The sequence below is a fragment of the Neomonachus schauinslandi genome, chromosome 5 (assembly GCF_002201575.2).
Source record: "Neomonachus schauinslandi chromosome 5, ASM220157v2, whole genome shotgun sequence".
NCBI lineage: Eukaryota > Metazoa > Chordata > Mammalia > Carnivora > Phocidae > Neomonachus > Neomonachus schauinslandi.
In genome coordinates, this window is record NC_058407.1 from 9,553,253 (window position 1) to 9,622,876 (window position 69,624).

General features: G+C 53.6%; 2 protein-coding genes and 4 non-coding genes across 7 annotated transcripts in view; 5 read left to right on the top strand and 1 right to left on the bottom strand.

Moving 5' to 3' along the window:
- SYNGR1 (synaptogyrin 1) overlaps positions 1-7,647 on the bottom strand; it is a 23,365-nt gene extending 15,718 nt beyond the window's left edge. For both annotated transcript variants that reach the window (XM_021687430.1, XM_021687431.1), the window contains exon 1: positions 7,467-7,647. In XM_021687430.1, the coding sequence (XP_021543105.1) occupies positions 7,467-7,565 (99 nt within the window). In that variant the 5' untranslated portion in view covers positions 7,566-7,647. The remainder of the gene's footprint in view (positions 1-7,466) is intronic.
- Positions 7,648-29,945: 22,298 nt separating this feature from the next.
- On the top strand, positions 29,946-37,144 carry RPL3 (ribosomal protein L3). The gene is made up of 10 exons (XM_021687428.1): positions 29,946-29,983; positions 30,938-31,130; positions 32,056-32,224; positions 32,937-33,072; positions 34,210-34,396; positions 34,935-35,095; positions 35,625-35,726; positions 36,180-36,275; positions 36,674-36,793; positions 37,044-37,144. Exons 1-10 carry the CDS (start codon positions 29,981-29,983, stop codon positions 37,086-37,088), a joined length of 1,212 nt encoding a protein of 403 aa, XP_021543103.1. The 5' UTR covers positions 29,946-29,980; the 3' UTR covers positions 37,089-37,144.
- On the top strand, positions 30,450-30,513 carry LOC123325005. Its single transcript, XR_006540173.1, has one exon. It is a non-coding gene; the product is annotated as a small nucleolar RNA SNORD43 (small nucleolar RNA).
- On the top strand, positions 32,882-32,936 carry LOC123325040. Its single transcript, XR_006540207.1, has one exon. It is a non-coding gene; the product is annotated as a small nucleolar RNA U82P (small nucleolar RNA).
- LOC123325034 lies at positions 34,449-34,534 on the top strand. Its single transcript, XR_006540201.1, has one exon. It is a non-coding gene; the product is annotated as a small nucleolar RNA U83B (small nucleolar RNA).
- On the top strand, positions 35,989-36,083 carry LOC123325033. Its single transcript, XR_006540200.1, has one exon. It is a non-coding gene; the product is annotated as a small nucleolar RNA U83B (small nucleolar RNA).
- Positions 37,145-69,624: the final 32,480 nt, after the last annotated feature.

Genomic DNA, 69,624 nt, shown 5'->3' on the forward strand with positions numbered 1-69,624 from the left:
TGACATAATAGACGTCTCTGTCCCCCCAGAGCTTCCACCCACGGGGGTGGCAGCCTCTTCACTGCTCTCCTGCACCTCTCGGCCTTTACCATGACCTTCCTTCTGCCTGGAAGTCCTCCTCCCCGCTTCTCCGCCTGGCTGGCCCCATCGCTCTCATCTCCACTGTAGTGTCACCTCCCTGTCCCTGACCTGAGTGTCTCCTCACTCTGGCTGCGTGCTCATCTCTGTTCTTACTGGTTTACAGTCCGTGAGCCCTCGGCAAAGAGCAGGCCCCCAGCACACGCTCCCGTGTGTATTAAAGGGAAGACGACAGGGTGTGTGCGTCCTGTGGCTGTTGGGACCAAGGGGAGGACAGAGAAGCCTCTCACGGCCGGCCAGCTTCAGTGGAGAGAGCCGTTAATGACAAGCGACCATGGATGTGGCAAGGTCACAGATGGTGGAGAGGACGGGGAGAACGCCTGAGCGGGGTGCAGGTGAGAAACTGAGGGAGAACCCCTGGAGACCGTGACCAGACAGGTCTTCTGAAGGCCCGGAGCAAGCGGCCACAGGGAGGCCGGCGGGGGACACAGAACGGGAGAGAGCCCGGGGGAGGGGGAGGCCGGGGCTGGGTGCCGGTGGGTGAGAGCGCGGGGGAGCCCAGCTGCAGGGGGGCAGGGAGGAGCAGGTGAGGGCACAGCCCAAGGGCCAGTGGCTCAGAGGTCCCAGGCCCAGGGATGCTGAGACCAAGAGGTGAGAGAGAGCTGGAGAGACAGGGGAGGGGGAGTGCAGACAGCTGCTGCGAAGGTGGGCCAGGCCTCACCCGGGGCCCCGGCCCGAGGACGGGACCGTGGGAGGAGGCCGAGGCCAGGGTAGGAGCAGGGTCATGGAGGTGCGCGCTACGGTCACCAGCAATGAAGGCAGGAGTAGTGCTAGGGAGAGCAAGTGTCAGGACGTAGGCACCTTCAAGGAAAAGGGGAGTGACCTGCGGCTGGCCCAAGAGGCAGGGATTCAGTGCTGGCACAGAAGTCAGAGCTGGGGGAGAATGGTCTGGAGGCAGCCTGGGGAGCCAGAAGGACCCTGCCCCATCTCCAGGCTCGGCAGAGGGAGGGTATGACAGAAAGAAGAGCCCCTTAAGAAGGCTGCCAGGGGAGTGGGGTCGTCGGGGGAGGCCGGGTTACAGTACAGCTTATAATTAGGGATGTTCAGTGTGGGGCTGAAGACTCGGGGACCCAGGCCATGTCCGCTCGCCCCCTGGACCGTGAGCTGAGAGCTCCGCTTGTTGGGGTTCCTGGAAGACTGTGTTCTAAACAGTCTGGGCCTGGCAGCCTAGGGCTGCCCCAGCCAAACAGCCACCCCCTCCCCACGGCCCCCTTCACCCGCCCCTTCCCCCGCAAGGGGAGCTGAGCATAATTCCATCCCTGGAAGGGAAGTGTCCTCCAGAAACACAGCAATGTGAGCCGCCGTGCCAGGATCCAACCGACTCTCTGCTCACATCCATGGACCTGGGACCCAGGCCCCTGCTGCAAGCCCCCCAAAAGCACTGTGAGGGTGTAGTTCTTGATATCACTTCTTCAAAGACTGACTGGTCCAAAAGTCCCCAACCTGGAGTCCACTAGGAGCAAGAGTGGGGGTTCTTTGAGGATAGAAAGGTTGGGAACCACAAGCCCAATCCAATTATCCTTTCCCCCTTTGACAGGTGGGGGAACTGAGGCCCAGAGCACACGGCATCCTGCTCAAGTCATACCACCAGCCAGGGTCGGAGGGGTTGCAGAACATGGCTTCAGGCCCCAGGCCCCTCCCCGTGGCCTGCCCTGCCTGTCCTCCCACTGGACAGCTGGTTCCCCGGCTTTGGTGCCCAGCGCAGCTCCCTTGCCAGCTCTGCCATCTGCCCTCCTTTCCGCCTGGTTTTCCTCCTCTCTGCCCCTCCTCCCCCAGCCTTTGTTCTTTCTCCCCAAGCTCGGGCTTGCCTCACAGCTTCCCAGCTTCCCAGGCGCAGGCGCAGGTCCCTGCAGGAGCAGGTCGTGGGGCTCGCCCCATGTGGCTGGGGACTCCCTGAAGCAGAAGCTGTCAGCTGTGATCCCAGCCACTCCAGTTAACCTCTCTGGGCCTCAGCTTCTCACCTAAAGTGGGGCAACAGAACCCACTCGACCAGGATGCCGCAGGCCTGGGAGGAGCGGATGTATGGCAGGCCCTTTACACATCCGTCTTCACAAAGCTGCGAATCTGCCCCAAACCTAAGCATTCCAGTCGCAGGTCACAGATGAGGCTTGGAGAGGCCAGGATTTTCCAAGATCCTGCTCAGGCGATCCTGCTCCCCACGTCAAACACCAGGCTCCCCCAGGCTCCCAAGTTCCCACACTGCCCCTGTGCACGAGGAAATACCCAAGATACAAGGCAGGATCCTACCAGCTAACATCTGAAGATCTCAGCCCTCAGCCAACGTCTCCTGAAGACCTCACCTATCAGCCAACATCTCCTGAAGACCTCACCTACCAGCCAACATCTCCTGAAGACCTCACCTACCAGCCAACATCTCCTGAAGACCTCACCTACCAGCCAACATCTCCTGAAGACCTCAGCCCTCGACCATCGTCTCCTGAAGACCTCACCTACCAGCCAACATCTCCTGAAGACCTCAGCCCTCGACCATCGTCTCCTAAAGACCTCACCTACCAGCCAACATCTGAAGACCTCAGCCCTCAGCCAATGTCTCTTGAAGACCTCACCTACCAGCCAACATCTGAAGACCTCAACCCTCAGCCAACGTCTCCTGAAGACCTCACCCACCAGCCAACATCTCCTGAAGACCTCACCTACCAGCCAACATCTCCTGAAGATCTCCTTGCCACTGACTCCATCCTAGACCTAAGTGAGATAGACCAGCCAAAGGTCAGTCACAAGCAGATGAAAAGACAAGGAAGATTCCAAGGCTGTTAGTGATAAACGCCAAAGGAGCATGTGATCTACCTCCATGGACGTAGCTCCCTGAGTTAGTGACAGAGCTGTGCCAGGTGCTGGGAGAGGACAGGCTGTATGAGGCCACCCATTTCCTGTCAGGACACCTGCCCCCAGGACCCTCTCAAGCCACACCTCCACATGGCAGCCACAGGGAGCTCTTCTCTGTTTGAAACCCCTCTCTGTGGCTGCCCTTGGCCCTCAGATGAAGTCCAGTGTGTGCATCTGCCACCTGAAGTCTTTTGTGAGCCGCCCCTCCCTCCACCTGCCACTCTTGAGCACACCCACAGTGTGACGTCACTCTCACTCACACACCCGGAACCCCCAAGAGCTCACCATCGTTTCTGAAGCCCACTCGGACCTCATGCCTCCAGATATTTGCACATGCTGTTCCCTTCACCTGGAATGTTCCCTCCTCACATCTTTATCAGAACCAACTCAGAAGTCACTTCCCCTTGGAAGTCCTCCATACCCCCCTGGCAGAGGCAGCTACCCCCTACTGGATTTTCTTCTTGTAGTGTCTCAAGTCTCCGTGTCACTGGACTGAGAGTGTCTCTGGTGGGACACACAGGCTGGTACTGGACAGGGACTTGGCATTTGTGGAATGGATGACTGAATGCCAGAGCTGGCCAGAGGCTCCATCTCCACCCTGGACCCCTTTTCGCCACCCCACAGCTCCAGGATTTTGATGCAGGACGGCTAGGGAATGGCGATCTGGATGGGAGAGGGGACAAGGGATCTCATCTCGAAGCTGCTGTGTTTCCAAAGCAAGCTCTGCTTTTATAGTCAGTGTTCACTGGGATGACTGAGGGTGTTGATGAAATGAGACCATGGCAACCTAGACAGGGAGGCCACAGGGGGTACACTGAATGTGGACCCCGCAGACCTTCAGGTTGTGCCTTATTCTGTCTTTTGGGGGGGCGATACCCACCCTACTCACAGAATCCTGGGGTGTTCAGAAATCAACCCTGAACACGCCGAAATTTCAAACATTTTAGCATCCTGTTTTGCTCAGACTGAACATTAAAACACCAACCACCCTCTCCTCTACCAGCGCCAATATTCCTTCCCCGCAGATCAGGTGGACCGTCTAAAAGATTGCAAAGGCCACAGGGGGTTCCTTTATATGAAATCAGTTAGCTCCCTGCCGGAGCTCCGTGTCCCCCACCTGGCCCCAGCACAAAGAAAGGCGTCCGCTGACAGGCCGCAGTCTTGGAGCACCTCTGACCTAGCTCAGCCTCCTCACTGAGCTGGGGAGACCGAGGCACAAGGGTGGTCGCAGCTGCTGCATGGAGCAGCCTAGAGGCAGTCTTCTCCTGGCCGCCAGCCAGCATCGCGCTGTCTCCCTCCAACCCGGTCAGAGGCAGCAGCTCTGAGCTCGTCCTCCATTGCTGCCCCCCTCTCAGCCGTCCCCTCCTCACCCCGGGCAGGAAAGGTCCAAGTCAGCTGAGCCAGAGGGCTGCCAGCCCCCTCCCCACTTAGGGGGGCGCAGAGAGGAGCTGAGGAAGCCAAAGAGGAGATGCTGGGCAACGTGCTTCTGTCCCAGTGGCTCAGGTTCCAGGGTAGATCCAGGTATGGGGGTCCCTCTTTCAGAAACAAGATCTGTCTTTTACAAATGGCACAAAATCACCAGCCCACGAGCACATGGGGCTAGGGCCGCCCCCAGGCTACACGGGAGAAATACAGGAGTGGTCCTGGATGGAGGGACCAGGCGTCCAGGTTTGTGTGAGACTGACAGGGCTCCCAGGACACAGGACTTTCAGCGCCAAAGCTGGGAAAGTTCCAGCAAACCGGGATGAACTGGTCACCCTAGCCCTGGAGCTCAGGCTTCCTTAGCTTGAAGGTAAAGCCTGATGCCTCCCTGACCCCATGGGGCGCCAAGGCAACACCAGGGCGAAGGGCAGGTCACCAACTGCATCCTCTGCATGCTTGTCAACGTGTTAAAACATGCTGGCGTACCACACATTTTCAAAAAACACTGGAAGGAAGCACTGGGCCTCCCTGAGTGGAGGGATCACACGTGATTTTTCTTTTCCTGATTGTTTTTATTGTGGTAAAATAGATAGGACATAAAATGTACCACCGTCATCACTTTTAGGTGCACAGTGGTATTAAGTCCAGTACATTTATATTGTTGTGTGGCCATCGCAAGTGATGTTTATATTTCCCAAACATCAGCAGGCATTACTTTTGTGATCAGAAAAAAAATACGATATATTTTTTAAAGGTGACAATCGGCCTGTATCAGCGGCCTCTGCTCACACAAAGGTAGTGAGCAGAGCTAGGAGGCCGTGGGGGGATTTGGGCCTTAGATGCTGGTTGGCCCAGATGACCTTTATCCTGCCCAGTCCTGAAACCCAGGATTCTGACCTCTTCCAGCTCCCGGGGAAGCAATCAATGTGCTTTGGAGATGCCAAGATTTGGGTTCGGTCCTCTGTCTGCTGCTTACATGCTCAGTAACCTTGGGTCTCTCTGAGCCTGCTTCTTCGAGTGATGCAGACCGTAGGGGAATGAGCTGGGTGACTGTGTGCGCCCCCCACCCCCCACCTCGCACACAGTGGGTTCTCCGACAGTTCCTTTTCCTTCCTCCTGCTTGGAATGTCTCCCTGCACCCAGATATGAACAGAGGTAAGCCCTGCTCATCCTTCAAGGCCCAATTTGATATCACCTTCTCCACGAAGCCTCTCTGATTCCCATGGCAGGGGGACCCCTCTGCTGGCTCTCACGGCCTCTGCCCGGGGGGGTACCTGGCTCCCTTCCCAGTGGGACTGTGCCATCCCTGAGCACTAGAGGCTGCGTCTGAGTCATGCCGCCTTCCCTAAGGGCCCAGCAGACTGGATGAAGCTTTGCTAAATGAAGCTGTCACAGGCAGAAGTGCCCTAACCAGGCAAACTGCCCACACCTGCTCACAAAGCCAGTGGCTTCACCCTCCCAGGCCCGTGGCCCAGGGGCTGGCAAAGGGGAGCAGAGCACACAGTTGGCCCACCGGATCAGGCAGGTGCCCCCCCAGAGCTCTATCTCTGCCAACGGCCAGTCGGGGTCTCTGCGGAGCTGGAGACTGGCACAGATGAATGAATCCAGCACCACAAAGCCTTCTGGATGTGCCCAGGGTGCCAGGCCGACTGCCAGGTCCTGTGCAGCCACTGGGGCTTCCCTGCCCTCAGCGAGCTCCCCATCTGGTGGGTACTTGAGAAGAAAGGGGTTTACACATGGCTTCTTGTGGCACCAGGGAGAGGTTTTAACGTTCTCTGACAAAGGACAGTTAGCTTCCTTTCTCTCTGGGAGGCCAGAGATAAACACCCATGCTGTCCCACCCATCAGACCCTAATATTGCCCTGAAAACCCAGGAAGTGAGGGGGCTTGAGCACCCTGAGGCCACAGTTGGCCTTAGGTGTAGCCCCTTGGGGTCACTGAAGTGACCCTGCCCAGTGTCCCCAATCCTAGCCCTTCTGGTATGGGCCCACAGGAATAGGTCCCAGGCCCGCAGAGGCATGACCCTCTAGTGAGGGTGTCTGGGCAATGGCCAGCAAACCCTAGGGGGCCCTAAGCACCCCTTCCCACAGCGGGCCTTCCTCTCCTGGGGTGCTGCCCAGACCATCTGAACCCCTCCCTCTGTGCTCACTGTCTCTGTCCCATCCTCCTCCCCCACAGCCCCAGGTCTGAGCAGGGACCCCCTACTGCTGGGGGATTCTAACCCCCACCAGGCTGGAGCTCCAGAACGGGCCTCTCTGCTCTTCCCTGTGGGTAGGGGGCCTCTCCCCCCCCCCCCCCCCCCCCCCCCCCCCCGCGACAAGCATCCAGGTGTACTTGGGGGCGGGGCGGTTATGGATTCAGGAAATATCAGAGCCCAAGGTGGCTTCTCCCACCTTTCTACAAATCGGGAAACCGAGGCATGAGAAAGGAGTTGACTCTCCCCATCTCAGAATGTAACTCCTCGTTTCCCATAAACATTTCTTGGGTGGTTCCCAGTCCAAGGTCACGCAGCGAAGGAGAGGCAGTTCCCGGGTGGAAGCCAGGTATCCGGCTCCCGACGCATCGCTCCATACCTTCCGGGCTAAGCCATCAAACCTGGTTTCCGGCCCTCTCCTCCAACGTCTACAGCAGACGCGGCGTGCACCCCATGAGATGATCCACACCCTGATCCACCCCCCCAAAAAAGGCCACCTGAAACCCGGGCTCAGTCCCCACCGGCGCTGATCCGCCCGGGCGGCAACGCGCAACCCGAGCCGCGAGCCGCATAACCGCGGCCTGGAGGTCACGACCATGGCGGGGCCACAGGCGAATGGGGGCGCCGGGCAGCAAGGGCGCCGGCAGCAGGAGCGGGCGCCCCTCGCCAGCGCTGGGACCCCCGCCTGGGGCCGGGGAAGGAGGGTGGGGGCGGGCGCCGGCACCCTGTCGGGAAGGCTCCCCGCGGGCTGCGGCACCTTTGCCCGGGGTCCGGCGGGTCTGGGGTCCGTCCGGGCGCGGCGCCCTCGCCGGCGCCCCCACGACACGCCACCCCCGGCGCGGCCGGGCCACCCAGCCGTCCTTACCCAAGACACGACGCGCAGAATGGTGTGCGGCTGCCGGACCAGGGTGTGGGGGTCGAAGGCGCCCCCGGCTTTGCCCGCTCCGTACGCACCCCCTTCCATCGTGGCTGCACCCGCGCGGTGCCCCCCGCTCGGCGCGCGCCGCCGGCCCTGCGCGTGCGCGGCGCCCCCGCCCCCTCCCCTGCTCGCGCGGCCGGTGTGGTCCAGGGCTCCCGCCAGGGGGCGTCGTGCGCGGAGGGCGCCGGGGCGCGGGCGGGCAGTGGGCCGCGCGCGCTCGTTCGCGGGGGCGCGCGTGCTGCGGACCGGGCGGAGGGCGCGCTCGTCGCTAGCGTGGTGACCTCTTTGCGGAGCCGGGGCGCGGGGGTGGGTGCCGGAAATACAGGACGACCCCGTCCCCGGGCGGCCGCTCTACCGGGCCGCCCTGTCCCCATCACAGCCCCGCCGTGCCTAAGGCTCTGGCTGAAACCGTCTTCCTTATTTTTTTCCTGTCGCTGTCTGTCCCCCAACATAGTAGGGCAGGGGCCGCGTTGGTCTTCCTACACAGTAGGTGCCGCCTGAAGATTTCTCGAATGAATGAATGGACCACGAATGAATAACCCCTCTCTCAGAGCCCTCCAAAGCACAGCCCCCACCTCCCCGAGGACCCTTCCACCTTGCTTTTAGGCTGACATCACGTGGGCCCCTGTGTCTGAGCACCCCCACCACCAGCCTGGAGGGCCCCGAGACGCCTGGTACAGAGGCGGAGGATGAGGAAAGGCAACAAATTTTTCATTGGATGTAACCCCCCCCCATCCTTCTCCTTAATTCAGTAATTAATTATGTAATTATTGGTTCATTTTTTTCTTCTGCTAGTCTGTGGGTTCTGTCTCCTTAGCTGCTGGAGCCAAAGGCCTGGCACACAGTAGGTGCTCAATAAATAGACCTTAGTCCCCAGAACCGCATCATAATTTGGGCTAGACCTCCAGGTTGCATGGAAACAAGCAGGCTAGCGGAGAGCTAGTTGCAGTAGATAGAACACCTTCCGGGTCTGGCTCTTGAGATGACCTGTAGTCCTTACGGCCTCTCTCAATTGCCCACGTACCTCCATTTGGTTCCAGGATCAGGTTGGACAAGGATATGCTTTGCTGCTGTGTCTTGTCATTCTGTGATGACAGGACACAGGTCTGTGCAGAGGAAATGTGTGGTGGGTGTGAGGGCACGCCTTATAAATATCACCTAGGCAAATGTCCATCTTAGGCTCTGTTTACTGAGGGTTCATTCTGTGCCAGGCCCTGTGCTAAGGGCTTTACATATATTACCCCCATTCAATACAACAACCTCATGAGATAGCTGCTATGATTATATAAAATTTCTAGAAGAAAACACAAGAGAAATTTTTGTGAATTTGGGTTAGGCAAAGAATTCTTAGATATAATGCCAAGAGCATGATCCCTAAGAGAAAACAATCGATCAATTGAAATTCGTCAAAATTAAGAACTGCTCTTCAAAAGTCACTGTTACAGGAATGAATGAAGGCAAACCACAGTCTGGGAGGAAATCTTTACCAAGCATACATCTGATAAAGAACTTGCATCCCAGGGGCCCCTGGGTGGCATAGTTGGTTGAGTGTCAGACTTTGTTTTGACTCAGGTCATGATTTCAGAGTCCTGAAATCAAGTCCCAAGTTGGGCTCCGAGCTCAGGGAGGAGTTTGCTGAAGTTTCTCTCTCCCTCTCCCTCTGCCCCTCTCTCTCCCTCTCTCTCTCTCTCACAAATAAATAAATGAATCTTAAAAAAAAAAAAGAATTTGCATCCCAAAGATATAAAGAACTCTACAAAGTCAATAATAAGAAAATAACCTGCTTTTTGGAAAATGGGCGAAAGACTTGAACAGATATATTTCACCAAAAAAGATATATAGATGGCAACTAAGCACATGAAAAGATGCTCAGCATCACTAGTCACTAGGGAAATGCAAATTAAAACCAGATGAGATACTTCTGCATACCTATTAAAATGCTTAAAAATTTTGATTTGACAATACCAAGTGCTCAAGAGGATTTAGAACAACTGGAGCTCTTGAACCTTGCTGGTGAAAATATGAAACGCTATAGCCACTTAGGAAAACAGGTTAGCAGCTTCTTATAAAGGTAGCTTATACATTTACCATATGACCCTGTAATCCCCCTCCTAGGTATTTACCCTAGAGAAATTAAAAGTTGTGTTCACACAAAACCCTGCCCAAGAATGTTTATAGCAGCTCTATTTGTAATAGCCCAAACTTGGAAATAACCCAAATGTTCCTCAACTGGAGAATGTATAAACAAACTGTGGAACACTGCATGCAATGGGCTACTACTCAGGAATAAAAAGGAACGAACAATTGATACGCTCCACAACATGTGTCATATTAAGTAAAAGAGGCCAGGCTTGAAAGACTCCAGACGGCATGATTCCTTTTATGTGCCCTTCTTGTGAAAGCAAAACCATAGGGACAGAAAACAGATACAATGGTTGCAAGGGACTGTTACAGGAATGAATGAAGGCAAACCACAGTCTGGGAGGAAATCTTTACAAAGCATACATCTGATAAAGAACTTGCATCCCAGGGGCCCCTAGGTGGCATAGTTGGTTGAGTGTCAGACTTTGTTTTGACTCAGGTCATGATTTCAGAGTCCTGAAATCAAGTCCCAAGTTGGGCTCCGAGCTCAGGGAGGAGTTTGCTGAAGTTTCTCTCTCCCTCTCCCTCTGCCCCTCTCTCTCCCTCTCTCTCTCTCTCTCACAAATAAATAAATAAATCTTAAAAAAAAAAGAATTTGCATCCCAAAGATATAAAGAACTCTACAAAGTCAATAATAAGAAAATAACCTGCTTTTTGGAAAATGGGCGAAAGACTTGAACAGATATATTTCACCAAAAAAGATATATAGATGGCAACTAAGCACATGAAAAGATGCTCAGCATCACTAGTCACTAGGGAAATGCAAATTAAAACCAGATGAGATACTTCTGCATACCTATTAAAATGCTTAAAAATTTTGATTTGACAATACCAAGTGCTCAAGAGGATTTAGAACAACTGGAGTTCTTGGGGCGCCTGGGTGGCTCAGTTGGTTAAGCGACTGCCTTTGGCTCAGGTCATGATCCTGGAGTCCCTGGATCGAGTCCCTGGATCGAGTCCCGCATCGGGCTCTCTGCTCGGCGGGGAGTCTGCTTCTCCCTCTGACCCTCCCCCCTCTCATGTGCTCTCTCTCATTCTCTCTCTCTCAAATAGATAAATAAAATCTTTAAAAAAATAAAAAATGAAGGTAACATTAAAAAAAAAAAAAAAGAACAACTGGAGCTCTTGAACCTTGCTGGTGAAAATACGAAACGGTATAGTTCGTATACATATAATAAACAAGAATGCCACAAGTCTGACACTCACCCAAATATGCCACCCAGGGGCCCCTGGGAAGCAAGCTCTTTATCAAATGTATGCTTTGTAAAGATTTTCTCCCATGATCTCAGGGTCATGAGTTCAAGCCCCATGTTGGGCATGAAGCCTACTTAAAAAAAAAAAAAAGAAGTGTTCCTTTAAAAAGTTGGAGGATAAACAAGAATGTCAGTGGGGAGTCTGTTTCTCCTTCTCCCTCTGCCTGCCACTCCCCCTGCTTGTGCTCTCCCTCTGTCAAATGAATAAATAAAATCTTAAAAACAAAGCAAAACCGAAAAAAACCCAAGAAATAATTAACAATAACAAAAACTACTTAAAACCTTATACATTAAATTTTTATTTTTTTTAATTTTTTTTATTTTTTTAAAGATTTTATTTATTTATTTGACAGAGAGAGAGGGAACACAAGCAGGGGAGTGGGAGAGTGAGAAGCAGGCTTCCCGCGGAGCAGGGAGCCCGATGCGGGGTTCGATCCTAGAATCCCGAGACCATGACCCGAGCCGAAGGCAGTTGCTCAAGCGACTGAGCCACCCAGGCGCCCCTATACATTAAATTTTTAAAACACACTACTAAATAACCCGTGAACCAAGGAAAAAAGCTATAACGAAAATTAGAAAATACTTGGGGCGCCTAGGTGGCTCAGTCGTTAAGCGTCTGCCTTCGGCTCAGGTCATGGTCCCGGGGTCCTGGGATCGAGCCTCGCATCAGGCTCCCAGCTCCGCGGGAAGCCTGCTTCTCCCTCTCCCACTCCCCCTGCTTGTGTTCCCTCTCTCACTGTCTCTCTCTCTGTCAAATAAATAAATAAAATCTTAAAAAAAAAAAGAAAATTAGAAAATACTTAAGATTGCAAAGTAATTAAATTGAAAATTTGGGGGGCTGCAGATGAAACAGTGTGCAAGAAGGAAGTTTTTTAAAATTTTAAATGCTTAATATTTTCTAAAGATTGTTATTTATTTGTTTATTTGAGAGAGGGAGAGAGAGAGCACTAGCGGGGTGAGGAGCAGAGGGAGAAGCAGGCTCTGCACTGAGCAGGGAGCCTGAAGTGGGGCTCGATCCCAGGAGCCCGGGATCATTACCTGAGCTGAAGGCAGAAGTTTAACCCACTGAGCCGCCCAGGAGCCCCTAAGTGCATAATTTAGAAGTCTGAAAATTAATGAGCTAGGCAACCAACTTAGGAAATCAGATAAAGATCAACAGAATGACCCCCACCCATTGGAAGCAAATAAATTATTTAAAAAAAACCCATAAATTAATGAATAAAAACCATTACAATAAAGATAATTCATGAAGCTAAAAGTCAGTTCTCTAAAAAGTCCAAAAATCTGACATATTTTTTGCAAGACTGATCAATAAAACAGAAGACTAGAATAAACAATATTAGGGATGAAAAAGAGCCCATATCTACAGATGCAGAGATTTTAAATAATAATAATAATTATAATAAAAAGCAAGAGAATATTGTGACCAACTTTATGCCAATAAATTTGAAAATAGACCAAAATGGGCAATTCCCCACATGTTTATAGAAAAATATAATTTTCTAAAACTGATTCAGCATCAAAATCAGACAAAGATATTACAAGAAAGGAAAAGTTTCAGCCAGTCTCACTCATGAATATCGTTGCAAACAGTGCTGAGAAAATACTAGCAAACTTAATATTGCAATTCATAAGATAATACATCACAAACAAGCTGGGTTTATCCTAGGAATGCAGACTTGGCTTATTATTAGAAAATCAAGAAATGTGATTTCTCATATTAACAGATTAAAAGGTAAAAACTACAAGATCGTCTCCACAGACACAACAAAACTAGTCAATAAAACCAACACCCATTCAATATAAAAGCTCTTACCAAATTAAAAATAGGACATCCTTAACTTAATAAAGATCATCCACAAAAACCATACAGGATGGGTAAGTTTCATAGAAGAAACATTAAAAACATTCATTTTAGAGGCGCCTGGCTGGCTCAGTCTGCAGAGCATGCGACTCTTGATCTCAGGGTCATGAGTTCAAGCCCCATGTTGGGCATGCAGCCTACTTAAAAAAAAAAAAAAAGTACAAAAAAAGAAGCATTCCTTTAAAAAGCTGGAGAATAAACAAGAATGCCAGGCATCATCACTACATTCAACATTGCTTTAAAGGTCCCAGCCGGCACAGTAAGACAAGAAAAAAAAAGTTATATAAGGTATGAAGATTGGAAAGGAAGAAACAAATATTTATTATTTTCACATGATATAATTGCTCCACGTAGAAAACTCTAAAGAATGCACAAATTATCAGACTTGATAAGAGTTTTGTAAGTTTGCTGATCAGATTATCAAGATGCCAAAAACAATTGTATTTTGATATTCCCATAGCCAGTAGTTAGAAAATGTAAATTTAGAAAGGGTGCCATTTGTAATATTTTAAAAAGCAACTGGGAATAATTTAAAAGGAAGGAGGGGTGCCTGGCTGGTCCAGTCAGAAGAGCGTGTGACTCTTGATCTTGGGATTGTGAGTTTGAGCCCCACGTTGGGTGTAGAGATTACTTAAATAAATAAATAAATAAAACTTTAAAAGGAAGGGGGTGGACAGATCTTTAGAAAGAAAACTCTAATAAGGGCAACAAAGACCTAAAGAAATGGAGAGATAGTCTGAGATAACTGTGTGTAAAGATCTCTATTCTTCCCAAATTGATGTATAAAGTCAGGGCAATTCCAATACAAATAGCAACAAGATTTTCAGTGGACCTTGATAAGCTGATTCCAAAACTTTTTTTTTCTTTTTCTTAAACAAATATTTACTTAGGGTGCCTGGGTGGCTCAGTTGGTTAAGTGTCTGCCTTCTGCTCAGGTCATGATCCCAGGGTCCTGGGATCTAGTCCCACATCGGGTTCCCTGCTTAGTAGGGCGTCTGCTTCTCCCTCTGCCTCTGCCCCTCCTCCCTGCCCCCTGCTCGTGCTCGCTCTCCCTCTCTCTCTGATAAATAAATAAAATCTTAAAAAAAAATTATCTAGGGTGTTTAAAACAAAACAAATATTTACTTATTTATTATTATTTTTTAAGGTTTTAATTTAAATTCCAGTTAGTTAACTTACAGTGTAATAGTAGTTTCAGGTGTAGAATGCAGTGACTCAACATTTCCATACCCCACCCCGTGCTCGTCTGGACAAGTGCCTCCTTAATCCCAATCACCCATTTCACCCATCCTCCACCCACTTCTCCAGTAATGTTTGTTCTCTATAATTAAGAGTCTGTTTTTTGGTTTTCTTCTCTTTTTCCCCACATGTTCTTTTGTTTTACTTCTTAAATTCCACATTTGAGTGAAATCATAGGGTATTTGTCTTTCTCTGACTAACTTATTTCGCTTAGAAGCTGATTCTAAAATTCTTAAGGAAAAGCAAAGGGCCAAGAATTGCCAATCCAATTTTGAGGACGAAGAGCAAGTTCTACCAGATAGGCATAGCAGATGTAAAGGTTTATTATAGAGCTGTAGTAAATCAGATGATAGACAAAAAGAACAATGGAACAGAATGCAGAGCCCAGAATTAGAACGAGGAACATATGGAAATGTGATATACAGAAGTGACATTGCAAATGAAAGGATGGGCCATTTAGTAAGTGAGCAGTGCCAGGAACATTGGCTATCCATATGGGGAAAGAAATGAGGTTGGGTTCCTACCTCACACCATTCACACAAATAATTCCACGTGCCGGCTGGAAATTGAAGACAGTTGCACTCAGGATTCATTCACCCACCCACCTCTCCAAATCAGCAGGACTCAGGATGCCAACTAGGAAACTGCTAAAGCTGGTTGAAGGTGAAACCATGATTAGCTGGGGCAGTGGCAACCAGAGGGAGTGCTTGGAGCTATCTGGTGGACCCTGGAGCTTTCTGCCCCCCACCACTGCCAGGGCTCATCCTCCCCTCTCCTCACACTTTTTGGGACTAACACACACCAGGAACTGGCCTTTTTCTTCTCTCAATACACACCACCAGACTGAATAATTGAGATCCGTGTGCAGAGGGGAAAGGAACCCAGGGGCTAAAACAACTAGATATCTGAGTAGTACAACTCCCTGAAAATAAAGTCAGTGAACTGCCTGACGTATGCCATTTGAAGCAGGGGTATTAGGACAAACACACCAAAAATTTGAAATAAACATGATGTGGAGGGCGCCTGGGTGGCTCAGTTGGTTAAGCGACTGCCTTCGGCTTGGGTCATGATCCTGGAGTCCTGGGATCAAGTCCCGCGTCGGGCTCCCTGCTCAGCAGGGAGTCTGCTTCTCCCCCTGACCCTCCCCACTCTCATGCTCTCTCTGTCTCATTCTCTCTCTCAAATAAATAAATAAAATCTTTAAAAAAAAAAAAAAAAACATGATGTGGAGATAAGGGACGATATTAGCAATATCAAAGAAGAACAAGAAATAAGGAAAATGAATCAAGCAGGAGTATTAGAAATGAAAAATATAAATGTTGAAATAAAGGTCGAGAAAACAAGAGCATGGATACAGCTAAAAACAGGGTTAGTGAGGTGGATGATCAGAGTGAATAAATAAATGCCTTGGTACAGTTTACCAATGGGTGTGGTGCCCAGTTGTTCCATCAAATGTTATTCTAGAAGTTGCTGTGAAAGCACTTTGTAGAAGTGATCATCGTGTACAATCTGTTTACTAAATAAAGGTGGTGACCTGCAAGAGTGTGGGTGGGCCTCACCTGATCAGTTGAAGGCCTTAAACGGAAAACGGAGTCTTCCCAGAATGGAGAATTTGGACTCCAGACTCCAACATCAACTCTTTTCTGAGTTCCCAGTCTATCGGCCTGCCCTGCAGATTTTGGACCCAAGACTGCAACATCAACTCTTGCCTGAGTTCCAAATTTGCTGTCTTGCCCTATGGATTTCAGACTCGCCAACCCCCACAATCCCATGAACTAATTCCTTAAAATAAATCATATATATATATGCATATATATATATGCATATATATATGTAACACACACACACACACACACACACGATTAGTTTTGCTGGTTCTGTTTCTCTGTTTCCCTGACTAATGCCATGGAAAACAAAATCTCCCTGCACCCTCCTGCTTTATGTTGTAGTTGTATGTATCACCTCTGTCTGGAAACCCCAGCTGTGGGAGTTGCAATAAATCGAGAGGGGCTGAAAGGGGCAGTTGGAGAAGGCACAGGGTGGAAGTGGGGGCCAGAGAGGCCTGATTGGTCTATTTTCTCATGATTACACTTACACAGAACATTTGGACCTTAGTAGTTCACAGATGATGTCAGGCACTTCAGCGTATGCCCCATCGGGAGGGACACCACACCAGGTTGTCCCATTCTGAGTGTTGCTGCTTGCTTAAAGGGGTCTCCCATTGTTGAAGTACACTTTCCCTTCGGAATTTGTTAGTAAACTGTACGTAATACTTTGCATGACTCTACTGTTTCTAACTGTGTTTCACCCAGTGCTTTTAACATCTCTTGGAGCTCCTTGCCTGACTCAATTAGGGATGACAAAGGAGTGATTTCTACTTTTATTCTGTATTCATTAGCAGGACAGTTATCTGGTGTTTTGTTTTTAACACGACAGTAGTAGGTCTTGGTTGGTTGGATTAGAAACACAGCCCACCTAGAATCCTAAAAGGTAAGTGGAAGGGACCTGGGACCATCCATTAAAGAGATTCTGGTCCAACCGCCTCATTTTCCAAAAGAAGGGACTCAGACCCAGAGATGAAAAGGAATTTGCTCAGAGCCTTCCAACATGAGCTTTGTCATGGCCCAGAAGAGCTTTTTGGTGCACAGAAAAGACTTTTACAATTACTTGGATTTCAAGTTCAAGTGATTTGCCAAACTTTCCCTGGCTGAGTGGTGCTTAAGGGGGAGTGCCCGTCAGAATTACCTGGGGTTCTTTTCCGGGCTTGCTGTGCTTCCTTTCCCCCAGCTTCTGATTCAGCAGGCCCCAGGGTGGTATCTATATTTTGAAAAAGTCCAGATGATTCCTGTTTTGTTTCTTCTCAGAAGTTCACTTTGATTTTTATTTTTAAAAATTGCCCAAGTAATTAACAATGAGTACATTCTTGTGAGGAACACAGCAGGCTATACAGAACCATCTGGGAAAGCCGCCTTCACACCCACCCCTCAGGCCCACCGCACTCCTCAAAAGTATCCACAGTTTAAGCCACTTTCTGGTCGGCTGTCTATGAATTTACTCATTTTGCATGTGTGGACATGTATCTAATTTTTAAATAAATAGGATTATAGCATTTGTGTTGTTCCATGACTTGCTTGTTTTACTTGATGATGTGTCTTGAAAGTCTTTTCATGTTGCTATATATATAGACCTACCTAATTCTGGTTAACAGACTGCAAACTATTTCACGGTACAGAAATATCATTGAAGGAAACCAGAATATGACACCCCAAAATATGCTTCTTTGACATAAGAATTATTTTGAGCTGAAGGCAATTAAAAAGTAGCAAATACAGGAAAAGCTCTCTTTCCCTTCTCCCTTTCTAGGGTTTAAATTTTCCTTTACTGGAGACTCTAGACTCTTATGAGCCCAGTGGCAGCACCAGAAGAATCTGAAAACAAACTGCATTCTGTTAGTTTCCCACCATATATTTACTTTCCCATAGTTTGCCACCCTTGGAAGTCTAAAACAGTTTCCTTTGCCCTGTCATTCTCTACAAATGTGTTGTTCTTTGCTGAAGATGCCAAATAAGCCCAAGTTTTAGCTACCCCTTTGAGTTACTCATCCCCGGATTTCTCCCATGCATATATGAAATATACAGTGTTAACAGACTTCTGTTTTTCTCCTGTTAATTTGTCATTTCTTACAGAGATCCAGCTGGGAACCTAGAAGGGTAGATAGAAGGAAAAAGAATTATCATTGTGATATATATATAATCTATATCTAAATCTAAAACATATATAGATTTTATTTATTAATTTGAGAGAGAGGGAGCGCTCCAGCATGAGTGGGGGTAGAGGGACAGAGGGGAGGGAGAAGCAGGCTCCTGCTGAGCAGGGAGCCCAATGCGGGGCTCCATCCCAGGTTCCTGGGATCATGACCTGAGCCGAAGGCAGATGCTTAACTGACTGAGCCACCCAGATGCCCCGAGCATTTGACTTTTGATTTTAGCTCCAGTCCTGATCTCAGGGTCATGAGATCAAGCCCAGTGCCAGGCTCAGCACTCAGCACAGAGTTTGCTTGGGATTCTCTCCTTCTCCCTCTGCCCCATCTTCCTTGTTCATGTACTCTCTCTTTCTCTCTCTCTAAAAAAAAAAAAGGTATTTAAGTAATCTTTCCACCAAATGTGGGCTCGAACTCACGACCCCGAGATCAAGAGTCACATGCTCCACAGACTGAGCCAGCCAGGTGCCCCTGTTTGTGCTTTTAAATAGCTTGAATGGCATTGGGCTGTAAACATTGCTGTTTCTTCCCTTTCTCGACTCCATATCATGGTGTTAACACTTATCCATGTTACGGTAGGAGCATTTGACTTGTTCATTCCCAGTGGTGCCCAGCACCTCATTGCGCACATGCCCACATCTTATTACCCATCCTGAGGATGATGGATGCTGGAGCTGTCTCCAGTTCCTGCTCTATTTCCACTGTTCTCATTTGCTTCAAGAACCACTGAATTAGAGGAAAAGGAAGGTAAGTGTTTCCATACCCACCTGATAAGGGGACAGGGAGCAGGGAGAAAGGGCTCCTATGGAAGAGCAGATAGAAGGTGTGACAGTTTCAGGTAAAGTTTGTTTAAGCAATTATTCAGGTTACGATGATTGGTCTCCTTTCTGGCGGTGAGTCACACAGACTGAGGATTTATGGTGACTGTATCTTTCAGGAAGTCCTCTGTAAGGCAGCAAAGAAGTTTAGGCAAGTTTTCTCTTTCCCTTGGCTGATGTCTGTTCAGGTGTTTTTAGCTTAAAAGAATCCCAATGCCACTGACGTGCACTTTGGATCCCTACAACTGTGTGGTCCACAGAGGCCCCCCCCCCCTCCCCGGCAAAAAAAAATGTACTCTCTGGCTCTTTACAGAAAGCAGAAAGCATTTGTGGATCCCTGGCCAAGAGCTTGGACTTTAGTCCTTGACTGCTTGAGCTTGAATCTGTTCTCACCACTTTCAAGTGTACCTTTTTCTGTGGTTCTGTTTTCCCATGTCCTGAAGTGAGGACACGAATGGGACCAAGTTCATAGAATGGTTCGATTACAGGGTTACCATTTGCAAACACATGGAACAGTGCCAGGCACCTAGTGAGTACTCTGTGAGTGTTGTTAACTAATGATACTGTCCTTCACTGAAAAGCCATCCTTAATTTTGACATGGCCTAAGACAATCATTTTCCCCTCATGGTTTGTGTTTCTGGGGCCTTATTTTAAGACTTTCAGCATCTGTAGGTCACAGAGATTTTTCTCTCATATTTTTACATTATCTTCATAGTCTTAAATTGTTTTAATCTACCTAGAATCTGCCTTTATATATTGTGTATGTAGAAGATGCAATCCTCCCCCCAGAGTAAGTTGGTTCTCCCCACACTGTACACATCACTCATCAAACCAACTGCCCCAAAGCCTTGTGGCTCTTCAATCACAGATCAGGTCCTGATGTGTACAGAAATCTGCTTTTGTGTTCTTTATTTCCTTTGGTCTATTTTCTGTGCCAGCCTCTGTTCCATGCTGTTTTTTTTTTTTTTTTAAAGATTTTATTTATTTATTTGACAGAGAGAGACATAGTGAGAGCAGGAACACAAGCACGGGGAGTGGGAGAGGGAGAAGCAGGCTCCCCGCAGAGCAGGGAGCCCAACGTGGGGCTCGATCCCAGGACCCTGGGATCATGACCCGAGCCGAAGGCAGATGCTTAACAACTGAGCCACCCAGGCGCCCCTGTTCCATGCTGTTTTAATCACTAAAGCTAGACTATAAGCTCCCAGTGGGCAGGAAACATTGTTTCATTCACAGATGTATCCCAAATGCCTAGAACAGAGCCCCGCAAACAACAGGTGCACAATAAGTATACAGTGAATCAACGACTGTGGGATGTTTTAATGTCAGATAAGGTAGGTCATGACTAATATGCATTTATTATTTTTCAGGGGATTCTGTGCCCAAGAAGAATACCAGGATCACCTTAGGTCCTTAGAGACCTACCCCAGCAGAAGTCACCCAGCCCAGGAGCCTGTAGGGCAGGCCACAGAAAACTTCTCACCTCAGAGGAGAGCTGCCTCCTTCTAGAAGACACCCTCACCTCCTCTTCCATCTCCAGCCCTCTCCCACCTTTCTGGGTAACTGGAATGAATACCAAATGGATTCATCTCCAAATCCCCATATTACACAAATATGGGGCACATATTACAAATCTAGAAGAGATTGGTTGGATGGGTGAACAGTGAAACCAACCAATTGGACTCTCATACAGAAATCTTTAGTCTTGTAGCTCTCAATTTTGGCTACATTTTAGAGTCCTCTGGAGAACTTTTCAAAATGTCTTATGTCTGGGTTTCACCCCCAGAAATTGCAATTTGTTGTTAAAAAACAAAAATTCAACGGAGTAAATTTGAAGATCTAATTGGTTTTATTAAACAATTCATGAAACAGGCAGCATCCCATTTAGCAAGCAGAGGGGAGCTCCAAGGAGTTGTACAAAGTGGAAGGTTTTTATAGGAAGGAGGATGAGGCAAGGAAGTTATTAACAGAAGAAATGGAAGGATTGTTCCAGGCAAGGTCACCTTCCCTTAGTGGGAAGGGCAGAGGTCTTATTAGGTGGATGACCTTATTTTCCTTTGGGGAATGGAGAGGGACCATGTGATTTATTGCCACATTGGTGCTGATCAGAAAAATCTCTGACTAGTGAAGACTGCATTTCTGGGGGAAGTTGAAACTGCATTAGGTTAGGTATTAAGCCCCAGTTTGGTGACTTGGCCTAAGGATGCCATTTTGGATCTGTAGTTTTCTTTTTAACAGTTCTGAGATTCAGCCTGGGGGTCAGAATTTCTGAACTCTCCCCGGGGTGATTCTAATGCACAGCCAATGCTGAAGAACCTCTGCTTTACTCTGTCCCTGAAAACCCTCTCAATGTCTGCCAGCTTTGGGACCTACAGTCTCTCAGAGCCTCAGTGATCTGGGCTATATAATGGGTGGTTAATAAGATGTGTTTAGGGCCTTGCTGTTTAAAGGGTGTTCCATGCACCAGAAGCAGATCCAGTCTTCATGAATCCGAACCTACACTCTAACAACAAGCTGCCTGGTGATTTGTTTGAGGATCGACTGAGATAATGGATATTACAATTATATAATGAATTATATGTCATGACTATAACTGATGAGAGAAAAAAAAGTCCTGAGATATGAGGGAAGCCATTTTAGATTTCCTTCTAAGCCAACATGACTGTATATTAACTCTGTTCAAACCAAAAGCCTGATTTAAGGCCCGCCATGCATGCATTGTGCATCTGCATTGTGAATAAGTAGCCTGAAGGAAAACCATCTTGTCCTTGAGATATCAATCAATGTTTCTACTCCCTGCATTCCTTTCTGATAAAACTCGTGATTCCTGACTACATGCTAACCTATAATCTTTTGAGCTTTTACAAGATATAAAACGGTATATAACCCTGTAATAACTGTTCATTCTCTGAAACACTTTTTTCCCTGTGAAGAGCCTGTTTCCCTGGTAGCTGTCCTAACTTGGGCTCAAATAAAATTCTGACTCTTAGAGATTTTATTTTATTTTTTATTTATTTATTTTTTAAAGATTTTATTTATTTATTTGACAGAGAGAGATAGCGAGAGCAGGAACACAAGCAGGGGGGATGGGAGAGGGAGAAGCAGGCTTCCCTCTGAGCAGGGAGCCCAATGTGGGACTCGATCCCAGGACCCTGGCATCATGACCTGAGCCGAAGGCAGATGCTTAACGACTGAGCCACCCAGGCGACCCTGACTCTTAGAGATTTTAAAAGGTTTGTTGGATTTGCATCAACATAACAGAATCTGGTGTGTAACAGGCAATCCCACGCATTTACTGAATGAATGAATGAATGAATGGATGAATTAATGAATGAACCCTTGATTCAGATGTGATTGTTACTTTACACCTAAGGAAACAAAGGCTCGGGTGGCTATTAGGTGCCCCTTCTTTAAAGCAACTGACATTGGCAATTTAAAATCCTTGCTGGCTCAGCTGGTAGAGCATGAGACTCTTGGTGACTCTTGGTCTCCAGGTCTTGAGTTCTCATGTTGGGCGTAAAGCTTACATACATTCCACAACTGGGGATAAGACCTGAGGAGGGGAGGGAAACCAGTTTGTACTAGCAGGTGATTGGGGAAGGTTTCCCAAGAGGTAACATGTAAGATACAATCTGAAGAGTGGAAGAAAAATTGAAAGATTTTGGAAGAAGGAAAAGAGCTCTCTGATTGTCCTTTTGCTCACATGCTGGAGCCTTGGAGATTATCAAGTTGGGTGTAGTTTAAAAGATTCTTCTTTGCTTTTAAACTGTTTTACAGCTCTGTGGATTGTAGATAAAAGTGTAGCTATGCAAATAACCCTAATCTATCCATACGCAAATAAATCTCCTCTGGTGGAAGGACACATTCCCCTCCAGTAAAAAAAGCCAGTTTGACATCTATTTGTAAATTCGTTTTGACATTTCTTTGCTCCATATAAATGTGTGGTTCTTCATCTTTTCCTTTGAACCAGTTATGGCATCTGTCTAGTTCTCTCATTAATTAATGAGCTAAATAAAAATCTTTGACATATGTTCATTTTATATCTGTACAAGAGTTGTGATTTTATCATCTCTTAACATTTATGCTTTAACAGGAATAAGTAGAAGTCAACCCATGTTCCGGGCAGGGAGAGAAGCAGGTGCAAAGGCTCTGCTGCAGGGAGGGCTGCATGTGGAATGGGAGGGATCTTTGTGGGGGGCCCCCTGGGGGACCCAGGGATGTGCTGGGACCATGATTGCAGTCCCCCCCCTTAGGTCTCATACTATGGGAGGCCACTGACGGGTCTTTTTTTTTTTTTTTTTTAAGATTTTATTTATTTGACAGAGAGAGACACATCGAGAGAGGGAACATAAGCAAGGGGAGTGGGAGAGGGAGAAGCAGGCTTCCCGCTGAGCAGGGAGCCCGATGTGGGGCTCAATCCCAGGACCCCGGGATCAGGACCCAAGCCGAAGGCAAATGCCCAACGACTGAGCCACCCAGGTGCCCCCAACCACTGAAGAGTCTTTTTTTTTTTTTTAATTTTTTTTAAATTTATTTTTGAGAGAGAGAGAATGACAGAGAGAGAATGAGAGGGGTGAGGGTCAGAGGGAGAAGCAGACGCCCTGACGAGCAGGGAGCCCGATGCGGGACTCGATCCCGGGACTCCAGGATCATGACCTGAGCCGAAGGCAGTCGCTTAACCAACTGAGCCACCCAGGCGCCCCTGAAGAGTCTTAATCAGTGAAATGACTTGGTCTAATTCACAGTGTGAGATCTTACCCTGCTGCCAGGCAGAGAACAGATCTCAGGGGCAGGATGGGGGTAAAAGGATGCTTCTGGAGGCTGGTGCAGAAAGCCTGGCAAGAGGGGACTGTTGCCTTGACTTGTGGGTTGACGACTGAGGAGGCAAACAGTCTCTGTGAGCAGCAAACAAATGGGGATAGCACAGGCAAAAGTCTAAAGGAGGACACTGGCATCTGATGTCATTCATAGGATCTATGTATGCTCTTGGCCTGGGGACAGAGTAAGGAATTCAGTGGGGCCTGCCTTCCTGCCACCTCCATGCTAGTGGGGGCAGGGAAGGAGTTAAAACCCTGGAAAGAGCTCATTCTGAGCAGGGACAGGAGGGCTGGTGGCCGAAGGCATGAATTCTGCTGTGGGACCTCAGGAAGTTACTAAATTCTTTTGAGACAAATCTCTTTAGCTATAACATGGAGCTGATAAAAGAGTGCTTCCCTCAAAGGGTTGATTGGATGATCGAATGAAGTGAAAGATTGTTTTGCCCTCAATAAAGGGCAGCTAAGATTACTTCCCAAAGAATAATAAATGTGTTGGGCACATACAAATCATTGTAATAATATAAATAATACCAATCTGCATTGATACAGCACTTCACATGTTTTTGGACCTTAGGCACAGAGCTGAGACACAGAGTAAGGATCTGTATTCGTTTCTTGTGGATGCTGTGGCAAATTACCAAAGGCTTGGGGGCTTCAAACAACAGAGATTTTCTCTCTCACAGTTCTGGAGAAGTCTGAAATCAGGGGGTTGTTGGCAGGGCTGATTCCTTCTGGAAGCTCTGAGGAAGAAATTATTCATGCTTCTCTCCCAGCTTCCAGTGGCTGCTGGCAATCCTTGGCATTCCTTGGTTAATCTGTGTCCCTCTTCACATGGCCTTCTTCTCTGTGTTTCTCCTCCCCTTAGTTTCTCTCTTTTTTTTTTAAGATTTTATTTATTTGTGAGAGAGAGAATGAGAGACAGAGAACATGAGAGGGAGGAGGGTCAGAGGGAGAAGCAGACTCCCCGCCGAGCAGGGAGCCCGATGCGGGACTCGATCCCGGGACTCCAGGATCATGACCTGAGCCGAAGGCAGTCGCCCAACCAACTGAGCCACCCAGGCGCCCCCTTAGTTTCTCTTATAAAGACACTTGTCATTGGGTTTAGAGCCCATCCTAATTCAGGATGATCTAATCTGAAGACCCTTGGTTCAAAGAATCCTTTGCAAAGGACTTTTTCCCAAATAAGGCATCATTGACAGGTTCTGGGTGGACATATTTTTAGGGAACACCTTCAATCCACTACAGGATCCGTATGCATTTATTTTCTCACATTGTGAACCAATTTCTCCACCCCCACCTGTTAACAAGGCCATGCTCTCACACTGGCTTGGGATGTCCCTTTTTTCCTGTATTAGGTTTCCATTTGTAGCCAGCCTCTGTCTGGGGTTCTACAGACATTCATCTGCCTGTTTTTCCTGCCACTACCACATTGTTTTTACTGCTGTGCTTTTGTAATACGTAGGTCTTAACATTTGGTAGAATAAGTCCCCATCTTGGCTCCGTTCTTTCAAAAATGTCTTAAATTTTCAAGGACCTTGATTTTCTCTATACATCTTAGATTCAGGTTCCCTTGGGATTTTGGTTGGAATCCTAATGCCTTTATAGATTAGTCTGGAGACAATTGACATTTTTAAGACTTTAGGCCAGTTGATCCATGAACTGACTATGTCCCTCCGTTTATTTGGGTCTTCTTTTTATGTCCTTTAATAGAATATGAACGTGTTCTCTAAGGAGGTCTTTTTTTTTTTTAAAGATTTTATTTATTTATTTGAGAGAGAGAATGAGAGAGAGAGCACATGAGAGGGGGGAGGGTCAGAGGGAGAAGCAGACTCCCTACTGAGCGGGGAGCCTGATGCGGGACTCAATCCCAGGACTCCAGGATCATGACCTGAGTCGAAGGCAGTCACCTAACCAACTGAGCCACCCAGGCACCCTCTAAGAAGGTCTTATACACTCTCTGAGGGTAATTACAGAAGGAAGAGCACTCAACAATTTATAGATGGCACGATTGTATATATTCCCTCTCCTGGGAGTCCTATTATCTACATTTTACAAAAAAGGAAACTGAAGCTAAGAAAGATAAAGGAATCTCCCCAGGGACACATAGTGGTGACAGAGCTGAGACCCGGTCCCCCAGCCTAGCCCTGGGTATGCATGTGGCTTACCACTGATCCTTGCCCCCTGCACAGCAAAGGCCTAGGTGGACAGACCTGGTACCATTCAATCTCTCATGGACAAAGCAAAGCTGGGGACATACCAAAGGCTGGCTCCCACTTGATCATTTATTTTAAGATCTGCATGAACAGAGACACGGCATAGATATAGAGAAGAATGATGAGAACACGGGTAGCCTTGACTTGCTGGGCGAAGGCCTGCTTGGATGAACCCATGAAGGCCATCTTGCCTGTCCTGCTGCTCTGGAACCTGGTGCTAACGGGCACCTCGGTGGCCCCAAAGCTGCAGCCTCCTCCCTGCTCACTTGCATCCTCGTCCCCAACCACGAGGCACAGGCTGATGCAGGCTGGTGTGACCCTGCTCATGGTGGCTGAGTTAGGTCCAGGGAAGCGCCGGCTAAAAGGGATGGTGGTGGCTGGAAGGATGGTGGTGACCGCATCCAGGTCTTTGGAGTCTGCCCAGCACAGCTTGGCCCACTGCAGGGGTCGTAGGCCACTGCCCTGCATGGCCCGGGCCGCCCACAGCCTGTCTAGGCAGCGGAGTAGCAGGGACACAGCCACCTGCTGCAGGACGGCTTGCAGGAGCAGCTTCACGGCCTTGCTGTCCTCGTGGTGGAAGCTGGCCAGGCTGTAGCAGGCCCACTGGGCCATGGAGAGCAGGACTAGGCTTGCCTCCCACTTTAAGTGCGGCAGCTGCTGCAGGATGCAGTGGTGGGCTCCATGCATCACAGTGGTGAGCTGCTGAGGGCCCGAGCTCCACGCGATGGTCAGCGGCTGCCACAAGGCCCGCTGGATGGGCAGCAGCCCCTCTATGCACAGCTTCCTGGCCAGGATGAGCATGAGCCCCCTGCTTACCTGGAGGCTGTTGCACCACAGGATACAGAGGCCCAGTATATAGACTGAGCGGCAGTGGGAGGCCATATTTGCTATGGCCGCCTGCAGCCCCAACAGAGGGGCAGAGAATTTCACCAGGCCTGGGCCACACAGGAGCCGCAGTAGGAGCTGCCTTGCACCCCTGGCCAGTCGGCTCCCGTTCTGTGGGGCATTGTCCTGGCAGCTGGTGGTGGAGGAGCAGGGATGGGAGGCTTTCATGACCCAGAGGCTCCGTGCCCAGGCTCCTGCCCCGGGGGCATTGGGCTGGGCTCCTGCCACAAGCTCGCATTAACTGAGCCTCTGGTCCAAATACTGTCATTTGGGCCAGGTGGTTTTGCAACAATCAATGACAGCACGAAAGATCAAGATGTGAGCTCATGTCAAAGAGGGGGTATTATTGCTTCAAAGGCACAAGGGAGGCAGCCTTTGAAAGCAAAACCGTGGTGTTCTAGTTTGGGTCCCCTGTGTTCATGCCCTCATCTGACAAATGTGACCCACACCTCTGTGCTAGGCCCTGCACTGGGTGCTGAGCACGTGGGCACAGAACATGGTCTCTGCCTATAGCAAGCTTCCAGTCTAATAAGAGAGATAAACACTGAAGCATCCTCACGTCATACCCATTCAGCTCCTCCTCAGGTCCTCCTAACCTTCCACACCTTGGGTTTTACCTGGCTATAGAGAACATCTGCTCTTTAGGTATTTGAGCAAAGCCTGGGACCCTTTTCTGCTCCTTACTAGAAGTTCCATTTTACTTTTTAAAATTTTTTAAAGATTTTATTTATTTATTTGAGAGAGAGAATGTGTGTGCGCAAGCTGGGATAGAGGCGGAGGGAGAGGAAGAGAGAATCTTAAGCAGACTCCTGCTGACTGTAGCGCCTGTCGTGGGGCTCGATCCCAGGACCCCGATGTCATGATCTGAGCCCAAGGCAGATGCTTAACCGACTGAATCACCCAGGTGGCCCTGCTCTCTTTTCTCTGGATGGTAAAGAGGGAGTTTCTTTTAGGGAGAATATTTCGTCTAGCATGTTTAGTGACATTGTCAAACCTTTTAAAACTCTCCTCACGGTTTTAAATAGCCTTACTTGGTGTGTGATGGTGGCTGTCTTGTTCTTCTCTGTACTCCCGCAGCCTGGTGCAGTACCCAGCACATTGCAATTTCTTACTGAGTGAATACCTGGAGCCCCAGAGATCTTTCCAGTGAGGGGGTTACTGAACACCAAGTCTGATATGAAAACCCAAGCTGGAGTCAGCTTTGTCCTTCACTGATTGTGTGACTTTTGTCAAAGTATTTCCTCTTGGCCTGAGACTTTGTTTCCTCTGCAAGAGGGGACAAAAGGGGACAGACAACAGTCATAATCCCTTGTTTGCAATTCTGAAATTAAAAACTTAAGTCATTTGATAGCAAAAACCAAACTGATCTGAACTTTTTAGGCAGCAAAGTCAGCCTTGAACTGATGTGAAGACATTTATTTTTATCCCACTCTATGAGAATATCTTTTTTTTTTTTTAACAGAATTAATGTGTTTCATTAAGGAGTTTGGGGAGGATTACGTAAGTGTGTGCACCATATTGCATGATTTATTTTTTTTTTTTAATTTTTTTTTTTTTTAAATTTTATTTGTCACAGAGAGAGAGAGAGAGAGAGAGAGAGAGAGAGCACAAGCAGGGGGAGTGGCAGGCAGAGGGAGAGGGAGAAGCAGGCTCCCCACCGAGCAAGGAGCCCGATGTGGGACTCAATCCCAGGACCCCGGGATCATGACCTGAGCCGAAGGCAGACGCCCAACTGACTGAGCCACCCAGGTGCCCCTGCATGATTTTTTTAAAACACGAAAAATGCTGAGTTTGGAAACACATCAGGCCCCAAAGAGGGCCCCAAAGATTTCCAATAAGGGATTGAGGACCTATCAGCGCTGCCCCTCAAAGGATGGTGTGAAAATTAAAAGAACGTTTTCTTTTCTTTTTTAACAACAGTTGGAGCAATGATCAGGCCCAGAATCAAATAACAGGATTGGGTAGGATGGAGGTGCAAGGTGATATATGGGAGAGAGTGTGCTGCTCTCACCCAAAAAAAAGGGTGGAGTAGCCAGTTACAACAGAGCCTTGCGTGGCAGCCAAAGCAGTTAATGCCTAATCCCAAGGAAATAGTACCTGGCATACAGCAGGCCTTCAGTAAGAATTTCTGAGTGAATGACTTGGGATCCCAGGGGTCTTTCCAGTGAGGGGAAGACGACATTTGATTCTTTCTTTCTTTCTTTGAGAGAGAGAATGAGAGAGAGAGCACATGAGAGGGGGGAGGGTCAGAGGGAGAAGCAGACTTCCTTGCCGAGCAGGGAGCCCGATGTGGGACTCGATCCAGGGACTCCAGGATCATGACCTGAGCCGAAGGCCGTTGCTTAACCAACTGAGCCACCCAGGCGTCCTGACATTTGATTTTTTTTTTTTAAAGATTTTATTTATTTATTTGACAGAGAGAGACACAGCGAGAGAGGGAACACAAGCAGGGGGAGTGGGAGAGGGAGGAGCAGGCTTCCTGCTGAGCAGAGAGCCTGATGCGGGGCTCGATCCCAGGACCCTGGGATCATAACCTGAGCCGAAGGCAGACGCTTAACGACTGAGCCACCCAGGCGCCCCCGGACATTTGATTCTTAAAAAGGTTTGGAGAGGCAAGCCTGGAGGCAGGGAGAGCACTTAGGAGCCCCCTGGGTCACGGAGGTGGGGGTGTGGGTGTGCAAGCAGACATCAGCGAGGGTCCCCGAGGCTGAAGGGCCAGGCTCCGAGGCTGGGCAGCTGGACCCGTCACCGCAGGTCCTGAGGTCGTTTTGCTTCCTCATTGACTCTCAGAAGTGGGGCCACAGCAGCTGGACACCGGGAGTAGTGGCCGAGATGAGGCTGGAGGGACGGATGTCCGAAAACAACGCATTAAAGGTGTCGTGGAAGCGGCTCTGGGATGGGAGCCAGGAAACCGGGCTTTCAGTCTTTTCTCTCCAACTCTGAGCAGGTGGCAGCGGGTCAACTCGTCCCAACCTATTCCCCCCGCCAAATGGCAACACCGCGGGTTTACTGTGTGGGACGGAAAGAAATGGGATACCACGTGCGAAGGCGCTTTGGAACTGAAACCCACAGCTGGGTCATTCAATCCTGGAGGTGACTGCATTTCATATGAAAAAAAGACGCTGCTACTTAGCTTCAGCGTAACGGCGTCTTTCAGCAAATTTGGCAGCGACCTAAAGCCCTACCGCCGCCGCAGTCCAATCCTCCGCCAGCGTTTCCGCGGCTCTTCCCGAAGTTTGAACGCGGTCGCTCGCCGTAGTCCCTAATCCCCGCCCCCGAGGGTGACGTCCAGCTCCGAACGAACGCTAGGCGGGGACGAGCGTGCGTGGAAATGGCGACCCTTACCCGCCCCACGACCCGGCGTCCACCGCGGGCGCGCGCTCGCACGCCGGAAGGGGCGGGCCCAGGCTGGGGTTTATAAATGGCTCGTCGCGAGCGGTCCGACCTCTACCGGTAGCATTTGGCGGCGTGATGGTACGTTTCACTATGGCGTTTTCGTCTTTGTTGGCGCGGTGGTGCGGCTCAATCCGTGGCGCATCGCCGCCATCTCAACTCGGCGGGCGCGGGGGGCCTGCTCCGGGAGCACGGGAGACTTAGCGAGATCCACAGTGAGGCCTATTTTCTGAAAACAGCGGAGGCCTGTGGTTGGCGAAGGCCGGCGGGGCGTGCTCCGGTTCGGAGGCCCCGAGCCCGGAAATTTTCAAGTCCCAGATCATTTCTCGAGCTCACCAGTTGAGTGTGGATCTAGGTTGGAGTCTGTGAGCACACTGGTCAGGAGGACCTTGAGTGGGGGCGCTAGGCCCTGTTCGTGCTGACCGGGGGAGGTGCAGAAATCACGGTAGCACGTGGGAGGGGAGCCTGGGCCGGGGTTGCTGAGGCCTCGGGCTGACGTGGGTGGGTCGTTGGTACCCGGTGTAAGGCCTCTGGAATTCCCAGGAACCACAGATGATGAACTCACTGACGGGCGGACAGAGGCTCTGTGCTGATGGTCATGTTCTGATTTGGCTCCGTCGAGTTCTAATGGCCTTCGGGTGTCACTCTAGCCGGGGGAGCCTGTGGTGCCGTCTGCCACCCAGCTCTTGGTCCCAGTAGCCGTTTTGTGTTGACTTGATCGTAAAGCCACCTGTGAAATGATTTTAAGGACATCAGCTGGTGTGCTTTTGTCCTATTTAGAGGAAAAAAGGGGAGGGTACATTTTCTTAGATCAAAAAACGAGGTTTTGTGGCAAAGATTCAAGTCATTTAGGTTGTGTGACCTTTCTCAAAGTGAACCCAGGCCAGCCTGTAAGCGTGTTTGTTAGCTGGGCCGCTGGTCTCTGGTGTGGACTACGCGTTGCGGCGCATCCTTCCACCACTGAGGCAAAGCCGGGCATCAGAAGTGAGCTGCTTGACACAAGTTTGAGTGCTAACGTTGATCCTTTTTGCCCAGTCTCACAGGAAGTTCTCCGCTCCCAGGCATGGGTCCCTGGGCTTCTTGCCTCGGAAACGCAGCAGCCGGCACCGTGGGAAGGTCAAGAGCTTCCCCAAGGATGACTCTTCCAAGCCTGTCCACCTCACAGCCTTCCTGGGCTACAAGGCTGGCATGACTCACATCGTTCGGGAGGTGGACAGGCCAGGATCCAGTGAGTACAAGCAGGACCCTTCACACTGGTTGGGGGTGGTGGTGGTGGTTAGGAGCAGAGGATGGGGATGGACTAGACTAGTCAAAGTCCATCTCTTGACAGGATGGAAATCTCCATTAGGATTGATTCCTACTAAAGGCTACAGGTGGCTGGCATTACTGCTTTAGGTGGGGGGATGTATTGAAGTCAGAGCAGCACGTGAGTAAATTCTTCAAGAGCCACAGCGTAGAGGAGTATGCTAATTAGTACCTGTGCACCTTAATCTAAAAGCTTGAATGCTGCCCGTGTCGCTGGGTTATGAAGTGCAAAGGAGAAAAATCACTAAGTAAAACAGCACTGGTGGGGTGCCTGGGTGGCTCAGGTGGTTGGGCGTCTGCCTTTGGCTCAGGTCATGGTCCCGGGGTCCTGGGATCGAGCCCCACGTCGGGCTCTCTGCTCGGTGGGGAGCCTGCTTCTGCCTCTCCCTCTGCCATTCCCTCCGCTTGTGCTCTCTGGCTCTCTCTCTATATCAAATAAATAAATAAAATCTTTAAAATAAAAAAAAAGACACTGGCTACTGAACCACACGGTACATACTAATGTTGGTATTGAATGTCTACGCTGAGCTCAGCTATTACCACAACCCATTATACTTCGTACTCTTGTATTATCTAGGTAATAAGGAATTTGCTTTTAGAGATTTGTGATGAGAACTGAAGCTGGACTGTTTGTCATAGAGTCCTGAAATTTTTTTGAGTTAGAATTGTATGTGGTAAGGACAGGCCTGGGAGTCCAGACTGGTGATAAGGCCCCATTTCCACAAAGTTGCCTGTTACCCAAAGCACGTTGCTCTCTTGACCTAAGTGGGCATTTCACACAAAACACCGTGAATCCCTTGTGGGCGATTCTAGCCATCCCACTCAAGTCTGACCACTCTTTTCGGCAGAGGTGAACAAGAAGGAAGTTGTGGAGGCTGTGACCATTGTGGAGACGCCACCCATGGTGGTTGTGGGCATCGTGGGCTACGTGGAAACCCCTCGAGGCCTCCGTACCTTTAAGACCATCTTTGCCGAGCACATCAGTGATGAATGCAAAAGGCGGTTCTATAAGAACTGGTAAGGGGATGGAGCACTTGGGTGGCTCAGTGAGTTAGGCCATTGCCTTCAGCTCAGGTCGTCATCCCAGGGTCCTGGAATCAAGTCCTGTATGTGGCTCCCTGCTCAGCAGGAAGCCTGCTTCTCCCTCTCCCTCCCTCTGCTCATGTCCCCTCTCCCTCCCTCTTTTTCAAATAAATAAAACCTGGTAAGGGGTGAGGAGGCCTGGACTAGGATTAGGAGAGAAGAGAATACCCTGTGCTGGGCTTCTCTGTAGCAGGGGGAGAGCTGCTCTGGTGTGTGGTTTAGTTGCCTCCTGAACAGAACAGATAGGAGGACAGACCTTCATGTTCACCCTAGTGGGTGTTGGCTGAGGACTCGGTATTCAGTGTTCTCTCAGTTCTGGGAAGTGTTGAGAGTCCGGTTGAAACAGAGCAGTGTAACTCCCCCAGTGCTGCCTGGGAGTGTGGGTGGGTTGATGGCTAAGCCGGAGCAAGAATTCGCGTGTGCTTGAATGCTGTGACTTGCGTTAATTCTGTGCACCTCTGCTCAGCTCCGCTCGGCTCTGCCCGATGAGCTCCATCCAGGCTCCGCTTGCCGGTGGAAAAGGCTCCTTAGAAGCCGGCAATGAGCCCTGTCCCCATGTGGTGCCAGTGTGCCTTCCGCTCACCCCCTGGAGGGGTGATGAAGGCCTGCACCCGGCCCCCTCCCCAACTCTGCTCTGCTCCTGAAGGCATAAGTCTAAGAAGAAGGCCTTCACCAAATACTGCAAGAAGTGGCAGGATGATGATGGCAAAAAGCAGCTGGAGAAGGACTTCAGCAGCATGAAGAAGTACTGCCAGGTGATCCGCGTCATCGCCCACACCCAGGTGAGCACTCTGACAAGGGGCACAAAAGGAGGGCGACTGTCCCACTGCTTCAAGGTAACTACCTTGTGCTTACCTAGTTACCTGCTGAGTTGATCCTCAGCTCAAGCTGACTTTGTGCCAAGTCTCAGGATTTTAGAGGGATGGTAAGTCGGATTCCGGTTCTTTAGGCTTGTCTGGATGGATGAGCATCCAGCGATCAGCCTGGGGCACCTGCGCCGCCGTTGATTTCTGGGGCCAGGCTAAGACTACACTGTTGGTCTGAGAAGGCAGCCAGGGCTGCCTCCAGGCTGGTGGGTTGGTTTCTCTGTTGCCAGCAGAGGGCGCTGTGTCTCTATGGGCTTTGTATTAGGGAAACCGTGCCCCATTGTAGAAAAAGTGGTGGAGGAACTGGTGAGTCCTTAATGTTGTAAAACGCCTACCTGAAAACAATAGGCAGTAGTAGGATGTTGGCCATTTGCGCTCAAATCTGACTTGCTACAAGCGGAGCGGGCCTTTTCCTGACTCGGTTAGAATGGCTACCTCATACACTTGGTCTGAGCCATCATCTTAGGTTTACGTCCAGTTCCTAAGTACTCATTTTCCCTACGGTTAGCAATGACCATATCTGCTTACATTTGTATGCCTATTACTGAAGAATGTTCTGTAGAACAGCGCTGGGCTGCTCTTAATGAAAAGCTTTAGGCTTGAATTCCTTTTTTTCCCCTAATATTTGCAGCTTGTACCCTTGACTGAGGTGCTATTTCCACTCTCCCACGTTGTAAATGCCTTACTGACAGTGAGTAGACCAAGATAGATGGCCAGGGTAAACCAGGGCAGTACCCCAGAGGGAACGGCGAGAAGCCTGCTGATGAGGAGGAGCATGGGGCTAGTTGGTCCTAGGATCTTGTCTCTGGTCTCCTTGTGTTAGCATGGCCCTTGTGTGTCTGTTACGGATCAGCTCATCATGGTGAACTTGGGCGTCAGAATTGAAAAGGGGAATCGTACCCAGTGGGGGCTTAGAACACAGGAATGAGTCTTCTTTTTGCTGGTAGGGAGACTTGAGGTTCAGGGTTGCCAGGCGGTTCTGCCCACCGAGTTCCCTTGCTGTGGAAGGAGAGCTCGAAGCTTGGGATCTAAGCTCTGTTGCTTCCGTCCTAGATGCGTCTGCTTCCTCTCCGCCAGAAGAAGGCCCACCTCATGGAGATCCAGGTGAACGGGGGCACAGTGGCCGAGAAGCTGGACTGGGCCCGCGAGAGGCTGGAGCAGCAGGTGCCTGTGAACCAGGTGTTCGGGCAGGACGAGATGATTGATGTCATCGGTGTCACCAAGGGCAAAGGCTACAAGGGTGAGCTTTGCGGTGGGCCAAGTTGTGGTAAAACTTGGGTTTCAGGTCCAGACCTTTGAGGCTGTGCAGTGTGTGCCTGGCGCATGGCCTGAGTAACATTCCAGAAACTTGCCTTGCTGCCTGCCTTCCGAGAAGAGCTGTGCGGTCAGGCTTGAGGGAAGTGTGGAGGACTGGGGGAGATCCCTCCCCATCCATCTGAACCCCTCGCGTTTGCAGGCCGCTGCAGAAGGCAGAGGGGACTGGGAAGTTGGGGGGGCGGGGGCTCTGCCGGCGAGGAACTTGGTGGACGCTGTGAAGCGCATATGGTCCCCTTCTAGTTTGGGGCTGATCCTCCAAGGCCTTTTCTTACAGGCTGAGAACAGGTTTATGTCTAGCCTTGTGGTCAACCTGAGGAAATACGAGGGGGGAGAGGACATTAAACCCGTGTGTCGAATGTTCTGTTTGCGTGCGCCACAAGTGGGTGAACTGGCCTTCGGCAGGAAAGGGGCCAGTGGCACGAGTGCCAGATGCCCCGGTGACAAGCTCGCGTCTCTTGCAGGGGTCACCAGCCGCTGGCACACTAAGAAGCTCCCCCGCAAGACCCACCGGGGCCTGCGCAAGGTTGCCTGTATTGGGGCATGGCACCCTGCCCGAGTGGCGTTCTCCGTGGCTCGGGCTGGGCAGAAAGGCTACCATCACCGCACTGAGATCAACAAGAAGGTGAGGGGCCAAGGGGGCTCCTGTGGAGACTGACGCTGGGAAGGGAAAGATGACCCCGTGTTGGGGGTGTGGTTTCCGGTTCCCGTTAGCGCAGCTGCGGTGGGGAGCTTCTGGGGAATGCGTGTGGACTCGAGGTGCTCATCTTGTCTGATGGGCATGGTTTGGGTTCTTGGGTGGGATTTGTAAGGTGTCAAAGGTGGTTCTGGTACAGCTGACTTGGAGTGACCCGGGATGACAGCCTTGTCTGTCCCTTCCTTCGCCTCTGAGGGTTTGGGGGAGGCCTCCGTGCACTGTCGCAGCCAAATGGCAGTATCTTCAGGCCCAGCCGGTTCTTCTTTCTGCCCCTAGGCTGGGGTCCCTCGTCAGGGACTGGTAGCTGCTTTCCATCCAGAGTCCTTTGCTGGTTAACCCACTGCTGAGCTGAGGGTTACTTGCCCCTGGTGGCTGGCTGGCCTGTAGCCAGCCTGCTGTCCAGGGACACGTGAGCCTGTTGCCCTCTCAGTGTTAAAATGCTTATTCCTTTACTTAGATCTATAAGATCGGCCAGGGCTACCTCATTAAGGATGGCAAACTGATCAAGAACAATGCTTCCACTGATTATGATCTATCTGACAAGAGCATCAACCCTCTGGTGAGTAACGAGAGTTGTCTTCTCACAGCCTCTAGAGTCTTAGCTCTGGCAGGGATTTCCCCTCATGCTGTGTGAATCTGCGCCAGGCCTCACCTGTGGGGTGGGACCCTAGTGCTCTTTGGTCCTGGCTGATGCATGGAGGCCATGTGTCCAGAGCCTGTTAACTGTCCCCTGCACAGACCGCACCCAGCTGTCTGTTCCTTGTAAATGCCGGGTCTTCCACTGGTGGGGCTGGCTGGTGAGAAGTGGGGTCTCAGACCCAGCTGTTCAGTGATGAGGCTCTGGAATGAGCGCTGGGCACAGCGCCCGAGTCAGACTGCGGAAAACATTCCTTGCTGCCTTCCTTCTGAGAACAGCCTGGCGGTCATCGGGCAGCAGACCACCTGAACCTGAAGGGGTCGTTCGTGTGTATTGTCTGTGCTTGATCTGACCTGACGCCTTGGTTTTTTCCAGGGTGGCTTTGTCCACTACGGTGAAGTGACCAATGATTTTGTCATGCTGAAAGGCTGTGTGGTGGGAACCAAGAAGCGAGTGCTTACTCTCCGCAAGGTGAGGTCGGGGCCCTTCTCCGCAGTCAGGGCGGGTAGGCGGGAGCTCGGCCCTCCAGCAGAGGGGGGAGGGATGGGTAACAGCGGAACATAGTGCCTGCACTTTGTGGAGGGGAGTTCAAAGGAAAAGTGGGGGGGCTTGCCACTCAAACAGCAGCTTTGAAGTCCTGGGAGGAGGAAATTCCCAGTCGGGCTTGGCCCAGCTGTTTGCTGTGCTTGCGTTGTTTGCTCAGTCTGGCGGCAGGGCGAGATCCTTGGGTAAACCAGCTAGCCAGGAGGTGTTGCGGGAGGGGCTGAGATTGTTGATCCTCTGCCCCTCTGCTGAGGGGGCCTGGGAACCAAGAGGTGGCAGAGGATGGCCCAGCTCTTCGAAACTAACCTTCCGCTCTTGGCCCATAGTCCTTGCTGGTGCAGACCAAGCGGCGGGCCCTGGAGAAGATTGACCTTAAGTTCATTGACACCACCTCCAAGTTTGGCCACGGCCGATTCCAGACGGTGGAGGAGAAGAAAGCATTCATGGTGAGCACCCCGACCTGGCCGCCCTCTGGCTGGGGTTGGGATGGTTCCCAGTTGATGTCCCCTGTCAGCCTGCCACCTGCCCATCTGGTGCTGGTGCAGAAGGACGCAGCTGGGCTGGCTCCTGGGGGTCCTGAGCTTGTGCCCGCACCGGGAGCCCGCGCGGTGTCTGATCCCGTCGGCGTGTGTGGGGTATTCCTCGTGCCCAGCTGCTTTCCTCCCTCTGACCTTGCCTACTGCCCTCTCTCCACAGGGACCACTTAAGAAAGACCGAATTGCAAAGGAAGAAGGAGCTTAATGGCAGGAGCAGATTGTGCAGCTGGTGGGATCTCAATAAACATTATTTTCCAGTGATTTCTGCCTCTGGTTTTGCTTCCGTGTTGTGAGGGGTCTCTGTTCTCAGAGATGTTGCCCTTGGCCTCTGGGCTTCGCCAGAAGGTGTCGTTGTTCCCCTACCGCTTGTCTGGCTCGGGCCTGGAGCAGATAGGGTGTAAGGGGGGCTCAAAGCTGCGCCCTGGACTGTCGAAGCCGGGCCGGGGCAGCGGGCTTCAGGCAGGTGCGTGTGTGCCCGGGTGAGAGCGGGCCCTGCTGCAGAGCACGTGTGTTTGCACAGCGTGGGTGGTGGCCTGGTGGGAAGGAGGCTGAGGATTTTGTGTGCTCTGTGGTCTTTGGAGTTGCTGATGGGCTTGGCAGGACCAACCCTGCTCTGTTGAGAGTAAGAGTAAATAATTTAGTCACTAATCCACGTAGGATTGGGTTCCAATGGTGGCTTGTTTGCCATGTGATACTGGGAGGGGGTGGGCCTGCTGGGACCCTGGAGTGCTGACACTGGGGAAGGTGCTGGTTTGGAGAGCTCCCCCAGCTGTGTCACACAGGTTGGGGACATGAGCACACAGGTGAGATTCGGCCAGCCGGTGAAGCCATCGGGCCCCTTCATCCTGGGATGGAATGGTTTAGCCTCCACCCTGTGCTCTATTGACCAGCAAATTGGGCATCTGCTGTCCTCTGGGTCTGGGGACCCGTAGTGCTGCTGAGCACCTTGGCCTCTCAACTCTGAACGTCCCGGCCTCTCGAGTTCAGACTGGCTTGGCCTCAATCCTGGCATTCCAGATGGCCCAATGCTCTTGTGGACTCTGCTGAGCCCATCCCCAGCCGGAGCTGCCTCACGCAGCCTGTGGTTACGTAGTGTGCTTTGCCTCTGATCCTTGAGACTGCAGCCGGGGCAGCTCTGGGTGCTCCCAGCCCAGCCGGGAGCCGCTGTCCACCTGGTTCTGACACCCCCTGCAGTGGTGGTGCTAGATGGGGATGGGCTGGTGCTGCGGACGTGCCGGCCAAGTACATTCGAGGTGGCCCAAGTTGTCCCTCTGGTTCCCAGTTAGCTTGGTGCCCGCATTGAGTGGGGTGAGGTCCTAATGCCCAGGTTGGAAGCCCACAACAGGTTGCTAAAATTAGACAAGGGCCCTGAGACAGGAGGGTGAGGTCTGGGGTGCACAGATGAGTCCCAAGCAGGGACCCCTCCCATGACGTCTTCTGCCCAGCATTTCTGGAGCCCCTTCTGAGCTCTGGGGGAGTGGGCTTCAAAGCCCGTTTTGGGCTAATGCAGAAGACCCATTAGCTGCTGCAGTGCCTCCTGACTTTGGGTCCTCCGGATCCTGATTCCGGAGTGGCTGGAGCTGCACTTCAGGCCCCGGCCGCCAGGGGGTGAGTGGGCAGCATCTTGCAGGAGGGCCCCAGGGCTTCATTCTAGGCTTTGGAGAGGGCAGTTATCCCTCTCCCCCTTCCTACCAGGGTCTCCTCACCAGGATTCCCCATGGTCTTGGGGGTCAAGCCCACAGGCAGAAGGGGTCAGGACATGGTCCAAGGCCACCAGGCACCTCTGGCAGAGCCAGGCATGGGACCTGGGCTCTGCCTCTGTGGGATTCTCTTGTCAGTCTCCCCACTCAGGTTCTGGGGAGGACACTGAGCTTGGCAGGAGCCCCGCCCTCGTCCCCTTGGCCACAGCCTGGGGGGCTCCCCACTACCCTTAGACCAGCCCTGGAGCCCACCTGCCCACCCAGCCCAGGTAGGAGAGGTTTTGCTGGTCGGAAATGTCCTCACTGGGCCTTGCTTCCCTGTCCAGGGCTCTGCTCAGTAGTGGGCATGGCCAGAATGATGGGATGTGGGGTCCAAGGCTTGCTCCTAAGGGCAGGAAAGAGTATTCTGTGTGCCTCCAGGCTGAGGACTGCACACAAGCATCCAGCCCACAGATACACCTCCAGGTGACGAGGTCACCATACTCTTCTCTGTCCCCACACATGTGATACGTACACAGCCCTCTTCAGGGGCTGGCTTACTTGATAGGGGCAAGCCCTTGGCTGTTGACCACACCCTCCCATTCCCATCCTCTCTGTTTCTGCCTGTCCCCCGCCAGTGAGTGACCTTGAGCAGTTCCAAGCCTCAGCCTCATCTGGTGGTGACTCACCTCCTCAGCGGTGTTAGTGGGACCAAATGAGCAAGACTGCCCCAGCGGGGGCACAGAACAGCTGACGTTGTTAGGACGAATAATAGGGTTTCCTGGGGGACAGTGGGAAAGGCCAACCACACGTGTGTGAGGTCAGCTGCATTCACTCAAATCCTGAGCACCTGCTACGGACACAGCACTCCTCCAGCCGCTGGGGGAACAGTGGGGAACTCAACGGTCCTTCTCCCCAGAAGCTGATCTAGGTGGGTGTGCAGACAGTAAACACAAGTAAACAAGACAGTTTTAGAAGTGATGGATGTGGGGCGCCTGGGTGGCTCAGTTGGTTAAACGTCTGCCTTCTGATTGGTTCGTGATCCCAGGGTCCTGGGATCGAGCCCTGCGTCAGGCTCCTAGGGAGCCTGCTTCTCCCTCTCCCTCTGCCTCTCCCCTCTGCTTGTGCTCTCCCCCACCTCTCTCAAATAAATAAAATCTTAAAAAAAAAAAGCGATGGATGCCTTGAGGAAATAAAATAAGCCAGTGGGCTACAGAGTGATGGGGGGCCGCTCTGAGACAGAGTGTAAAGGATCCAGCCAGAGTGAGCTCTACAGAGAGGACACTCCCCACCAGCAGAACAGCAGGTGCAAAGGCCCTGAGGTAGGGGAGGCTTCGGTACTTGGATTTGAACTCCCAAGGGAGGCAGGTCCGTGAAGGTGGGACTGGATCCCCACTGCCTACCTAGCCAGGGCCTGGCATACGGTAGGTGCTCAGTGAACTTTCCCTGCTTCGGGGACCCGCCCATGTTCGTGTGTGTGTCTGGGTGCCCCAGCCAGGGTCTCCAGGCATTGCTGTGGGCCCGTGGTGGGTGGGGCAGCCGTGTCTGTCTCCTGCAATCTGTGCCTGCACGTGTCACTGAGGGTGCTTCTCTGAGGGTCTGTCGCTGTGCGCTTCCTGTCACCAGAGCCCCCAGACAGGCCTACACTGGAATCCTGCGGTGACAGAACAAGGCGCCTCTTTCCATTCCTCCGGGGGGCGGGCGCATCGGGGGGGAAGAAAAAGAAAGAAAAAAAAAATACCTGCTGGGAATTTCTGAGCAAGTGGGAACAGGGAGGTGGCAGGAGCCACCATTGCCTTAAAAGGCACGACAGAGCCAGTGACTTCGCTGAGCTCACCTGGGGATGGCTGTGGAGGGTGAGGGGTGGGGAGCTGGCTGCACCTCCTGGGCTCACCCCCAAGCTACTCGGCCCCCTCTCCCCCGATCCTCACGGACAGCCTTGCCGGCAGAGGCTGCACTGCTGGGCCCTCTGTCCTCCTGTCCCCAAGCCCTGACCCCAGCCCTGGGAGCCCACCCCTGCGCTCCCAGGGGCCTCGCCCTCCTCCCATCGGCTCTCAGCACACAGCTACTTGTCCGAAGCTCCCAGGGGTCCCTGCCCGCCCTCCATGCGGTGTCGCACCGCATAGGCTGGTACTCGAGGCTTGCTGACCTCTCCAGCATCACGTCCCTTCCCCCAGGGCCAGACTCCTGGCCTGGTCCCAGGAGCCCAGGAGCTTTCCCTGCCCCTTCAGCAGCAGGCTCAGAAGGCCGGGCTGGGGCCGGACCCAGACTCTGTAGGAGGCAGGAAATAACAGCCCTGGGCTTGGAAGTGAGGGAGGTGGCCTGCAGGAACCTTCCAGGGCCTATGAACACATCAGAACTACGAAAATGCAGAATCCTGACCATGTCTCATCCGTCAGTCCCCCGGACCTGCGACACAACGCTGCCCAGGGCCCAAGCTCAGCAGCCCCTCCCACGGACGTTGCCTCCAGGGGGCACTGCCTGGTGGGGCAGGTGGCGCCAGCTGCGAATGCCTCACTCCTCGCAGGCACTACACACCCAGACTCCGGCTCCAGGATCAGCCCTTGCGGCAGCTTCTCTTACTACCCCATTTTGCAGAGGAGAAACTGAGGCTCAGAGAGGTTGGGCAGCTTGCCCAAGGGCACACAGTGGATAAGTGGGAGGGCTGGGATTTGAGGCCTGGTATCTCTTCGCCCTGACCCGATGCTACTGGGGGCCATTTCGGCTTAGGGGGAGAAGGAGTAGAGTGCTCATTTGTGCTAGACCCTCTCAGAGTTACTTCCATCTTTACAACCAGCATTCCCATTGTACAGATGGGAAACTGGGGGTCCAGAGACATTCAGGGAATCCTGCGAGGTCACAGAGCTGGACCGTGTCCTGCGGGGCGTCTGACACGCTGTCTCCCTCCAGAGTGATTCAAATGCAGGCTCCAGAAACCGAGCGCCCACCCCTGTGCCCTGCTGCCCTCGTGGAGTGGGTGCCTGGAGGCTGCAGGTGAGGAAGGGGCGGGGCAGCGCTTCCCAGCGGCACCTGCAGCACCACTGTCCCTTTGTCCCCCCCCCCGGCACCCCCACCCCCACCCCAGCACGGGCCTTGACGGATGGGAGCGCGGGGGATGCTGCCCGCAGCGCGGCGGCACACAGGTGGCCGCCCCAGCCCCGCAGCTGGCCTCCGGGCCCCCAGGCTTCATATGACTATGGAGAAGTGGCCCTCCCCGCTGGCTGCCGCCTGAGCCCCAGCAGCACGCAGAGGAACAGGGCTCTGAGAGAAGACGCTAAAGATAGCCGGCTCGCCACTTCCCCATCCTCGCGGGCCACCACCTCGGCCCCGATGGCTTCCAGCCGGCCCCTGCCCCGTGGCAGGCCACTCCTCAGCGCCCGGTCGCCCGGCCGGGGGCACAACGCAGGGACCCAGGCAGTGGTCACCCTGGGAAGACTCTCTGGGCACGGGCGCCGGGCCGGGCAGGGATGTGCCTTGCGCTGCTCAGACAATCCCCTCGACAGGAGGTGGGGTGCTATCGTCACACCCCCTTTGAACCACGGACACACCTCGATGCTGACACACCACACCATTTCCATCAAGGCCGGGCCCGTGACCACACTGGCGTGACAACCCTGGGGCCCACCAGGACACATGCCACCACTCAGCCATCTGTGTGTCCGTCTCCACCTTCTCAGAAGTATTTATACCAGGGAAATCCATAAACACTACAAATCAGGGCCTTTCTTCCAGAGAGCTGGTTGTTAAACATTGGCCAGCACACCACCGCCCTCAACCTTCGGCTCTCCTGCTGGCCGAGCCCAACGGGAAGCCAGCAGAGACGCTCGGTTGAGGCTGTCCTCAGAGGTGGCCCCAGACGTCAGCGTCCTGGGGCGCAGAGCAGGGGGTGGAGGGTGGACGGAGGCTTTGGAGGGACAAGCACAGGGATCCGACATTGTGCCTAGCACTCTGCTCCTGGGACCTGCACTGTCTAAAGCCCTGAACATTTATATTCAATCAAGGCAGGCCCTCCCTGCTCAAAAACTTTCCATGGCTTTTCCGTGACAGCCCTCTGAGGGCCACAGTGAAGATTCAACAGGATTGGGTGGAGGATGTGCCCCACTTGGCTCCTGGCATGGAGTCCTTGCTGGACGTCTGGCCCGCGCTCCCCGTCAGTAAATCCTGAATGTGTGGACAGCCCTGTGAATAGGCAGTATTACTTCCATTTCACAGACGGTAACACCAGGGCTTGGAGAGGGCAGCTGACCCACAGGGCTCTGCCTGGTCTGGTCCCCAAGGCCTGCTGAGCCGGAGGTAACACCTGGCAGCCCAAGGGCCAAATCGACCCACAGCTGTTTGGTGTGGCCCTCCGAGTGAGCTTGTTTCACGCGAGGCTTTGAATTCTGGAGTTCACAGCTCTGCTTTTATCTTTAAAATCCTGATCGATAGCACAAACCTGGAAGCCATCTGAAGGTCCAGTGGCCCGAGAGGCGCTAACGGGACATGTGGCCTCCCCGGGCCCGGGAGCTCCATGCAGCGGGCAGATGAAGGAGCTCCGGGCACCTGGGCCGCCCAGCAGAAGAGCCACCTGGAGGGATCCTGTGATACGGAGGCCGCCTTCACATTTCCTTCGGTCTGGGTGAAAGATTTGATAATCCTCTTAAAAAGGCAATTGGTAAATCTGATCCGTGCTGGCTGCACCATGTCCTGGACAACGACCAGGCTGGCTATGGGGGCGGCCCAGCTCTTGTCCCTGCTCCCCCCGAGGCCCTGGTCTGGGCTTCCGTTTCCTCACCTGAAGCATTGGGTCTCAGGGAGGGATGATTTCTCAGCGCCCTTTCAGCTCTGAGGCTGGGACTCAGAAGGCCAAAGGTCAGTGCAGAGTGTGGAGAGAGACTTCATGGGCTGTAGCAATCAGGGAGGGCTTTCCAAAAGAGGGAGGCTTGAGATGAGCCATGAAGGCTGAGCAATACCCTGCCCACGGCTAACCTGAACGGAATGGATGGTTCTGGAAGGGTGGGAAAGCACAATTCAAAAGAGTGAGCTGCTTCTTTTTTTTTTTTTTTTTTAGATTTTATTTATTTTTTAGAGAGCGAGCGAGAGAGAAACAGTATGAGAGGGGAGAGGGTCAGAGGGAGAAGCAGGCTCCCCGCTGAGCGGGGAGCCCGATGCGGGGCTCGATCCCAGGACCCTGGGATCATGACCTGAGCTGAAGGCAGACGCTTAACCATCTGAGCCACCCAGGCGCCCAAAAGAGTGAGCTTCTAATGGAGAAATGTCAGGCACAGCAAGCAGAGGGGGGGTTGGGAGGTCTTCCCTGAGACCCTCCCTTGCACCAGGGGGCCCCAGTTCTCCAGACCACAATGGGGTGGGTGGGGGCGGGGAAGTTGCCCCCCGTGGTCCACCCATGCACTGTCCCAGGCACCACATCTGACACTGGCCAAGCATTGGCTCACTTACTCCTTCCATCTACAGGAGACAGGCACTAGGAGGACCCCCATTTCACAGAAGAGGAACTTGGGCTTGACCCACAGGCTCCTCTGGGCCCCTTTACCTGGAGGAGCGAATGGGGAGGAAGCCTTTCATAGAAGCAGGTGGCTTCTGCATAGGCTGTTCCCCTGCCGGGAATGCTTTTCCCTCTTTTCTGCAGTGGGCAGTCCCAACTTGCCCTTCTGGGCTGGGATCCAAATGTCACCTCCTCCTGGAAGCCTCCACAGACACCCCCCCCATCAGAGTGCCCTAATGTTGGCTCTTCCTGCTGTCTCAGCTTCTCCCTCACCACCTCTCACGATGGCCATCACATTATCAATTCTTGCTGCTTTTGGCTCCGTGTCCAACTTCCCAGTTGGACAGCATCCTCCTTGAGTCAGGGGCCATGTCTGTGTCTGTTCTGCTCTTCTTGTGCCCCATGCACCCAGCAAGTGCGAGCACATAGTAGGTGTTCAATACAATAAATACCTGTTGAATAACCACCTGACTGAAGGTGAGAATGAACACGCGAATTGAAGAATGAAGCGATTTCGCCAGGGTCACCCAGACAGTCAGGGCCGCGTGGCCGTGGTGGAGCCCGGGGGGTCCTTGCCCTCCATCTGTCTTCCCGGCTTCCATTCTGGAGGCTCATGTCTATTCTCCACTCAGCAGCCAGAGTGATCCTGTTAAAGCTCCCGTTGAACGACACCCCTCCGTGCAGAGTCTCCACTTTAGAAGAGGAACAGGGCCGTGGGGTGCCGGCTGCACAATGTGAGTGAATTTAATTCCGCTAGTGTACACTTAAAAATCCTTAAAATGGGGGGCGCCTGGGTGGCTCAGTCATTAAGCATCTGCCTTCGGCTCAGATGATCCCAGGGTCCTGGGATCGAGCCCCGCAACGGGCTCCCTGCTCCATGGGAAGCCTGCTTCTCCCTCTCCCACTCCCCCTGCTTGTGTTCCCTCTCTCACTGTCTCTCTCTCTGTCAAATAAATAAATAAAATCTGAAAAACAAAACAAAACAAAATCCTTAAAATTTTATGCAATGTGGATTTTACCACAGTAATAAAACAATGTGCCTCCCTTCTCGGCTCCAAACCCTGCATAGCTCCCATCGGATGCAGAGTTCCAGCCCGAGTCACCCCAGTGCCCAGTTGCTGACCTCATCTCCCTCTCTCCCCACACTCCTCCACGCCACACTGGCCTCCTCTCTGTTCCTCTCATGGTAGGTGCACTGCTGCCTCAGGGCCTTTGCACCAGCTCTCCTCTTGTCCTGGAATGCTCCCCCTCTAGAAGTTGGTAGAAATGCCACTTCCCCAGCGAGGCCTCTCCTGACCACCCTAGTGAAAACTGCAGCCCGCTCTCCTGATGTCCCCCTGTGCCCACCTCTTCTCCTTTCCACAGCACTATCGCTTGCCACCTTAGGGAGAATGGCCTTACTCATCACGTTGACTGTCTTCCCTGTTCCCTTATTTTGGTCATTGTTCTCCAGGTTCCAGAGAAGCTGGGGAGGGAAGGGATGTGGTCTGGAGCGCGTGAGAGAGAGAGGGGAGAACCCGGAGGCGGCCGCAACTTCCTCAGAGCAAATTTAGGAAAAGCTGAAGTGAAAAAGGCTTGGGCAGCTGAGGGCTTCCTGCAGCCGGTCCCAGGGGCCAGGGGCACGCGGGTGTGTGTGTGCGTGCGCATGCGCATGTGCAGCTGTGCATGTGGGTGCGCATCAGTGCGCGTGTGTGCATATGTGTGTGCATGCGTGCACTGTGCACGTGTCTGCACGCATATGTGTGCATCTGTGCGTGCGTGTGTGCATGAGCTGTGTGTGCATGTCCACATGCACGTGTGCGGCTGTGCATGTGGGTGCGCATCAGTGCGCGTGTGTGCATATGTGTGTGCATGCGTGCGCTGTGCACATGTCTGCACGCATATGTGTGCATCTATGCGTGCGTGTGTGCATTAGCTGTGTGTGCGCATGCACGTGTGCAACTGTGTGTGTGTGCGCTGTACGTGTGCATATGTGTGTGCATGCGTGCGCTGTGCACGTGTCTGCACGCATATGTGTGCATCTGTGCGTGCGTGTGTGCATGAGCTGTGTGTGCGTGCACAGGCGCGTGTGCTGTACGTATGCATATGTGTGTGCATGCGTGTGCTGTGCACGTGTCTGCACGCATATGTGTGCATCTGTGCGTGCGTGTGCACATGAGCTGTGTGTGCATGTCCACATGCACGTGTGCAGCTGTGCATGTGGGTGCACATCAGCGCGTGTGTGTGCATATGTGTGTGCATGCGTGCGCTGTGCACGTGTCTGCACGCATATGTGTGCATCTGTGCATGCGTGTGTGCATGAGCTGTGTGTGTGCTGTACATGTGCCTGGGTGTGCTGCGTGTGCGTGTCCGCATGCATGTGTGTGTGTGTGTGTGAGAGAGAAAGAGAGAGAGAGAATGCGAGGCGGTGTGTGTCTCTGTGTATGGAGTGTGTCTGTGGGGCTGCTGGAACAAGGGACTGGCCCTCTTGGGGCCTCAGGGGGTTGAGCTAGGAGGTCCTGGATGCTCCAAGACTCCCGGGCACCGTGGGGCTCAGTGCTCCGTCCTCCCATCCCTGGGTGGTGTGACCCCGATGGAAGAGCATGTGGGCTCTGGAGCCAGACTCTCAGGGTCCGGGTCTCAGCTCCACCACCGATTAACCGTGTCACCTTGAGGAAGCAGTTTAGCCACACTGGCCGAGTCTCGGAATCTGAAAAATGGGGATGATCGGAAAAGAACCCACTTCCTATTGTTGTTGCAGGATGTGATGAGCCAGAGCACGTGACGGGCTCAACCAGCAGTGGGACCTCAGTAAACAGGCACGATTGGTATTGGTCTCGCTTCGGCCTGGGTGAGATCAGCCCAGCCTCAGAGAGCAGGCACCACATGCAGCAGAGGGAAGTCTGAGGTGGCCCAGAGGAGGCACCTGCCCCCAGCAGGTGGTCTCAGCTGAGGCTTGAGGGATGAGGATGCTTTGGCCAGGGAAGGAGGGAGGAGGGCAAGGGGCTATAGGGAGCAGGAAGTGAGGGACAGAGATGGCCTGGTGGTAGCTGCCAGGAACTTGGTGAGAGCTCTGCCCAGTGGCACCAAGGAATAAGGCTGCAGTGCAGCCACAGGACCCCCGTCCCGGAAGTGCCTGCCTGCACTGGTCTGGGGCAGCGGGGAGCCATGGTAGGTGTTTGAGCAGGGGCATGAAACCTTCAACCCAGGGCTTCTGGTTCCAGGCTGATAGAGGGAAACCACATAGCATAGGCTGAAAAGATGAGACATTTCCCCACAGAATACCTGTAAAAACAACATAGTAGTTAGAGCATACTGCTCAGCATGGAGTGGTAAAGTCTTAAGGCACATAGGGGCCCAGGGGAGCATGATCCATAAAGCCTTCCTAGAGGAGGAGGGCCTGGAAATGAGCCTTTGTGGAGGCAGTAAGAGACTCTGCCGCAGCGTGCTGGGTGTCTTTGGGCAAACCACTGTCCTCTCTGGTCTCCACTCCCATCTGCCCTGCCAGGGCTGACCCAGGCCCCTTCTCGGTGGCTCTCTCAGCTCTGACATTCCTCCATCAGAGATGAGGACCGCTGGAATCTGCCAGGGGCCGATTCAGGCTCTTGGTTTAGATAGAGACCCCACCTGCCTCAGTTTCCCCTCTGCACTGGGTGAGGCAGGGAGGATAATAATGCTTGATTGTCAAGGACCTTGCACGCCTCAGGGACCAGATGCCAAGGATTGTTTTCCATTCCTGGGAGGGTGGGCCCTTCCTGCCAGGAGAAAATTTCAAGCTCCAGCAGCCGGGGAGGGGGTAGATCCTGCCACCACCCCCTGTGACCACATACCCGCCGCCCAAACCGTGGCATCAATGGCTTTCTTTCTCTTCTCCTTCTCTCTTGGCAAAGGTACCTGCCCAGGGCCCAGAGGCAAGGTCCTCAGCTCCTTTTGTTTGCTCAGAAGCACCCTCTCTCTTCCCCTCTCCCTTCCCGCCTTTGCTGTTCAGGCCCAGAGACACAGCCCCATGGCAGGGGCCAGTGGAACGACCCCCACCCGGGGCCTGCTCATCCCGCTACAGGATGTCTGTTGGTCTGGCGGGTGGGAAGATCGAGGGCTGGTGTCCTCTGGGACACTGGGATTCTTGTTTGGGAATTTGCTACTCAGAGCCCGCTCCCACTCTTCCCTAAATCCATTTCCATGGTTATGCTCTTTGGTTGCAAGACGCTGCATTTCTGAAATTATTTGGTTATAAGAACCTTGGGCCTGGAATGGAAAATGTTCCAATATTCGATGGCCTTGGAATTTTCTGGTTGTAAGAACCTGTGGTGCTAGAATTTTCTAGTTCAAAGGCTCTGTGGTTCCGGAAGTCTGGATCCAGTTGTCTGTGGTCCCAACGCCACACCGTGGGTTGAGGTGCCACGGGAGCTGGGGGGCGGGAGGAGGGACTGGGGAGGGGGCGGTGGTGGGTGGCTCAGTGGCAGGCCAGGTGCACGGGTGTGGGCGTTGGCGACAGCCCCGGCACTGACAGCTGGGCAGGGGCCCCTGCCTGAGCTCATGGCACCTGGCCTTGACCCAGGACCAGAAGGGGACGGGTCGGGAGGGGGTGCCCAGAAGTGGTCCAGCTGAGAAACTTCCACGAGCTCTGCCACCTCCTTCCCTCCTGTTGCCCACACTCCCAGGGGCTGAGGGTGCCGAGCCCACCCAGGGCAGCCCCTCATGGAATGAGGGGAGACTCCAGACACAGGGAGGGAGGGAGGGGCTTTCCCACTCCCACCGAGGGCAGGGGCAGCCCAAGGCACCCCCACCTCCCGCCGCAGGTCCGGGGCTCTTTCTATAGGGTCTCGTGCTAACCAGCCGCTCAGACACCCCTCTTCTTCCCTGGACGTATGGTATCTGCTCACAGACTGAGCCCCCCACCTCACGCCCCTAGAACCCAGCCATCTCAGATCTGGGGCCTGCCAAGAGCCAGGAGCTCAGAGTTTGACACCAGGGGGCCTCAGTCTTCCCATCTGGGCACTGGAGGTGGTGAGCTCTGCCCTTGGGCCCAGCCCACGTCCACTCTGACGGATCTGCTCTTCGGCACCCCCCACACCAGCCCTTCCCCAGGCTCCCCCTGTGCCCCCCTGGCTCCTGTGAAGGGGCTCCCCGCCACTCCCAGCCCCGCTTTGGCATGCTCCCAGCAGGCTCGTGGGAGCTGGAATTCGGAGCAGTCCCTGGCGTGTGTGCACGGCCTCCCGCCTGCCGGGGCACCTCCCCTGACGAGGGGCCAGGAATTCCTCACGCTGGCTCCCAACAAGCCCCTGGGGGAGGAGGAGCTGTGGGAAGGGGCAGGGAACATACTGGAAGTCGGGACTGAGTGGGGGGTTTGGGAGAGAGCCCTGGCCTGTGGACACCCAAGGTAGGACAGGTAGGTGGGGAGAGGCAGGATGTGGGTGAGCTCTGACCACATCCTCCAACCTTGTCTGTGGCCCCATCATGTGCGCCAGGGATGACAGCTTTAGCGGCCTTCTCTCCCTTATATAGATTCGCTTGCGGATTCAAATGTTTACTGAGCATCTACGACGTGCCAGGCATTACGCTAGGTGCTGGGGACCCAGCCACATGGGGCAGAGACAAGTACCGTTCACATGGGGCTTACATTCCTTGCAACGACAGCCGATAAACACAGACCCCATCTGAGTTGTGCTCCTGTGAGTTCCTGGGGGCAGGGGTTTCTCCTGAGCACAGCCCTCTCCCACTGCTCATGCTTCTCCTCGGGCCCTCACCCATCAGCGTGCTGGGGACCATGGCCCTTGGCTGGGCACTGTGTCCCAGGGAACATAGAGGGCAGAGCACTGTGCTGGGTTGCTCCCAGGATGTGCCCTTTCCTTGCCAGGTAACCTTGGGAGAGGCGCCGCTCAGTTTCCTAATCTGCAAGACGAGGCCTCCGGACCAGAAGCGATGGGCACCTTCCCCACCCTAGTGGCCTCTCAGTCTGGTTTCCAGGGCACACGAGGGCCAGTCATGCTCCAGGGGGATTTGGCTGCTGATGGGGGGCTGCCCCAGGGTTGGTGACATCCTTCCAGCTACCTAGCTGGCCCCGCCTCGGCTTGCCTGGTCCTCCAGCTGTGCGGCCCAGAGCCGTGATGTCACGGCTGGGGAGACGGTAACCTCAGGTGGGGGTTACCCTGCCCCAGGCTCCTTGGGCCTATTGCCAGGTCTGCTTCCCATGGGGAGCCTTCACGGCTTGCTTTGCCCCTCTGAACACCTCCCAGCTAACCTGGACCCTCAGCATGGGCTGGACCCTCATCTGGACAAGAGTCAGGTCTCTCCGAGCCCATCTGGTACAGCCAGAGGGCAGGGCAGAGTTGTGGCTCAACCCTAACCTGCTGTGCGCCCTTGGGCAAGTCACTCTCTCTTGCTGGGCTTCAATTCCTCTCCTGAAAAACAGGTCAGTTTGGCATCCCCTGGAGAGCAGGTGGGGGGCCTGACCCAGAGCAGGTGGCCCTGGGTCTGTGGCAGGGAGACGTCTCCTTCGGTTGTATGGATCATTCAAACACACCCCTACTCTCCAACTTTAACGGCGCCAACAAGCTGATGTTGCCTTTCATCACCAGCCTGTGCTCCGCTGTCTCTTCTGTGGCCCCAAACAGAACACCGGATCCCCCCCCACTGCTCCCCACTGGCCATCCCTGGCTCAGTAAATGGCACCACTGCTCACCTAGTTTCTTAAGCTAGAAACCCACAGGTGCTCCTTGCTGCCCACAACGATGTGGACAAATCTCCCATTGGGAGCAAAAAGTCACACAAGCTAAGGAGCCCGGGCCGCGGCTGTGGGTACACGCAGGTCAAGGCGGGGCGAGGCAGGAGGATGGTCCTCCTTGGCGGTCGGGTGGGTGGGTGGGTGCTGACCAGAAGGAGAAGAAGAAGGGATCACTTCTGGGGGCCAGAAGTGATCTGGCTCTCGATCTTGGAGCCCGTTTTACAGGTATGTTGAGTTAAAATATCTCATCATCAGTCTTGATTCATCTCTTCCCTCTTGTCTACTTCGTACAGTGGGAGGTGAAAATCCTAGGGGTCACACACCTTCCCATCTACACGGGGCAGGGGTGGGGGGGTGGGCAGCTGCTGAACAAGGAAAACAGGTAAATATGTTGTAAATTGGAGAGCAGGAAGAAGTAGGAAGGAAGCGAAAGGACATGACTAGGGAGGCGAGCCCTCAAGCGAGTGAGGGAAGGAGCCACGAGGCTCCTGCGAGGTGTCCCAGGGAGGGGGGAGAGGTACACAGCGCGTGCCAATGCCCTCAGGAGGGAACTGAGGACAGGTAGACAGATTTGTACTGTTGTGGGTTAGAAGAGGTCACTGTGAGGGCTAGGGAGAAATAGAAAGCAGAAAACGGGGATTGGAAGTTGTCATTTTAGGGGTTGATAAGGAAAGTTGAAATACTTAGGGGCTGATATTTTAGATAGGGTGGTCCCTGGTTTAATTGCGGGCAGGGCCCTTACTATCTCCCCAACCTGCGTCTACTGTTCTCCCTGGAACACGCTCCCCTCTCCCCGAGGGCATCCCTTGCCCTGCATCCCGGCTGCCTTGCCTGGATCGTGGGATGGGTACCCGCGTGACAGACGAGTGAACGATCTTTGACAGACAGCCCTGCTTTTGTGCACCACGAACACACCCTTGCTGCGGAGATTTGTTTGGACACCGCTTTCCCCCTGGATGTTCTCTCGGTGCCGCCCACCAGGCCTGCTCTGTTCTGAGCTATTCCCTGCAGGAGGTGGAGGGCGTGGGCTGGGACTCACGACCTGGGCTAGATCTCATCTCAGTTGCTCCTCGCTGGGTGGCCTTGGCAAGCGCCTTCCTTCCTGAGTTGGCTTCCTGGACTGTAAAATGGGGATATTCACACCCAGGCAGGGTGACGTGAAGGCAGGGGTCGCCGAGGCCTAGCACGGGCCCGGCCCGTGGGAGGAGCTGTGAGCTGGGGTGTCCAGGGGCTCCCTGGGTAGAGGGGCTTGGAAGGGGAGTTCTTAGGGAAGAGAAATTCATGGGGGTTGGTGTCCAGGGATTTGGATTTTGGCCTGGGTGACTTGGGGCAAGTTGCCTTCCCTCTCTGATCACTGCAAGATAGCTGGCGTGGCTGCCCTTTGGGGGACTGGGGCCTGGGACCGGGGTGCTTTGGCTTGTGGAGCCCCACCTGGCAACAGGAGGGTGTGGGGCGGTGTCGGAGGCTGGGAGAGCGGCAGCTCAAAGTGTCTGGGGCAGACAATGCACACTGTGTACGGGGGAGCAGGGTGGGGCTGAGTGGGTGGCACGGAGGCACCCCAGCAGGAATGTGCTGGCCTGTCTAGGAATGTGAGCACATCACTTCCCTCGTGACCTGCTTCCCCACAGTGGCCCCGCGCCCACCCTGCCGCTCGTGGTTCGGCGGAGCCCGGAATGGCCGAGGTAGGCACGGGCTGACCGGGAATTCCTGGGTCTCCGCTCCCTGTAAGCCTGAGCAACCTCCTGGGCCTTGGAAGAGTGATGGGGGCGGGCGCACGGAGCTTCCCCGTGCCTTTGGCTCTCTGGGTGGCCTTGGGCAAGTCCCTGCCTCCTTCAAGGCCTCAGTTTCCCCATGTGTATAAATGGTCTCTGATGGCCCTATAGGGACTTCCTTGGGTTAAAACATCTCTCGTGGCCCAATCACCTCCCTCTCTCTGCCTCGCTCTCCCTCCATGGAGTGAGGACTTGGTCTGTCTGGGTCAACCACTCTGTCCCTTGGCCCAGAACAAAGCGTGGCCATGGCTCCTCCGCTCAGTAAACATTTGCTGAATGAAGTCATTTTCATTATCATTCAGATCATTTTCTGCTTGCTGCCCCCTGGTCCTTTCTCTGCTGCTTCTCATTCTGTCTGTCCGTTGCCCTGTTCTGGGGGTTTTCGGGACAGCGGGCTTCCCACCCAGCAGCTTCTAGTGGGCTCAGCCGATGGGAGGGTGTCTCTCCCCTGCTCTCCTCCTCAGTCCAGCCAGGCGCCCCCCCCACCCAAGCTCCTGTGTGTGTGTGGCCTTCCTCCCGGCCGCCCCTTTCACTGGCTCTCCCCTCAGCCCCTCCTTGCCCCTCAGCTCTGGGGACGCTCCCAGATCCTCTGATACGCCTCTGCATAGCTCATCTGGCCAGCTCAGAGTGGCCCCTTGTCCAAGCTCGCTTCTCCTAAAGCCCCTTCTATGTGCTTCCTGCCAGGACGCTACCACGTGTGTTCATTGTATCCTCCCAGCCACTGGGCCAGCGGCTTTCATGATCCCCATTTTACAGAAGCGAAAACTGAGGCCCAGAGAGGTGCTGCGAATGGCTCCAAGCCTTGAGGCCGGGGAATGTCAGAATTGGAACCCCGGTCTGTTACTCTGCTGTCTGGGGCCTTGGGTCCCGGAAAACACTTGCTTTTCAGCTTTCCTGACGGTCACAGAGTTAAAAGCTTCAGTCCCGATGTCTAGCTCACCCGGCCAGGCCCCGGGCTTACTGCAGGCGCTCCCACTCGGCTCCTCCCTGTGGTGGGGCTGTGGGCAACGGCAGCTGGGTGGGCCAGGGGACCCCTCTGCCGAGGCCTGCAGTCAGGGCAGGTAGAGTCGAGGGCTGGGAGCGTCCGGACTCCCTCTGTCACCGGCCGTCTCTGTCCTGCAGCCCGGGGAGCAGACAGCCCCTCCCTGGGGAACTCCCCGACCGGCCGGTGAGCCCAGGGTCCAGACAGGCTCCCAAACTCCCGAGGTGGCCGCTGGATGACTTCATGGGCCTTTCCCTGCTCCTGAGTCACCACGACTCGCTCGCTGACCCCTTGGGCACCTTTGGAGGGAGGAGGGGGGGTGGCGGGGCTGGTGGGCAGGGCGAGTCTCTGTTACCTAATGGTGCAGGGGGAGGTGGGGGGAGGCAGGCTGTGGTGTTGCCTCTGGTGTGTCGTATGAGGGGGCATCTTGGCCCCTCTCTGGGCCTCGGGGATATCACCCCCTCTGGGGTGCATCTAATGCCCCCCATTCCAGTCTGGGCCTGGGAGAGCTGGCCAGCTTGGGACTGTCTGGATGTGGCAGCAGCAGAGTGAAGGAAGGAAAGTGCCTCTGTTTCTTCCCTGCTCCGCCCCCAACACAGGTGTGAGTCAGCCCAGGTGAGGAAGCTGACTCACCTTCCCACCTGGCCCTGGAGAAAGGGCCGCTTTCCCTTCCCCCGGGGGGTGGAATCAAACTTGAACTTGACTTTTACTTGCAGAAGAGAGTGACTCTGACACTGGGGGTGGGGGGTGGTGCAGACACAGTGCAAGGAATTAGGGTGTCAGGTCCCTGGAGGAAGACGCCAAACACCTACTAAGCGCCAGTCTCACGGCATCCACTTGGCAGACATTATCTTAGAGAATCCTCAAGCCAACCTGTCAGTAAATACCGAGGGTCTGCAGATCAGGAGACTGGGGCTCAGTGTGGGGAGTCACTCACTTTAGGTCACACTGCCCGGGTAAGTGCCTGTGGACGGAGATCTGACCCAAGCCTGGGAGTTTTGTTTTTGGAGGAACTTTCTTACCCCATCTTACACCCCCAGCCCCCCACTGTGAGTTCAGCCCCAACTTCCTTAGAGACCAGGGGAGGCTGGGAGGTGCAGAGGCAGGGAGGAGCGGGGGGACTGCACACCCCCGCACCTTCACACCCCCCCCACCTGTGTCACAGGGTCCAGGGGTTGCCAGGGAAGGGGTGAGATCCTCCCCTGTGCCCCCATCATGGGTTAAGTCTTCTCCCCCACATTCTGCTCTCGTTAATCTTTAAACAGCCTGATGATTAATTAATTACCAAAACCCATGGGGGCCCGGTTGAGTGCACCTGCTGCTTGTGACCAGGGCGCCCTCTCCCCAGCCCCCTGTCCCCCAGCCACAGTGTGGGCAGAGAGACGCACAGGTGAGGCCCGCCGGACTCCCAGATGCAGACAGAGCAGCTCTGTCACTGCTGGGGGCAAACCCTGCTCTGTCCCAGGCCTCGGCCGCAGCACGGCCTGCAGATGGCAGGGACAGGGCAAGGGCCGCCAGAGGAAGGAATACAGAGCCCGAGAGGCCAGGCAGGGGGAGGAGGGCGGCTGGGACCTCCTCCTGGCCTCGCTTACACAGGCTCTGTTGGAACCCCGCAGGGCACACTGGAAGCTTCCCGAATCTTTGTGCCCTTGGTTTCCAGCACTGCGCTGGCTCCAAGGACCATCTGAGCCTGGCAAGTGTCTGCTGACTGGACAAGACAGGCCCAGTGTGCGTTCTGACCCCTCTACCCCTTCACCAGCCTGAGCCTCAGTTTCCCTCATTTGCCTGACTGTCCTGCTTGCCTCCTGGGAAGAACTGAGCAGAATGATTCTCTAGTAGAAATGCTGGGGGCTGCAGCTGGTGGGTGTGAAGGAGATTTGGGGGCAGGGCTCTTGCTGAGAAGCAGCAGGACAGGACACAGGACTCCTAATTCAGAAAGTGACGTTGGCCAAATCCTTTCTTCTCTTTGAGCCTCCGTTTCCTCATCTGGGGGACCAGGGGCTGAGATCAGTGAATGCCCAGGACCTTGGGGGGACCTCTAATGGGTGAGTGGGTCCTTGGTGCCATGAAAGCCCCCTGCCCACCACTCCCTTTTCCCTCCCTTTTCCCTCCATGTCCCCACCACGCCCCAGGGTACTTAGCTCACCCCCCTGCCAGGAGGTGCTGGGCTGTGAATGTCAGCAGGTCATCTCTCCACGGACAGGAGGATGGCCCATTATCTAGAGGTCTAAGGACCCCGGGTGACTTCCAGCCAGGTCTGCCAAGGCGCGTGGGAGAAATGTCAGTCTTGCCCATGGTGACCATTTTTACCTCATTTCTGAGGGGCCTGGCCTCCCTGAGAGCCTGAAACACTGACCCTGGGAGGCAAGGGGCCTTTGAAGACACATGGTCTTTGGGGGTTTTAGAGTTTTTTAAAATTGAAAGGAAATAACACAAGTAATCCATAAATCCATAAGCCCACTCTTATCGTAGGAAGGCATATTGGCCTTCCCACCCTGTCAGGGTTCAATCGAGTCCCCCCAAAATTCATGTCCACCCAGAACCTCCGAATGTGACCTTATTTGGAATAAAGTTTTTTTGCAGATGTACTTAGAATAAGGATTTCAAAATAAGATCATAATGGGATTGGGTGGGTCCTAAACCCACCAAGAGTGTCTTTACATGAGGAAGGAGAGGAATATTTGAAGATGAAGACGTGGGAGCGAAGGAGTCATTTGAGACAGAGGCAGAGACCGGGGGACCAAGTAACAGGCCACACGGGCTGGGGCCACCAGAAGCCGGAAAAGGCAGAAAGGATCCTCTCCTGGAGCCTTTGGAGGGAGCGCGGCCCTGATAATGCCCCGTTTCAGACTTCCGGCCTCTGGGACCGAGAGAGTCAGTCTTTATGTGTTGTCTTAGGCCACCCAGTTTGTGGTGATTTGTTACGGCAGCCACAGGGTACACACCCGGGTCCCTGGGTCTCTCACTGTCTGTGGTCTGTCCCTTCAGGGCTTCTCTCTGCTCTCCACACATGACTATGTCGTGTAGACAGACATTGTGCCCTTAAAACTCAAATAGGCACACGCCCCACGGGATGTTCCATAAATGGCTCTCGCCCACCCGCCCACGTGCATCTGGGAGAGGGTCCAGGTTCTTCCTCTCCAGCTGACTCCATCCTTTCTACTAGTCCACGTGTGACTCTGTGGTCCCTCCTTCAACAAGCCTGGCTGATGGACACGCGGGTCCTTTCCAGCTCTTTTCCATCAGACACAATGCCACGACGAGTGTCTTTGCCCCGTCCCTTTGGCAGCTGCTTGGTGGTTCCTGGAGCATAGAAGTGTCCTTAGAAGGGGAGTTACTAGGTCACAGGGGTAAGCTCATTTACAATTTGATTGGTTTCGTCAGATGGAGACAACATGTATTAGAAACGTAGACTCTTGAGAAGGAGAGAAGCATGGAAGTAGACTTTTGGATTTTATAGTGTTGGATACTCCCAACCCCGGAATCAGGATACTCGAAGGCATTGGGAGAGGGGCCCTGGAAAGGACATCTGTGCTGGGGTCTCACTCAGGGGGAGCCTTGAGTAACCTCTCCCCAACCCTCTGTGGGTCTCTGTCCCTCTGGGGTGGGCAGGGGAAAGCAGAGGGGATAGGACTGGGGCCCTGGGACCCTGGCAGGGGAGCTGGGGGAGCTTGGCATGGAGTAAAGCACCTCCCCAGCCTGAGCATCCAGGTTCTCTGAGGTATCAGGCCTAGTTGGGCCCCTGGAGTCACACACAATGGCCCCTCTGTGCGTGGCTCAAAAGATGTGCATGGAAAGGGCAGGATGGGGGTAGAGGAGGTGGGGCCCACCTGTTTCTTTCTTTCTTTTTTTTTTTTTTAAAGATTTTATTTATTTATTTGAGAGAGAGAATGAGAGACAGAGAGCATGAGAGGGAGGAGGGTCAGAGGGAGAAGCAGACTCCCTGCCGAGCAGAGAGCCCGATGTGGGACTCGATCCCAGGACTCCAGGATCATGACCTGAGCCGAAGGCAGTCGCTTAACCAACTGAGCCACCCAGGCGCCCCGGGGGCCACCTGTTTCTAAGGCTGATCTGCTAGCCCAATATGGTGGAAGTGATGCTATGTCAGAGCCTCGACCCAGCCCGTGAGAAATGGCAGCTTCCACGACGCATCTCTTGGGACGGTTGCTCTTGGAACTCAGCCACCATGCTGTAAGGAAGCCCAATCACCCCACGGAAAGGCCATGTGGAGAGGAGAAGAGCCCAGCGGAGCTAACGGGTCACCCAGGTCCCAGCTGAGCTACTCCAGCCAATGCCACGGAGAGCAGGGGGTGTGCCTTCCCTGCCGAGCTCTGCTTATTTGCTCTGGTTTAAGCCACTGAATTTTGGAGTCATTTGTTACCTAGTGAGAGAGAACTGGAACACCCCCAGGGCCAAGAGAGTCACCACCAGTGCCTAGGAATAGGCTCTGGGCTCAGACCCACCAGCCATGTGCTAAGACCTCTCTCTGAAGATAGTGATTTTACTGGTACTTGCCCCACAGGGCCCTGAGAGGGTGAAATGGGACGATGCAGGGAGGGGCCCGGCATGACGTGAGCCCAAGGTGAGCGGTAGCTGTTAGGACTGTTGGCTGCTACTGTTATTTTCCTAGGCACTAGAAAATTACTCCAGGTTTTATTAAAACAGGTAGATCCTTCACTGCTTCTTCCTTCAGGGGCCTCCCCCTCCAGGAAGCCTTCCCTGATCACCCCAGGCTGAGCCGCCACCTCCTCTGTGCAGCTACAGCCCCCTGTTCCACCCCTGCCACGGTGTGGGTCCCCCCACCCCGTGTGGCCATGGCCCGTTTATAGCTACCAGGCTGGGAGCTCCTCAAGGGCATCATTAGAAGGGCCAGCAAGTGGTTGAAGGGTCCAAAGTAAGGGCAAGGTCTGTATGCGCCCGGTGGGGGCTCTGGGGTGCTTCTGTAGTTGAATGCAGCCAGGGTGTGCACCTGGGTGGGTCTGGGGCGCAGGCCGCTGTGTGTTTCGGCAGGCCTGTGTGCACACGAGTACCTGCGTGCGTGTCTGGAGGTGGACGCGGGTCCGCCTCTGTGTGCGGTGCGCCCCTGCGTTCCTGCCTCCGTGGGGGAACGTGTTCGTTCGCATGCATTCGTGGATTTGCAGGAGGGCCGTGTGCATGGGGTTGTGTGTGTGTGTGTGTGTGTGTGTGCGTGCGTGCGTGCACGCGCACCCGAGAGCACGCTTCCAGGGCCAGGCTGCTACCGTGAAAAGCCTCTGTAGCAGCTGCTACATCCAGGTCCCACCATTCCTCACTTGAGAACTAAAAATAGCCCATGTCCAGCTCTGCCCCAGGGGGCAGGGGGCCGACGGGCAGCCCTACCCGGCACCCTAGCCAGGTGGTTGCTCTCCTCCCTTCTTGGGCCACCGTCCTCCTTGCCTGTCCCCGCCTCGGGCTCCTGTGAGCTCATGGAGGCCCTGCTCAGCTGGGGCAGGGAGGGAGTGGGGAGGTGCCGAGGCCCTGCCCCTGGCCAGGCGGCTGGACTCAAGCAAGGCCCAATAAGGTCAAGCATGGCTTGGGGTCCGCCCCCTCGCTCCCGCCAGGGCCAGCCGGACGGACATGAGTCAGCACAGGGGGCATCGGGCAGCCCAGACCTGACCACGGGCTGGTGGCAGGGGAGGCCCGGGGGTGGGCTCTCCTCCCTGGGCAGGGCAGGAACTGGCCAGGAGGAATCACCTGCTGGTGTCGGCCAAGCCCTGACCTCATTCTCCATCTTGAGGAACACGGCTTCCACCTGCACCCAGAAAGCCCCTCTTGGAGGCCCCCCGTGGGCTTCCTGCCCTGGTCTGGTCATACCCCTTAGCATTCACAGGCCGGACACCCACCCTGCACAAGGATGCTTCCTGGCTTAGCTGCAGTGCCCCAGGGGGCTCCCATACACCACCACCCCCCTTCGCCAGGAAGTCCTCGCTGACCCCCAGGCTGCCCTGGGGCATCTTCTGAGCTTCGAGCTCCCTCCCTTGCAGCCCCTCACTCAGCAGGGAAGCACGTCTTTTTCATTTCCATGTTCCCATTGGGGTCCCTCAAACCTTCTCCATCACAGCCTGGGAGGAGGTGTCATTCTGTCCTCCTCTACAGGGGACCAAGCCAAGCGATGTGACTGGCCCAAAGTCCTCATTTACTGTGTGACTTTAGGCTAATAGCTTAACCTCTTTGGTTTCCTTATCAGAGGGCTCAACCTCCTCTTGGTGATGCTGTGTGTTGTGTAAGGGGACACCATGAATTCTTGAGGTATCCTGCAAATCCCACCTTGGGCAGGATGTACTGGGGGATCCCCAGACACAGGCTCTATTGGGGGCTGTGCAGCCCCCAGCTGGACCGGAGGTTCAGGGATGGAAATGCTTCTGGCTGGAACCCAGATGGTCTCTGGACCTGGGGTTGAGCCATTCCCGGAAGGAATCCAGCTACTCTGAGCCCAGCTGGGGTAGCTGGGGGACCCGGAACTGCCCCACTAGTTCAGGAAGGAACCTGGAGAAGGAGCCTCTGGCCTGGGGCGTGGGAGGGGCCATGGCACACCCCAGACTGTGGAGCCTCAGCTGAGAAAGGGGAGGAGTTAGAGGAGGACCAAGGACTCCTTGGCCTGGCCCCTGAGCTCTGAGCCAGCCTCCCCAACTTCTTGTCGCGTGACTCGGTTTCCTCATCTGAAAAATGCAATTATAACTGCCTCACCTCAGAGAGCTGTTGTGGGGCCTGAGTGGATCAGGAACGTGTGCACAGGGGCCTGGCACACAGTGGGCCTCGTCTGGGGCACCTCCCCTCCCCCATCCTCTCTGCCTCCCAGACCCCAGGACACCTGCAAATGCCTCCTCGGTCCCAGGCTCAGAGAATGACACAAAGGGGGGAAAATGGGACAATTAAAACAAACAAACACCCTATATACTTGCTAAGAGGCTCACGCATGTCCAACAATCCAACTACATCAAAGGGTGTGGAATGAAACGTCCCCCTCCCACCCCTTCAGTTGGCTTCTAGAGGCTTCTCCCGGAGAGGGCCTATGCAGATACACTTGGATATATATTATCTTTTTGTTCCCCACCTTAAGCCCATATCCCTAAATGGCAGATTCTTCCTTGCACCTTGGAGAGTGGCCCACACCAATACACACAGGGCTTCCTCATCCTTCTCCATGGCTGAGATGTAAGGTGGCCCATCGTTTCTTTCACGAGACTCTGGACGCAAGTATTATTTATTTATTTAATTAGGAAAGCAAGGGAACGGCTTAAGGAAAGCGGCCTTCCTCACATCTGCAATGGGGGCCCCGGGTTTGAGTGTGGACTCCACCACATACCACGTGGTCGGCGGGGGGCTCAGGGGGACTGGCAACTTGCTTCTCCTCTCTTGGCCTCAGTTTTCTCGCCTGTGAAATGGGGGTTGTATCCGGCACTGAGATAATTTGCGAACAGGTGGCCCACTGGCTGTACCCTGTTCGTGGAGGTGTTTTGCTCCCCCCAAGTTTTCCAAAATCTGGAGATTTCACATTAAAGTCCTGGCTTTTGAAAATTCAAGCCTAGCAATAGGGGGCTGGAGCGCTTTGGATGGGGCAGGGGCCTCTGCTTGGCCACAGGCCCCACCATGCCTCATTGGCCACTTCCATTCCCTCTTGCCTGATCTTGTCAGCCTCCTCCATGGGGGGCGGGTATGTGTGTGTCTTTGGCAGCTGGGATTAGGGTTGTGCAAGCATAATGGGGGTTTTGTGAACTCCCCAAGGTCAGGGTCGCCTGCACCCTACACAGGCCCAGCTTCATCCTCCAAAGTGTCTGGGATTTGGTAGCTGGAGCCAGGGCTCGTGTAGGCCGGGGGACCCAGGCCCTGAGCAGGAGGCTCCAGAGTGTCTCCCCTGCCAGAAGGAAAGAGGAAATTGCTGGCACCATGTCTGGGAAGGGCTCCGGGCTCCCAGCCAAGCAGCTGTGTCCCAAGAGGCAACAGCTAAGTCTTCTTCCCTAGGCTGGAGCCGGAAGCTAGGCTACAGGCACCTGGAGTTCCCATCTCCTGGTCCCCAGGATGCGGATTCCTGTACGCCACCCCCCACGCCTTCCTCTTCCTCACCTCCATTTGGTAGCCACATCCTGTAGGTTGGGCCAGGCCTAAAGGGGAGGCAGGACGTGGGTGGGCTCCCGGGGGGACCTCAGTGGCATCCTTTCTCCAGGGCGGTTGAAGTCTCTTCTTGGCACCAGAGTGCCTTGAAACACAGTTGGAAAACCACTGATGGAGCCCTTTTGAGAAATAGAAAACAGCGGCCTGGGCTGGGGAAGGGTAGGAGGGTCAGACCCCGGAGGACCCTTGCAGTCCCTCCTAACCCCCAGTCTACACTGGAGCCTGGCACGTGAAAATGCAGCGTGCGCTGCCCCAGCCCTCCTCCCCTGGAAAGCCTGCCCTGACAGCCCACCCACCTTGCTCTCGTTTGTCCAGAAGGCCAGGGACATGTTGGGACTCCACCGCTTCCTATGTCCGACACCCCCTTTCTCCAAGCCTAACTGTGCGCCATCTGCCAAATGCCCACCTCCCAGGGTTGTTGTGAGCAGCGAAAGGGATGCTAATGCAAATAACAGGAATACTAAGCCCAGCATTACCCCTCCCTGAGCTCCAACCAGATGCTGCAGCTCATTTGTTAAAATAGCTTTATTAAGACCTAACTTGCATCCCATAAAACTCACTCATTTAAAGTGTGTGGTTCCATGGTTTTTAGGGTGTTTACAGAGTCATACAACCGTCACCATAATCTAATTTTAGATTGTCCCTGAAAGAAACCCAATCCCCACCGGCAGCCATGCCCTGTTTCCCTTCCCCCAGCCCTGGGAGCCACCCGCATACTCTCTATGGATGGGGCTCTTCTGGACTTTTCACATCAATGAAACCACACAGTATACGGTCTTTCGGTCTTTTGCGACTGGCTTCTTTCACTGAGCATCTTGTTGTGGCACAGATCAACATTTCATCCTTTTTTTTAATGGCTAAATAATATTTCATCGCATGGATTTACCATATCTGATTTATCCATTCATCCGTGGTGGACACTTGGGCTGTTCCCTCTTTTTGGCTATTATGGCGAATGCGTCTATGAACATACCCGCACGAGTCTTTGTGTGGACATATGTTTTCATTTCTCTTGGGTGTATGCCTAGGCAGAGAGCTGCTGGCTCAGATGGTAACTGTGTTTAACATTTTGAGGAACTGTCAAATCATGTTCCAAAGCCGCTGAATCATTTTACATTTCCACCAGCCATGTACGAGGACTCCCATTTCTCTGCATCCTCACCAACCCTTTTTTCTAGTCTGTCCTCCTGATTATAGTCATCCTAGTAGGTGTGAAGTGGTACCTCGTTGTGGTTTTGATTTTTTTTTTTTTTAAATAAGCTCCATGCCCAGTGCAGAGCCCAACACGGAGCCCGAACCCACAACGCTGAGACCAAGACTTGAGCCAAGATCAGGAGTTGGATGCTCAACAGACTGAGGCACCCAGGCGCCCCCTGGTTTTGATTTTGATTTCCCTAACCATGAATCATGGTGATCATCTTTCATACATATTTTTTGGAGAAATGTCTATCCAAATGGCAGGATCTCATTTAACCCTCACAATGACATCATGAGGTTTGTGGTTCAGAGGAGCTCATGAGAGATAGTGGGGACAGGACTGGCAAGCTCTGGGCCACCATGCTGGGCACCAAATCTGGGGAAGAGGGGCCTCATGCATTACAAAATCATTGGAGTGGAGGCCATAGCTGATGGGGGGGATAAGGCAGTATTTGGACTTCCCCCCCACCCCAGGGCTGCAGCAACAAAGAACTGAGCCCTGAGTTCTATTTCTGTCTGCTTCTGTTTCATTCTGTGACTTTGGACAAGACACCTCCTGCTCTGGGCCTAGCTAACATTTCCCTATCTAACATTTATTCTGCTGTGAGAACCAGGTGCGGTGCTACAGGTGAATTCACTGAAAGCAAGATGAGGGGCTTGGTGGTTCCAACCCCCAGGTGGCTCACCTCCAGTCCCTGGCCTGCCGGGGCCGGCTGTGCGCAGGGGCCTCTGTTCTGGGTCTTGGGCCAGCCCGCGCTCTTGGGCATCAAATGCTGGGAGGTCTGGGTCTGCAGGGAAGACCTTACTCAGGCTGGTCGTGAGCAGAGAGCAGGTGGTCAGTGCCTGGGCTGCTAGTCTGTGGGAAGCAGCACATTTGTCCCTTGGCTGAATGCTCCTCCCCACTGTCCCCCTGCAGCTTCCACCTGGGGGCGGGGGTGAGGCCCTAAGCTGGAAGGGGAGAAGAGGTGGGTCAGGCTGGGGAGGAAGAAACTGCGCAGACTGACTCACTCACTCGCTCACGCGCTCACTCACCAGTTGTTTGTCCATCCCTGGGTGCCGGCCTTGCACGGCGCCTTCTGGATGGAAGTGCTGAGCACAATATAGTCATCATCTCAGGAGACTTGCTGAGGGGATGGGCCCCGCAAACCTGGGACCCGGCTGCACGCAGCACCCCCAGCCCTGCCCCACGGAGCTCTGGTTGAGCAGGACAGACAGGAAGAGAAGCCGATGCAGAATCATAGCCATTCCTTAGGGTGTTTGCCGGCGGCCAGGCGCCGCCCTAAGGCGCTTGAACAAGTAGTCATTGAATTCACCATGCGGCGCTCTTATGGCAAAACCAGTATCATCTCTGTTTATAGATGGGGAAACTGAGGCTAGGAGAGGAGGGGGGACTGGGTCAAGGGGTCCCAGTGAGTTAGTTGCAGAGCTGGGGGGAGAAACCTTGTGTCCTGCTCCCAGCTCTGGGTCCCCTCCCCACCCTGCAGCCCCTTCGTCTTTTCCCCACCCCACCCTCTAGAACTCAGACCTGGTGCTTTGCTCCCCCTGCCCCCTACCTCACAGTATCTGAGCAGTGTTTTAGACGGCCGGCCGGTGTGCTGCGGAGAAACTTGCAGCAGTCAGGGTATTGGGTTCAAGCCCTCACTGTGACTTGGGCAAGGCCCCTGACTTCTCTGGTTCCAGGTTCTTCCTTGGTCAGCAAGAGGGCTGGGCTGGGTGCTCTTGAAGGGCACTGTCTTAGGGCAGCTCTGGAGAGCATGGGCTGGGTCAGGGTGGGCTCCCTGGCGAGGTATGGGTAGAACTGGGCTTGGGGAAGGGTGGCTGCAGCCGTTGGGTCACTTTTCAGGGGACACTGGAGACTTGGCCCTCCCCATCCGCAGCTCTGGCTCACTTATCATCTGCCTGTCTCAGGCGGCTCTTCCGAGTGGCTCCTCAGATTTCAGCCTGGAGTTTGTGATAGTGAGATCGTGGGAGCCCCGGGGGGGCAGGTGGGTGGCCCCGCTGCTAGCAGGGTTCCGGCACCCCGTCTCCCCTGGGTTATCTCTGGTCTGGGACAGGCTGAGAAAGTGAGAAGCTGTGTTATCTCCTCCTAGCTTCCCTCCGGAGATAAGGCTGCCTCAAAGCCCTCTTGTTCTGCCCCCCTCACACCCACTGGCCCCCCGGGAAAGTGGAGAGGCACCAATGCAGCCCTGAGGCCATGGGCAGGGAGGGGGAAAGAAGTGAGGCTGAGTGGACCGAGCACTGGGCAGGGAGCAAGGGGGGCCTGGAGGGTTTTCAAACCTCCCCCTTCACTCATTCACTGCATGCTCACTGAGCACCTGCCATGTGCTGGAGCGGGGAGAGAGTTAAAGTAGTTCACACCCAGTGCGGCCCAGGCCCTGGTCAATCAGGTGACGGGGGCGGGCAGGACCAGGGATCCCCTTCTGGAACATGGGGTGCACACTAGTTACTAGTCATAAGGAGGTCTGGGGGTCCTCAGGGAGGGCTCGGGCAGGTGGGGGGCGTTTGGAGGCCCGGAGCAGAGGCTAAAACCAAATGGAGAGACATTCTACAGACCACCCAGTACTCCTCAAGTGTCAATGTCAGGAAGACTGAAGACCATCACGTGTGGGAGATACTAAGGTGACGTGAAGGCCAAATGCCCTGTGGGATCCTAGAAGGGTTCTGGCACAGGGAAAGGACATCGGTAACAAAGCTGGGGACATCTGACTAACGTCTGTGGTGTGCAGGGTTGTAACCCTGCTAACGTCTTCCTTCTGATCAATGCAGCCCAGTTATGTTGGATGTTAACATTGGGGGAACCTGGGTGGAGAGTGCGTGGGAGCTCTCAGAATTATCTTTATAACTTCTAGAAGCCTAAAATGAGTTCTGAATAAAGAGGTAAAAAAAATGGAGGGGGGGGAAGGGGGTCAAAGTCAGAGAGATGTGACAACAGAAATGGAGATCCGAACTAGGTCGGAAGACGCTACGTTGCTGGCTCTGAAGATGGAGGAAGGGGCCGCAAGCCAAGGAATGCAGAGGCTTCTAGAATCTGCAATAGGCAAGGAGACAGACTCTCCAGAAAGGAGAGCCTCCAGAAAGGACACAACCCTGCCGCCATCCGGATCTCCAAAAGTGGAAGGTACAAAAATGGTGTTGTGTTAAGTGCCCACGCTTGTAGTCATTTGTTACAGCGGCCGCGGGAGACTCATGCAGACCGTAAGGAGGTCACAGTGACGGTTGACACCACTGATGAGCTCTCAGAAAGGGCATGGCAGCATCCTTTAAGTGCTTTACATACGTTAGCTCAGTGAATCTTCAGACACCCCTCTGCAGAGGGACTATTATCGCTCCCATTTTAGAGGAAGAAACTAAGGCACAGAGAGGTTAAATGACTTGCCCAAGGCCACACAGCTGGGTCGGCCAGGCAGGGGGCGACTGCACGCGTGGGTAGCCGCTGTCCCCACTGCCCAGCTTCATCTTGTGTGTAAATGCTGACCCCACACTGCCAGTGTTAGGCCCTTTACATGGACGATTAGGTTACCTTCGTAACTACCCTACAGGCTAGATGTTCTTGTCATTCTCCATCTTACAGGCAGGGAAACTGAGGCCCAGTGGTCAGAGGACAGACCTGAGGTCAGAAGGACAAGGCTGGAGAGTGCTCCCCCATGAGCCTGCTGCCTCCTGCTGGGGAGCTGCTTCCAGCCCCCTCTCCTGCCCTCTTGTCCACATTCTCTGGGCTCCCAGAATGGGAATGGCATCCTGGTCAGATGTCCCCGCACCCCTGCATGCCAGAGGCCGAGGGACATCCCGGCCCCATTGTTCAGGCCAGGAAGCCACCCCCTCCCTTAATGGCCAGGGGAGGCGGTCTTTGGGGGGAAAGTTCCTTCCCAGAGAGGTGAATGCCCAGGGAGCAGGCCCTGGCTGGGCCCAGGCCAGAAGGCACAAGCTGGTCCTTTAAGGGAGGGGTAGGGGTGGGGGCTGTGCACCAGGGGTTTCCTTATCAGAAACCCTTTCTGGGGGATGGGGGTGGACCCAGGACCAAGGGCGGCTGGTGTCAGCAGCTGCGGTGGGGGTAAGGGGCTCTTGTTTAAGGTCTGGCCTCCTCCCTCTCTGGGCTCCGTTTTCTCTGCTGTAAAGTGAGAGAGTGGGGCAGGGGCTCTCTAAGCCCCTGGGGTTCTGTGAGCCTCTGACCCCGTGGGTGAGCGCTCCCCTGTTCATCCACAACGATGCCGCGCACGCTCACGGGGGCATCCACGCCAGGTCTGCTCCTGACGGCGAGCGAGGCACTCTCCCTTACAGCGTGTTTTGGAGGTGAGGAAGCTGAGGGACAGAGAGGTTAAGGAACGCCGAAGGTCACCCAGCCAGTGAGCATGAAGCTGGGAGGTATGCCTGGGAATCAGACTGCGCGGGCGCCCAAGACCACCAGCCAGAGCCACTGTCCTGTATCAGGGCTCACTCTCCCTTTCTCTCCTACCTGCCCCCTCCCTGCCCCCACCAGCAGAGGGGTGGAAGCTGGATCAGGGACTGAGGAGTGAGGGCCTTCTTGCGGGAACTGAGACCATGGATGTTGCCGGAGCTCTAGTCTCTCCCCGCCTCGCCGTCTGGACAAGGGCTCCAGAGCCAGCTGCAAACCCTCCCCTGGGTTAGGGAAGGCTTCTTGGAAAGAGGTGGCATCTCAGCGGAGCAGGAGTAAGTGATGAGCAGGTAAAGGGAGAGGGGGAGAGGGCATTCTGGGCAGGAGGAACCCCAGGTCCAAAGAAACGGAGGGGCGCCTGGGTGGCTCAGTCAATTAAGCGTCCAACTCTTGATCTCAGCTCAGGTCTTGATCTCAAGGTCGTGAGTTCAAGCCCGTCATTGGGCTCCACGCTGGGCATGGAGCCTACTTAAAACAAAACAAAACAAAACAAAACAAAACAAAAACCCACAAAGAACTGGAAAATCCCTAGTGCCTGACTTTTCACTTTCAGCTCCCAGGTGCATTTTCTCAGGGCTGCTTGGGCCTGTGCTGTCCTGGGGCCCCCTCTGAACTTCCTCTGGCGGGGCTGTCTGTTCACCTGCGGGGGCCTTCTGGTTCCTGTCTTCCCCACGGGACTGTCAGCCACATGCGGCTAAGGACCTGGACTCAGGAGCCTGACTGCCCCGCTCAGATCCTCCTTCTGTCCCTTGCGGCTCTGTCACCTGGCCCGAGTGTCTCAGCAGTACTACCGTCATTGGTCTTATTGCTGAATGTTTCCAGCCAGGCTCACATCACACAGGCTCATAGACTGAATGTGTGCGGGAAGCGCAACGAAGGGGCTGAGCACGTGTTGGGGCGGGGTGGCAGGTGGGGTCTGGGTAATGGGAGAGGGGTCTAGGCTGAGTAGCGGCCCCCAGGGACCATCTGGGAATTGGCCAGGTCTGCAGAGCGTTCAGGAGATGCCAGAAATCCAAACTTTTGTGAAATCTCCCAGATTTGAAAGGAAGGACAAATTCTAGAAAAAGATTGGGGGTCCAGGAAAACAGGGCTGGAGGGATTGCCATATTCACCTCTCTCTGACTTCTCACCTGCCCAAGACTCGGATATGCAAACGAGCACCTTGATATGCATATAGCCCAGTGCAGAGGCAGGGGAGTGTAGGCCTGCCCTTCCTCCTACTTGCCTTGCCTTAGGTTACCTTCGTAACTACCCTACAGGCTACTTGCCCCTTCCCTCCATGCCTTTGGGTTTTATCCGTTTTGTTCATCAAAGGATCTCCAGGGCTTAGGCCTGCACCTAGGTGCACCTTATCTGTTGAATGAAGGAGGGAATGATTAGAGGGGCCCGTGATGACGGAGGTCGATGAGGTACAGAGGAAGGATTGCGGGTCTCGCTGGATGGCTCAGTTGACCATGCACAGTTCAACGGCACCTCTTGGGGGCCTCTCTTTGTTCATCTGGAGAGTGGGCGCAGCTCAGGTCCTTTGGAAAGCAATTCGACCGACTGTGCCAGAAACGTGTATGACTCACTGACCTAGTAATTCCACTCCAACCAAGGAGATATCCCTAATATGGAAAAAAGAAAAGCTTCCTGTGCAAAGATCTACCACAATATATGGTGAATGGTGTTGAAAAACTGGAAATCACAGAGATGTCCAACAAAAAGGGAATGCTAAATAAACTATGGAACTTCCACTGGACAAAATATTAGGCAGCCAATAAAACTGAGGTTTGGACAAGAGGGAACAGAAAGGAGGTGAGAGAGAAACTAGCCAGGGGAGTGCCCACGCTTTAATGGCAGGTCCAAAAGGCAGGATACTACCGTTTTGTTTTTTTTCTTTTAATATACAGTATGATCTCAGCCATGTTTAAAAAAAGTCCCCAAACAAAAAACTATGGAAGGAAATACACCAAACCTTAACAATGATTGTCTCTGGGTGGTGGGGCCGTGGGTGGTGATTTTTCTTCCTTATTTTGACTTTTCTGCATTTTTCAGATTTTCGTAAGTGAACATGTATTGTTGCTCTTATAGTCAGGGCATTAAAAACGAGAAAGAATTAGAGTTTGGGGGTGGGAGCCGATACTAAGATCCACCCAGGTCTCTGACAGGGAAGGTCAAACTCTACCTCCTGGGCATCAGGGAAGTTTCTGGGCTTGGAGTTGGCACCCCGAGCGTCAGAACCAGGGCCGCCCGTGTGACCCTGGACAAATGTCTCTGCCTTTTGGCACCTCACTGGTGTCTCCTGTCAAATGGATCAAGAGCAGGATAAGAACGAGGCCCTGTAAGGCCTTCAGGAATTCTCACTGAATGAACAGAAATGGTACCATTCTTATCAGTTCCTGGGAAGGCCGGTTCTGG

Coding starts and splice junctions, on each gene's coding strand:
- RPL3 (XM_021687428.1), top strand. Junction 31,131..32,055: donor GGTGGACAGGCCAGGATCCA/GTGAGTACAAGC, acceptor TCTTTTCGGCAG/AGGTGAACAAGAAGGAAGTT. Junction 36,794..37,043: donor AGGAGAAGAAAGCATTCATG/GTGAGCACCCCG, acceptor CTCTCTCCACAG/GGACCACTTAAGAAAGACCG.